At 36.2% G+C, this 72,089-nt stretch overlaps 2 protein-coding genes and 3 long non-coding RNA genes across 8 annotated transcripts in view; 4 read left to right on the top strand and 1 right to left on the bottom strand.

Moving 5' to 3' along the window:
* LOC105955011 (bifunctional purple acid phosphatase 26) overlaps positions 1 to 2,936 on the top strand; it is a 6,574-nt gene extending 3,638 nt beyond the window's left edge. For all 4 annotated transcript variants that reach the window (XM_088824909.1, XM_088824910.1, XM_088824911.1 and 1 more), the window contains 5 exons: positions 266 to 404; positions 1,643 to 1,863; positions 1,980 to 2,101; positions 2,189 to 2,350; positions 2,525 to 2,936. In XM_088824909.1, coding sequence (XP_088681035.1) covers positions 266 to 404; positions 1,643 to 1,863; positions 1,980 to 2,101; positions 2,189 to 2,350; positions 2,525 to 2,609 — 729 coding nt within the window. In that variant the 3' untranslated portion in view covers positions 2,610 to 2,936. The remainder of the gene's footprint in view (positions 1 to 265; positions 405 to 1,642; positions 1,864 to 1,979; positions 2,102 to 2,188; positions 2,351 to 2,524) is intronic.
* Positions 2,937 to 12,302: 9,366 nt separating this feature from the next.
* Positions 12,303 to 16,353, bottom strand: LOC148767558 (uncharacterized). The gene is made up of 6 exons (XR_016034050.1): positions 16,241 to 16,353; positions 15,617 to 16,145; positions 13,121 to 14,427; positions 12,917 to 12,975; positions 12,744 to 12,834; positions 12,303 to 12,657 (listed from the first exon to the last, which is right to left on the bottom strand). It is a non-coding gene; the product is annotated as an uncharacterized LOC148767558 (long non-coding RNA).
* Positions 16,354 to 40,101: 23,748 nt separating this feature from the next.
* On the top strand, positions 40,102 to 42,512 carry LOC148767557 (uncharacterized). Its single transcript, XM_088824668.1, has 3 exons — positions 40,102 to 40,396; positions 40,523 to 41,307; positions 41,616 to 42,512. Exons 1-3 carry the CDS (start codon positions 40,102 to 40,104, stop codon positions 42,510 to 42,512), a joined length of 1,977 nt encoding a protein of 658 aa, XP_088680794.1.
* Positions 42,513 to 44,578: 2,066 nt separating this feature from the next.
* Positions 44,579 to 45,950, top strand: LOC148767556 (uncharacterized). Its single transcript, XR_016033920.1, has 2 exons — positions 44,579 to 44,886; positions 45,586 to 45,950. It is a non-coding gene; the product is annotated as an uncharacterized LOC148767556 (long non-coding RNA).
* Positions 45,951 to 64,952: 19,002 nt separating this feature from the next.
* LOC148767555 (uncharacterized) lies at positions 64,953 to 66,300 on the top strand. Its single transcript, XR_016033889.1, has 2 exons — positions 64,953 to 65,240; positions 65,936 to 66,300. It is a non-coding gene; the product is annotated as an uncharacterized LOC148767555 (long non-coding RNA).
* The last annotated feature ends 5,789 nt before the right edge of the window (positions 66,301 to 72,089 follow it).

Genomic DNA, 72,089 nt, shown 5'->3' with positions numbered 1-72,089 from the left:
AGAATCGGTTTGGACATGCAAAAGCTGTTGCGTTTTTCTGATATATCTTCCTGGAAACATAAAGCAGCATATATAGTTTCTTTCAACTATTTTTAACGTTACCAAACAAGAAACTTTTGTTTATCTCCATTCATTTTTTGATTCTCTTGTAATATTTCTTACCCTGATATCACTTGACTCGTGTCTTTATAGTGCTACTGCATACATAATTTAACATATAGGATTTTTTATTTTCTGTTCATAACCACTTCTTTCAAATGTCCAGGGGGAAGTTACTCCTTTCAGAAATTATCTTCAAAGATATCCTACACCTTATCTTGCTAGTGAAAGCAGCAGTCCTCTCTGGTATGCTGTGAGACGGGCGTCTGCTCATATTATTGTCCTGTCCAGTTACTCTCCATTTGGTAAACTATTTGCACATTTGCACTTGGTTTCGTTTCTTTCATTTTTGGTGACTTGGTATGGATTTTTCGTAATATGCATGAAGTAGTTACCTTTCTTAAGGGAGCTATTCTGAACTTGTTCATTTCTCTACCTTGGCTGTAAATTCTTACTAATATGAACAATAACTGTTATTTGAATAATCAGTGTCTTTAACAATGATGAATATTTAGTAGTTTTGGGAATATTTTTATTGCGCTGGTCTCTTCAACAATTTGCATTTTATTTATTTAAAATTTGTTTAGTCCAAGAAGTATATCCTCATATCATTTTCGTCACCTATTGCTCATGATTTCACATTATCAAAGTTACAATTTTTTTAAAATCGTTTATTTTCGACTGCTTTAATGATTTGATTTTTCTCGACCAATCTTTTGTTAACGCATAGCCTTGTATTTAACAGCGTATATTATTTCACGATTTCTTCTATTTTCATAATAATAATAATGAAAAGCACTGAACACTTCATAATGACCTATGTGATTGTGATGAAAGTTTGAGGGTTACTCTTCAAAATCATATTTGTAACTTTGTTAGTTTTTGTTTTGAATTGTTTTAAACCAGACCTGCTTCTCTCTTTCTTTTACGAATGACTTTTTGTTCTAAATAGTTTTACAAATATGAAATGTGAGAAGTTTATTTATATATATATTTTCATAACTGGTAACGTACACGTGCGTTGTGCATTTTTGGATTAGCCCATTTTTCTGTAGGTTATATATTCACTTATGCAGCTTTCTTGATTGCCTCTACATCGGGGAAATTTGGCTAATTTTTGAATGTGCTATATCCGCGATAATCTCATTTCTTTCGATGGAGAGAAGGCCCGCCTTCTTATATTTCTACATCTAGGATTCGACTTGTAAGATAACCTTGTTGTGTTACTATGGTGCACCCTTACCTGGAACTTTTGCATTGTTCATTATTACATCTTTCGTTTATTTTTCTGTGTCTGATACTTCATTTGTTACAATAAACAGAAATAATTTTTTCTAAGATTGATACTTCAATGGATGGTTGTGTAAAACCGTAAGATCATGATTTAAGTTTTTCTTTATCCTAATGCTCATTACACTTAAGGATCTTGAATAGTTACTTAGTCATTTTCATCCGATTAAGACTTTTTAATTACATTTGCTTGTCTTGTTAAAAGTTTTATGACTTGTCTTACTTTGCTTAATATTTTGGTTCATCGTTGCAGTAAAATATACACCACAGTGGGAGTGGCTTCAACAAGAGTTAAAAAGGGTTGACAGAGAGAAAACTCCTTGGCTTATAGTCCTGGTGCATTCTCCGTTATACAATAGCAACGAGGCTCATTTCATGGAGGGGGAAAGCATGAGAGTCGTCTTCGAGAGCTGGTTTTGTAACTTTAAAGTTGATGTTGTCTTTGCTGGTCACGTTCATGCATATGAAAGATCGGTTCGTCTCTTATCCTATTGTTTATTATATATTATATAAACATAAAAATAAAAAAAATGTTTTAGTGCATTATGTTTTTTAGAGTTTCATGACAAATAAACTGTTTCTTATTTCAGTACCGTATATCGAACACAAGATACAACGTGTCTAATGGTCCTGCCTATCCTGTACCCGACAAATCGGCTCCTGTTTACATAACTATTGGCGATGGAGGAAACCAGGAAGGTCTTGCTTTGAGGTAAAAACTTACACATGTGACGATTTTTTAGGTGTAGATTATTCGGTTTTAATATTTAATATTGAATACCATGTGTTGCCTCATCAGATTTAGGGATCCCCAGCCAGATTACTCTGCATTTCGCGAAGCAAGCTACGGGCATGCGACATTGGATATAAAAAATAGGACACATGCTTTTTACCATTGGAATAGAAACGATGATGGAAAAAGAACACCTACCGATGAATTTGTCCTGCATAACCAGTACTGGTCAGTATCTACGTGTATTATTGAATTTTCAAGCTCTTCTGTTTTTTTTTTTTTCATTTTTGCCGTCTCTTGGAGTTTGATTCGTTGGATTTTAAGATTCTAAAAAAAAAATTGTTTATTAACTTTGTATCGATAGAATATGTATAAAAGCGTGTGACTGGTGGTGATATGCAGGGGAATGAATCGTCGAAGAAGAAAGCTGAAGAAGAACCATCTCAATTCTGTGCTATCCAATTTGCCACTGAGTCTGATATTTTGATGTGGAAAAAAACGGAGATGCCGATTGATTCTTGTGCTCTTATTCAGAAGGGCTTATTGTACTCGTCTCGGAGGGAGTGTGCTACTTTTGTTTAATGTGGAACCAATTGTTTGATAAAATGTATGGTCTTTAATTGGTGCAGAGACTCACATTTGATGTAATTATCTCCACTTGTATGTGTGCTGAAATTGGAAATCGGTGGCGTTTGAAATGGCATCATCGCTTTTCCTGTGACAGTCTTCATTAATCAAAGTTGTAAAACAAAAACAAATATATCCTTACATCGCGTGATTATAATGAAATGAAAAGATGCATTAGGGGAACAAATTATACATGGGTGAATATACAATTTTATATGGGAATATTTTAGGGACTGCTTATATGGAAAATGTTTGAAACTAACCACCAAGGAAATTAAATCCTGGTGTATACTTCTTCCATTTTAATATTAATTCGGGATACCCCTAATCACTTTGAAGTACTTAAAATGCCTTTTTAAATCCTAGTTATTCACATCCGTCTTTCTCTTTCTCTTTCTCTCTCAACTCTCAGATCCAAATTTCCTTCCCATAGGTCTCCAATCGGCGATATTACTTCTTGGAGTCATAACTCTGTCTTTCTCCGGTGGTCGGAATTCGATGGTTTAACTACCATTAGATTCCTCTTGTCGAGCTCTTTCTTTTGATGGCGATTTCATACAGTTTGGATCTCTGGATTTGTTTCTATAATTGTTTTAGAGTCGGTACATATTTCGACGACGGTCGGTCTTGCCGAAGGTGTAATTTGTGTTCCGGTAGTCGGAATTTGACGGGCTACCCACTGTGGATTCTTCTCGTCGAGATATATATTTTGATTGCAATTTCGTTCAATTTTTTATTGTCAGATTTATTTCTAGAATTTTTTTCATTGAGAGCGCGGAACCTTGGGTTGTTAGCGACGGCTAGAGTTTTGGTAGGAGGCACTTGGGGTGAGGAGTCATTGACGGTTTGGTAAAAAAAATCATAGTAATTCACAACTATGATCTCTCTCTCTCTCTCTCTCTCTCTCTCTCTCTCTCTCTCTCTCTCTCTCTCTCTCTCTCTCTCTCTCTCTCTCTCTCTCTCTCTCTCTCTCTCTCTCTCTCTCTCACTTAGTGTTTGTCGATTTTTTAGTGTTTTGATATTTCTTCAATTTTTGTTAATTTGCACATTCTTTTTGTTTTGATTCTGCAACTGCAGCATAATGAAAACCATTGAACCTCTCTATGAAGGTGTCAAAAAAATTGGTTGAAGTTGTAGACGAATTTGTTTGATGATTTTGACATCTGCTTCAAGTGTTCTACACACTGTGTACATTACTACACATTACTATACATTACTAGTAACATGGATTTTTCTAGCGTCAGATCGCTCAAAAACTTGTTGAGGTCAGATACCCCCTAAATTACCATTCATTTTAAATAGATTTAATGTGAACCGTTGAATGAAAAAGTGATTTTGGGTTTCCTAGAAAAATAACTAAAATAATAATTTGAGCAATTACGCTGTAGCAACAAATTCTTATCTAAGATTGATCAAACAAGAAAAACTCGCATAAATATAATTTTATTGAATTAAAAATAAACATCGCAGGTTACAAATACTAATTTAATCATCTGATTCTTCTCTCGTGAACAATATATAGTTGACTTTGAAAGTTCGGAGTTGAGTCGTTGACTTGATCTTCTCTGGATTTGATTTTAAATGTGAATAACGTTTTCCGAGGGTCTTGCGACTTGAATCTTGGATCGAACGCTGAACTTTGACGAACTTTGATTTGAAGATGTTGGAGTTCTTGATGGATTTCGCCCTTCAATCTTCAATCTTGATTTGCTTTAACGCCTTGATTTGATGAAGAATGCCTTCGATTTGATGAAGATGACTTGAATATTGTACATAGAATTGTCTCCTATATGGTTTTTCTTCTTCTTGAGTTGTGTTTTGAATTATGTAGGGAAAGTCCATATTTATAGTGGTAGAATAAGAGTTCTTGTTAGCCTTCTTTGATGACGTGCCACGATTTGGTTGGCTCTCTTTAAATTGATAATTATCTCTTATAACTTGGAAGAAAAGAAATAATTCTATTGGTCACAGATTAATTGATATTTATCTCCATGACTTATTTTGCAAGATAAATTATAATTTTGGAATTCAATATAACATAATATAAATTATATTAAATTTATGCGTCTACATACATACGCATCTATCCTTCTCTCTTAAAATTATTTATTACATTAAAATAAAATAGACTAATATGGAATAATATCATTTACCCCTCAATTAATTTAATAGAAAAATGGCTACAAATAATTGCTGACAGTTGGTTGCTTATAAATTCAACTATGGCGAATATATCGATTAAAGCCACAACCAAAAAAATGACCAATATAAAAAAAACATCCCTTTTTTCTTTCCCCCTTATATTTGCTGAAAACCATACCTACAAACACTTTATAATATTGGATATAAACGAGTTTAGATCGCCTGTGAGGTTGGGTCCCAGGTTAAGTGTTGGAGTATGAGAGGAGACAGACGGAGGTAGCATCCACGGCAGGTGCACGGGGTAGGGGTGGGTGGCGGCGAATCTAAGGTTTAATTTTATTTTTAACTTAATTTAATTTATTAATTTTCATTTAGTTTGTTAAATGCTAATTAATATATATTGAAGTTTTCGCTATTTCGTCCAATTCATCATTTTTAAATGTAATTTACATCATTTGAAAATGTTCATCCATTACATCATTGGCACACAATAAACCAATCAACAATTTTCTAGAGTTTCAATAACAGAATCACCGCGATGATAAACAATGATGCAATTATAATCCATGAAATATGCAAAAGTTTTTCATCTCCATCTCTTCCATCAACCCTTGTAGACCTGGCTGTTGACAAAATTTCAGCTGTCTCTTCCATCTCATCTTGAAAATCTTGGGCATGCATTCCAAGCGTACCTCAAGCGCTCTTTGTGGATGACACTAGCAAAAAAAGTTGCATTCTTGACAAGAATAGTACAACTTACCCTTTGTGTCTGGACTAAATTGAACCACTTTTATACCTAATCTCAATTTGCACTTGCATAGAGGAGGCTTTGCATACCTAAAGTCCAAGTGTCCCTTGAAAGTATTATTCCTCCTCGTTGTCGTGTTGTTAGATGAGTACGAGGACATTACTTTTTTTTTTTTTAACAGGAATTTGTATATTCACAACGAATTTGACAAAATTAGGACACTTATGAAAAAAGGGGAGAAACAAGGGCATAAGAGAAGAGATGGAGAGGGGGAGAAGAGCAAATCATTTTTTTATCAACAATAATCACCAACGACATTATAGACACTAACACGTGCATCGACAGGAATCAACAACGACATAATAGCAAATCATTCTTTTAAATATTAGACATTATTTAATTTTTGATGCGTAAAAGAGAACAATTGGCCAATATTAAAAAAAAGATTGGATCAAACCAAATCCAGCTACAAATATTGGGTCTGAAAAAGCCCATTGATATACCTAAATGGGCCGGCCCAATGGGCCCTCAAATTCATCTACTAATTAGGCCCACTACACGAAAGCCCAAACACCTTCAAAGTAAGGCTTGGGCCCAACAGAGTAAGCCCAACCCAATCAACGACATATAAATAGATGTTTTGCTCATTTGTAAAGGTACGTTTTTCATTATTCACGAACAAGCTAGAGTTTAATTCTCTCTACCATCTCCGCAATCCGGATATCTGACTTGAGCGTCGGAGGGGTTTCCGCCGGATCAACCCCCGGCGTAGTTCACGTGTGTTCATTTCGCAGGGACCTCAGGATCATCAAGTTGTCAAGCTACTGATCCGCTTTGCTCTCCCAGTTCATTTTCTACACCAGCCTAGGTGAGATATATTTGAGCATCATCATATTGGCGCCGTCTGTGGGAATGATGCAAACCAGATCACGTAGCCAACAAGATCCTCCTGAGGCGTCAGCTCGGAGAGAAAATGACACAGCTAATAACCTCCCAGTCCGTGGAGGATCTGGCATGCCACCTTCTCCACGTGCCGCGGAGCCACCTCCTTCACGTGTCGTGGAGCCACTTCCTCCACGTGCTGCAGATCCACCTCGCGAGGTTCAGGCGATCCCTCATCGGGACCCACCACTCGCCGATCCACCACTCCCTGCTCCTCGAACGGTTTAAATAACCGAGGATGCGCTCCAACGCATGATAGCAGAAGCCTCAACTCGCGCCGCTACGGAGGCCGTAACTCAATATATCGCCACGATGGGAGAAAACGCTCCCAATGTGATACCAGCGCCAGCTCCACCTATAGTGCCACCTGTGGCCCCACCGCCAATCCAGAATCAAATAAGTGTCTCCTCCTCTACCTCGGATCCACGGTCCCGAGTGCAGCTATCTACTAATCACCGAGGGGCACAGCCCATACAGCAGCGTCAGCGCTCACCCCCACGGGGGAATGTGTCACCACAGAGAGTCCCTCTCTTTAATGAGGGAGAAGGCGAGGTAAACATCAGAATGTCTCGCCAAAATCTTTTCCCCCAACCAAATAATCCAATGGGTGAAAGAATGCCTGTCCCAACAAGACGCAGTCCCTTCACCGTAGACATTCTCAACGAGGTATTACCTCAAGGAGTAAAGATCTCGGGGTTACCTCAATTTGAAGGGACCACCGACCCACATGAGCATATAGAGAAATTCAGTGCCATGGCGGATTTATATGGCCTGACGGATGCTGCGATGTGTAAAATGTTCCGCACCACTCTCTCCAAGAGGGCAATGAATTGGTTCAACTCTCTACCCATAGGGTCGATTGACACCTTCGCTCGGTTATCAACCCGGTTCACCAACCAATTCGCCATCAACAAACAATATGCCAAGACCCAGCTCATCTTTTCTCTGTAGTACAGAGAGATAACGAAACGCTACGTAACTGCATTAAGCGTTTTGTAGAAGCCGTCCATGAAGTCCCTAGTGTAGGGCAAGACATGTTCTCCGGGATTATGCAGCAGAACTTGAAACCGGGTAGATTCAAAGAGTCTATCGCCGGAAGACCCCCATGCAACTTAGAGGAGTTGCTGAATCGAGCCGAAAAATACGTCCTGATAGAGGAAGCCTCTACCCATGCTCCTCCTAAAAGGAAAAGGGAAGATGACCGTCAGGACAATAGGAGGCGCGATGATCGACGTCCATTACTTCCACCTCAAGGCCAACCCTCTTCCTCCTACAATAGGTTCACTCCGCTAAACGCTCGCCTCACTGAAATCCTTCACGTGATAGAACATAAAGGTTTAGCAGAGCCTCCACGTCCTATGCAGCCAAATGCAAAGCGAGAAAAGTCGGATCGTTATTGTCGATTCCATAAGGACAGAGGGCATACCACGGAGGAATGTGCACAACTCTAAGTGGCGATTGAGAGGCTGATCAAACAGGTCCATTTAGGCGAATACATTGATAAGCCTCGAAATAAGCGCCGTGATGATCCTCCACGCCGAGATAATAATCGAGATCAACAACAAAGGGGAGAGGATGGGGGTCATCGACGTGACCCAGATAACAACGATAACAAACCTACCCGGGGAATCATCTCCTTTATCTCCGGAGGACCGGCGGGTGGCGATTCACAAAATGCAAGACGCACCCTCGCTCGATCAGCACGCATGAATCAAGAACGTGCTTCTCCATCCGCACGCATCTATCAAATACGAAGACCTGATCATAGCATAGTCTTCAACTCCTCCGACCTTGAAGGTCCAGATGAAGATCATGTCGATGCATTGGTAGTAACAACAACGGTGGCCAACTTCTTGGTCAAGAAGATATTGGTGGACGGTGGGAGCTCAGCTGACATCATGTACCTCCACGCTTTTAAGCAGCTGGGCATAGATAATTCCCGGTTTAGTCCCATCTCCACACCCCTGAAAGGATTCACAGGAGAAGGCATTTTGTCCATGGGAGAAGTGGAGCTGCCCGTTTCTCTAGGGGAAGACCCTTGTCGAATCACAAAACTAATCATATTCCTCGTTGTCGACAAGCCATCCCCCTACAACATCATTCTAGGGAGGCCAGCAATCCATACATTCAAATCATTGCCTTCCTCCAACCATCAGAAGTGGAAGTTCCCTACTCCCTATGGAATGGGGGAAGTACTTGGAGATAGACGTCTCGCCCGAGAGTGCTATGTAAGGGCCCTACGAGAACCTTCCAAGAAGCCTAAACCACCCGGAAGGGGAGACGACACCCAAAAATCCGACAAACGGAAGTGGGTCAACGCGATCATTGAGGATAATAAAGAAATCCTCATCAGTGTACCAGATGACAGCATCAAGCTAGCAGCCGTCGAAGAGCTTAAGCTCATAGAGCTCACTCCCGGAGATACTTCCAAGCTCATACGAATAGGATCTGATTTAGATCCAACCACGGAGCAGCAGCTAATCAACTTCCTGCGTCACAATGGAGATGTGTTCGCATGGAAAGCCCAAGATTTGTCGGGCATTCCTCCTCAGATAGCTCTACATCGGCTCAACGTCGACAAGAGGTTGAAGCCAGTCAAACAAAGGAAACGAACATTTGGTCCCGAACGCAACAAGCATATCAAAGCGGAAGTGGCAAAAATCCTTGAAGCGGGCCACATACGACCAGTCCAGTATCCTGAATGGCTGTCGAACGTAGTACTCGTTCCCAAGCCGGGTGGCAAGTGGAGATTATGCGTAGACTTCACTGACCTCAACAAAGCTTGTCCTAAGGACCCATTTCCTCTACCCAGAATCGATCAGCTCATCGATTCGACCTCGGGGTGCGAGCTCCTCAGCTTCCTCGATGCATACCAAGGGTATAAACAGATCTTACTTGCGCCAGAGGATCAAGAGAGGGCTAGTTTCATCACTGACCAAGGCATCTACTGCTATCAGGTCATGCCCTTCGGGTTAAAAAACGCAGGAGCCACGTACCAATGTCTAGTGAACACAATGTTCGCAGATCAGATCGGTAAAAATATGGAGGTGTACATCGACGACATGCTCGTCAAAAGTGTCAAGTCATCAGACCACTTAACCGACTTAGATCAGTGTTTTACCACCTTACGAAGATATAAGATGAAACTCAACCCCCTCAAATGTTCGTTCGGAGTTCGGGGAGGTAAATTTTTGGGATACATGATCTCACAGTGGGGAATCGAAGCTAATCCTGCTAAAATCGAATCGATCACCTCAATGGCTCCATCAACGTCTATCAAGAAAGTCCAACAGCTTAATGGCTGTTTGGCATCTCTGAATAGGTTCATTTCTAGGTCAGCAGACAAGGCTATCCCATTCTTCAAGATTTTAAGGGGAGGAAAAAAGTTCGAGTGGGATGAGGCATGTCAAAAAGCCTTCACTGAGCTAAAGTCATATCTTGCATCACCACCCTTGCTCACAAAACCTCAACCCGGAGACACCCTTCTACTATACTTAGCTACCTCAGCTGATGCCGTCAGCGCAGTCCTCATCCGAGATGGAGGAAAAGGCCACGAACCCATATACTACATAAGTCGCGCCCTCCAAGGAGCCGAGCAACGCTACACCAACATGGAGAAACTCGCTCTCGCCCTCATCAACGCAGCCCGGAAGCTTCGACCTTACTTCCAGTCACATCAAGTGGTGGTTCTCACCAATTATCCGTTGAAACAAATACTAAGGAGTCCCGAAACATCCGGGCGATTAGCAAAATGGGCGATAGAGCTAAGTGAATATGGAGTGGAATTCAAACCCCGCCCAGCTATCAAAGCGCAAGTATTGGCTGACTTTCTAGTCGAAATGACCTCAATAGAAGAAAGCACCTATTTACCTACTTGGTCCGTCAGCGTCGATTGTTCTTCCACTGCCACAGGAGGTGGAGCGGGCATCGTACTAACGAACCCCGACGGAGACGAATTCGAGTATGCTCAACGATTCGAATTCACAGCCTCGAACAACGTCGCTGAATATGAAGCACTGATAGTCGGAATCCGCCTCGCCCTAGCTGCTGGAGCCCGTAAGCTCCTAATCCAAAGTGACTCTCAGCTCGTCGTCAACCTCTTCAGCCGACGCACGCGCGGCTCTCTCTCCTCCCGTAACCGAGCCGACGGCTCCATCGAGCTCCGCACCCTCACATCCATTAGAAGAGCCATATAACTGGTCCAAGCCGATGGCTCTAGCCGAGCCATCGTTGCCCACAACCCCCTTCCCCCTCCCACTGATCCGTGCCCCTCCGGATGTAGATCCGATTTTCGCACTCGATACCACAAGTTTCTCGCGTTCCATGCCCACGGAACCAACAGTTTTCTCGCCCCCATTCAACCGGATCTCGAAGCTTAATTCGTAGAGATTTCGATTTACCCGGATTCGACATGACAAATTTTTTTCTCCCAACCAGCAATCAAGAAACAAAAAAAATTCTACTCTACCGCTATAGAATAAAGAAGGATAGCACAGAAGAAGACCTAAAGTTAAAAATACATACCCATATTTATTATGCAGAAGATGAAGTTTAATTCTCCCCACCGCAAAAGGAGTTTATTTATCTGGCCCTGGTATATTATTTAAAACCCTTAAATATATACCTCGCTGCCAAATAAATATAATTATCCCTTATTTAAATTAAGGAATTAATTCACCACCAACGGAAACAATTCAATCCACGACGCAATTAACTCTCGACACGACCCGGATCCCTCTACACAAGTCCCCGTCTCGAATCGAGAGTTGGGGGGCTTAATGATATACCTAAATGGGCCAGCCCAATGGGCCCTCAAATTCATCTACTAATTAGGCCCACTACACGAAAGCCCAAACACCTTCAAAGTAAGGCTTGGGCCCAACAGAGTAAGCCCAACCCAATCAACGATATATAAATAGATGTTTTGCTCATTTGTAAAGGTACGTTTTTCATTATTCACGAACAAGCTAGAGTTTAATTCTCTCTACCATCTCCGCAATCCGCATATCTGACTTGAGCGTCAGAGGGGTTTCCGCCGGATCAACCCCCGGCGTAGTTCACGTGTGTTCATTTCGCAGGGACCTCATGATCATCAAGTTGTCAAGCTAATGATCCACTTTGCTCTCCTAGTTCATTTTCTACACCACCCTAGGTGAGCTATATTTTAGCATCATCACCCATGAATGCCAAAATCTACCAAAAGAATAAACAACAAGACAATTATCCACGACCATTGTACATTTGATTACAAAGTCATTGTAGTATTATATAAATCAAAATCTTCCTTAGTACCTTGACAATCATCGATGTTGACTAGGAACTCGGTAACATAATCCATGCTCTAATGTTTATTTCGGGCAAGGGTCAAAGCCAGAGATTTTCTTACTAATGCTGAATCCCCCTATAAATAAACGAAATTCATTTTACATTCTTAATTATATATTCTGAACAAAATAAATGTATGGTTAAACTTTAAGGTATATATTGTGTTTGCTCACATTATTGATTGGTGTATTGAATTTGTTTCCATTCATCATTATCAAGTACACGTACAATCCACAATCATACCTGCATGTATGATTTTATTAGAATCACAATGAATATCACAAATGTCAAGGAGAAAAGTGAGTTTTAACTTGCCCATTTGGTTGGAGGGGTACCCCGTCGGCGTTTTCGTAACTGAGGTTATTTCAATTAAATCTTCGATTGCATCTTTATAATCCCATTTGAGAAACACAAACTCTAGTCTTTTGAACTGCATTATTTAATACACAATTAATTATACCACATTTTCATTAACCATAATGACACCGAAGACATTGTTTTGTGGTTAGTAGTTATTGCCAATCCGATGACAATCTGCCTCCGAAAATCACAGGTGGGTTGAGAATCACAAATCAACACCGTATTGGTGGTAAGATCTAATATCACACAACTATTATTGTTGGTTCTCATTAATTGGGATGTAGATCTCCTTTACAGTTGACATTGAACCACCATAACCTTGAATTAATTTAAGTTTAAAGAAGTGCCCAAGGATGTTTTCAATTTCCAACGTGCAATCACATGTCATTTGCTGTACCAAATAAGAATGTTATTAATAATAACATGTAATTATGTAGTTGAAATCAAATGCAGATAATAATCATTCCATACACGCACCGAAAAATGTAGCAGGCATATACCAACGTGGTCGATCAACATCCTCTTCAATCATGTTTAGTGTTAGCATTGTTGCCACACCATCGATCACCTACACCAAAGATATTTACACTGTAAAATAACGTATGGTGTAAGCAATTAGATTGGTAAGTAAATAAAATATTACGACTTACGCCTCAAAAAGAAAATTTGGATGCGCCAAAGTGAGGAGGTCACTCCTTAACATGTCCCACTGTTTGAATATGAGGGCCGGATGATTCACGTGCATAAATAGTAGATCAATATTTTATCATCAATTCAACATTGATACTATGACACATTTATTGTATTAAGTTAGGATAATCGATTAAATATGCTGTCATAATAATTAAGCATACCTCAACAGATGATCTTTATCGAACAACCTCTGAAGAATCATTTGCCCTACTCCATAACCTTCTGATAACTGTGTTGATCGATCCTCAGTTTAAAAATCATTTGATTGATGATCATCACTTTAACTGGTGTAATCAACTATGCCAAAGCCATCAACACTTGAATTAGCAGTGCTGACGAAATTGAAACCCTTTGGCAAAGTTGGATCTTTGTATGTTCGGTTGCGATTCTCAATTCTAAAATCATTTTGTTGATGAGCTTCATCGTAGTTGGTTAAATCAACTATGACCGAGCCATCAACACTTAAATTAGCATTTTTTGCTAGTGTTGTTGAACTTCAAACCCTTTTCAGTTTGGCTGTCTGGTTTGGAAGAAGATGTCCCATTTCTGGGACCCGATGATGTGTTTCTCGATTTCGAAGAGGAACACCTATTAATCATTGTTGGTAGTGTGCGATAAACTGTATCTTGTTGTGGGTAAATGAAATATGGAATGGTCGCACGAATGGTCGCTTCTATCATTTGAGGGATATTATTGCGAAGACGTAGCCTCACTCGATACAAGTGATCCCATCTCCTTTATTACCGTCTTCAGTTTCCTAATTAGTTGCTTGTTTGGGAGATTTGGTCAGACCTAATTCTCAAGCGAAGAAACTCGCATAGTCAAATTCATAATTAGTTGCTTGTTTGGGAGATTTGGTTAGACCAAATTCTGTTTTATTGTCAATAGGAGAAACATGTTTCGGATCAATAGGCGATTTAACACCATAATGCAGCATCCGCGAAGTATTCGACTTCGATGTTGTGTTACGAAAAGTCAATTTTTGATATTTGACAAAAGGCAATATATTTTTTGTTAGCCTCTGTAGAAAATTTAGAGCAAATTAGCATATACAACAACAACAACAACAACAACAACAATGATGACGACGATGATAATAATAATTTTAATAAGGCAGCGACTATTTGCAAGACGAAAATTACTTAGTGCAAGACCAAATTAATTTTTTTTATTAAATTCAGTATAAAAAGACTATAATAACCTTAATAAAATACAAACAAAATAAAAATTATTTTATTAATTTCCTTTTGCAAGACCAGTTTAAAAAAGAAAAAATAATAAAAAAAGAAAGAAAAAAGAAATTGAATTGAGAATTGAAAAACGAGGAGGGAAGAAGGGAAGAAGAAAACAAGAAAATCAATTGCAGCACTCAACCGTCGCCCCATCGCTCCGTCGCCGTCGCCGTTGAAGTCCACCACCTCCCCGTCGCCGTTGAAGTCCGTTGTTGCCCCAACCCCGCCACAATAATCTCACGAAAAACAAGGAAATTACTTTTTGAATTAATTTTTTTTGAGAAATAAATGTGATAAACATGATTTTATTGTTAGAATAATGAATTCAAGTCATTTTAGAACATAATTAATGATTCTAGGGTTCGATTGTAGCACTATTGTTGAAGGAGTTGCGGTTTTACAAAAAACGACCTGTACTTGTCGATTTTTTGGAAATTTTTCGACATACTGGTGTCGATTTTTGAAAAATCGACACACCCGCGTCGAAAATTTCAATATAATTCGACACCAGAATGTCGAAAATTTCAATATAATTCGACACCAGAATGTCGAAAATTTCAATATAATTCGACAGTTAAGGAGTGTCGAATTATGTTGAAATTTTCGACACTACTGTGTCGATATTAAGCGGACATTTCGACCTGTACATGTCGAATTTTTTATACGTGAAATGAGGTGCGAAAAACGAGAAAAACGATCACAAAGTACAATATTTATTACCTCTTTGTGTTCTTCGACCTTAGAATCCTCCATATTTATGTCTTGTGTATCCATAATGTCCTTCTTTTCAAGTTTTAGTAAAGATTTGAGGGTTTTATGTGATAAGGATTTTGGAGAATATGGAAGATTTTTTGTGGAAAAAAATGTGTAAAATGAGGGTGAAGAAGAAGATGTTGGTAAAAAATTTTTGTATTTTTTTTTTTGGTCTTGCAATAGCAATTAGGTTAATTTAAATTAATAATATCTAAATTATTATTGGGGTTATATTTGTAATTTCCAGTCTTGATCTTAGTAAATTTATTTATATTTTGGTCTTGCATGAAGTAAGGTCTTGCACTTAGTAATTTTCGTCTTGCAAATATTCGTTGCCTTTTAATAATGATGATGATGATGATATGATGATGATGATAATAATAATAATCATAATAATAATAATAAACCTTTATATTTAATTGCTATAGAAGCGTGTATAATTATTATTTTAATTTTCAAACAAAATAGACTTCTTTTCGACACTTTTTATTTCTGAAAATGGTGGATCAACAACACCACAACAAGTAAACGGTGGATCAACACTAAACTAAAAATTAATTGTACTTGTATCATGCACTAATAATAATCTGACAAAATCGAAAATGAAACTCGACAAACATAATTCAAATACCAAATCACATAAAATCTAGAATGAGAAAAATATTAAATTACCAAAAAATGAGGCGGATTGAAACGGTGCCAATTGAAAGAGGCAAAGCTATAAGGAAAATTTCGTGCCTCAACTTCTTAAACGAGGGCTTATGGTGGTGGCGGCGAGAGAGGATATGACCATTTGTTTTCTAGGGTTACTACTACCACTGTAATTTCAAGCCTATTTATACAAATTTGTGTATTAAATTACAAATAAGTCCCTTGAATTATGCCTAAATTAAAAAAAACCCCTTCTTGTTTGTGAAATTACATGCCCCCTCAAACTAGCCCGTTAGCTACAAAACCTAACAAAGAATGTGCAATATCCAAATTGCCCCGAGATTTAGAAAAAAAGAAAAAAGCCATTACAACTAATTACAATTATTTGTATTATGTAATCCAAACACAAGATATATATTTAAGATAGAATTTATTATTGAGTGATACCGTGCACCGTATGGAGGAACGTGATCTCATTGTCCTCGTCAACTGGGTGTGTGTATTAATCAAAGAATGTAGCGTTTAGGCTTAATTGTTTTAATTTGAGATCCTGCAAAAATCTACAATATATAAGAAAAATGCTTTCCTGTTTGGGATGATAAAAGACACGACGGAACAATAAATAAATAGATATGAATGTTTTACCCATAGAAGCTTGCACCGATAAAATGCTTTCTTGTTTCGGATACAGTGCTCAACTCATCTTTGATCTTCTCCATAAGCAGGAGACACCAAGCATTGATACCACACTGCATGACAAATCAAGAATGCAATTGGTGATATATTGCTGATTAGGTTTTAAGAAATTATGAAAATTGCAATTTGGTTCTATTCAATTTGGAGAGAGGGCTTTTTTGAAATTATTAGGGACTGAATCGAAAATTCTAAAAACTTCATTTCAGGCATGTGAAAAATCCGGGATAAATTTGTAATTTTCGAAAATGATGAGTTAGGGGTATTTTGGTCTTTTTAGGTCAAAAATCAGACTCCCAGTCGCACAAACCGCGAGTGTATCACACATTGAGCTCGGAGGGTCCTTTTTGGCTTTGACTAATTTTCACAGGGGGTTATGTGGTAATTTTTTTAACACGGGTGTTTTTTCGGCAATTCGAGATTATACAGGGGTGGTTTTTGCAAAAAACCCATTAACTTTGACTAAAAAGAACCTCTATTAACTACGATTTTGTCGAAGGCGCAAAGGGTATCTTTAGACGGCCTACAACTTTAATATTGGTGATATAATAAACACTACAAATTTGCATTTTTTTTTAAATTTTAGTCATATCAATGAGTAAAGGTGTTCCTTCATCTTTATCGCCGATAATTAAGTTCAGATAAAGTCTCTATATCATGCATCATTATAGTGCTAGCTCTTGTTAGAGTAGGTGACCAACAAGCCAACATGTGTCTGTGGTCTTTCATATTTATTATGGTAATAAACGAACCTTTATGCGTATTCATGATAAAACACCTTGGCATTCTATATCTTTGTCCCTTTGTCACAAGCATAGATATAGTCCTTATAGTTATTACAAGTACTAGTAATTGATCGTTAGGATCGTGAGATATTTACTTAAGTATTATAACTGTTAAACGTGTTCTAGTCGAAGGGTAACACCACCAATGAGGAAATCGGCCTTTGCCATTAAGAGACTACCACTTAGTGTATGTGTACTGTATCTCATCAGTAAACAGTATTGTGATATCGGCATGCATAAGTGGGTGCTCGTAAGTTGACGAGTTCACTGAACTCCCTCACCCTAGAAATCTCTATGTGGTTCCCAATAATCGAGTAGAGATATCTATGGTATAGTTATACACCATTAGTCCTTATGACCTAGACATCACCGTGACTTCACTAGAGGACCAGCTATACCGTGACCTGTCCCTGAGTTCCACCGAGGACCATCCCAAGGGCCAGTGTTCGTGCAGTCCGAAATCTAGTGGGAGGTCTATGCATTGTAGTCGGGGATTCGATCGCTAGAATGGTCTTGGATGCCCTGTGTGTTCTGATAATTTGTAATCATTCTAAGTCTCTGGCCAGAGCAGAACAAGTGATGATTAGAGAATTCGATTCTCTAAGTCATGCACGTAACGATTACAACACTTAGAACGATCGCACCGTCATTGAACAAATAAAGAGGTCTCGATGACCCAATGCCTCTAGTTCAATCGGGACATATGTATCGAAGGGATCGTAATGTACGTTAACTATATCTGAAGGTTCTTGGAGGAACTTCATTTGTATCTAGAGAATCATGACGCGTAGTTGCTAGACGCCAATCTTGATTCGTTGGGTGATTAAGGTGAAATTAGTTTCATCTTAATCGTAACTCTAAGGGACGAGTTTTGACCACAAAGGGTTGTGGGCCCACGGCTTGCTTACACCTGAACCATCGAGGGTCACACTGCTCGTGCCCATGAGATCTTTGAATAAATGGTCAGAGTTAAAATGGTTTATCTTTGCATGATTGGAAGTCAATATGATTGTGTCCAACATTCGTAATTTGGAATTATGAATGAGAATAAGAAAAGGAAAAGAATAGGCGAACATCTTAGTGGACTTTCTAAATCGGGAAGTTTCCAAATTTAGAAAATGCACTGAATTAGGGTTTCCACTTTTGGAAAGTTGGAAATTGAGAATTGGCACTCGTAGTGACGAGGACATTATAATGATTCCGAAAATATAATTGTTGCAATTTTCTGATCATCGAATTGAGAGAGAGAGAAGAGCAAGTAAAAGAACTAACGAACGTAAGCTGTTGGGCCCGGTCCAACTTAAGCCTGTTAGGTTTTTATGCAAGACACTATAAATACTTGATTTATAGGTCTTACACACACACTTGAACACACAACACACACAAACCCTAACCCTAGCCGCTCCCCTTCTCTCTCTTGGCCACTCTCCACGCGGCCACCACCGGCGCCGTCGCCGGAATCTTGCCGGAATCGGCCATCTCTTGGCCGGTTCACATTGGTAGTTCTTTCCTTCTTTCTATTCTTCCGTTTTTATAACTATTACGTGTCTAGTGCCACGTGTTTAGAAGATCGAAGTATACGAGGTGAAATTCGAGAGGAGGAAGATCGAAGATCGAAGAATCGAGGAGCAGCACACGAGCCGACGCCGTACGCATTCCCATGCGCCGCCCGAAGACAGCGCGTGAGCCACACGCGCCGCCGCAGCTCGTCTTGCCGCTGCTGCCCCGGGTTGCACGGATTGGTTTTCGTGGCAATCTAGCATCGCTTAGTGCGCCTACCTCACGCTTCAAGAGGTAAACTTTCGAATCCATTGTCGATAGATTCGGTTACGTTTAAATTGAATATATATGTTCGTTCTTGTATGATTTTATGTGACTACATGAAATTGTTTAAATTACTGCGAGCATGATTATTTGATTTAAACGCGAGCATGCTAGTTGATTTAATTTCGATTAAGTAATTAAGCATGTATGTTGTTTTTACACTGCGTACACGTGTCCGATTCCCAATAGTGGTATCAGAGCTTGTTGCGCAATTAATTGCGTTCGTTATAATATGCTATGATTTTATGCATGTTCGATTTATTAAAGTAGCGATTGTTGTATTATGTAATTGGGAGTTTTCGTAAGTTTAAAATATTTTTGAAATATTGTTTAGAATTTTTCCAGCTTTAAAATTGTTTAAAATTGGAAAATCGGATCTGAAATTATTTTTAAAATGTCGGTTTTTTTTTTGTTCGGATCGAACCGGTCGGACCGGCCGGTTCGGTGGTTATGCACGATCCAATTGACCGAATCCACGTGGATTCGGGTCGTCAGACCGGTTCTCGGTCCGACTGACCCGGCCCACTGATTTGGGTCAACTTGACCGGGCAGAACCGGACCGTTTTGGTCCGAACCGGTCAGACCGGTCGGCCGAATCGGTTCACTGAAAAAAAATAAATTTATTTCATATTTCTAAAATTAAACTTAAAACAAATTGATTTTAATTTTCGGAAAATTATTTTCAATTAATCCCAATTAGATATTCGAGTCAACAATCATCTATTTTAGTAAATGGGTGTTAGATTAATTAATTAATTTAAATTATTAAATTGATTACAATTAATAGAACACGTATATAAGATTTACGTATATAATATTGATTATAGTTCAACTTAATTAATAGTACCTCAACATTATTTGAATCATTTATGCTAGTTGAGGTTCTATAATTATTTTGAAAAACCTCGATAATTAATTAATGTAATTAATTATGTAATTAGGTCATATGTTCCTATTAGGACAATATGCGTTTCCATATACCTTTAGAGAACATAAATGTAGGAATCACATAGACCAATCCGAACCTTCTCATGAGATAAAACTTATTAATAAAAATCCCCCATTCTTAATCTAATTAAGAATCATTTCAAGCTATAAAGAAAAACCAATCTGATGAATTTTTCTTTCCTTCTGCCAACGGTTGGATTATGTGTACTCCATTACTGTAGTGCAGTAAGCCGTGTTAGCGGGGAGTGCTAAGGTAAAGTTAGCTGTAATTCAATTGACAAAACGATGAAGGTAGACATAGAAAAGGGTTATGCTAGATTAACGTGGTCGGCTAAATTAACTAGGGACTGCATTAGTTTCGCATAATCAAGTTCTATGAGCATCTTTGATTGGTAGGTTAGACTTGACACACGACAATTTTGAATTCGTGAGATTAACTTAGGTCATTATCAAGTGTGAGGAAAATTAATTTAGGGTCATATTGTGGATATGATTGATTGTGATCTACCTTTGGAAAAATATAATCGGGTTAGATTAACTACGGGTTATATTTGTCTATTGGACCTAAAGCCCATTAAGAAAAATCAGTTTTCTCGTTTGTCTACTAGAGGGAAGTGGAACTCGATAAAATTAGTGGGAGAACAATTAAATAACATAAGTCCAAACATTTAGTTTCGAGTCCCCCTCCCATATTTCCCCTTGTAATGGACTTGAATTTACTCAAAAAAAAAAAGAGATTAACTTAGGTCATTATCAAGTGTGAGGAAAATTAATTTAGGGTCATATTGTGGATATGATTGATTGTGATCTACCTTTGGGCAAATATAATCGGGCTGGATTAACTACGGGTTATATTTGTCTATTGGACCTAAAGCCCGTTAAGAAAAATCAGTTTTCTCGTTTGTCCGCTAGAGGGAAGTGGAACTCGATAAAATTAGTGGGAGAACAATTAATAACATAAGGCCAAACATTTAACTGTAACAATCATTTAACGCGAATATCTAATAATCCTATTCTCCATACCTCTCAGATAATCATGTCTAAGAATCCCATAATGTCAATCCTCGACAATAAACTCAATGGCCCTAATTACCTAGATTGGTTGCGTAGTCTTAAGCTTGTGCTAACCGTTGAGGGGCGTCTCTATGTTCTAAACGAGAGACTTCCCGCCACTATACCTGCCATAGAGACTGATGCTGAAAAGGAAACTTATGAATCTTGGAAGAAAGATGACACTCATGCTTGGTGTTATATGATAGCCGCCATGGAGCCCGCGTTTGCATGGAAATATGAGTCTCACATGCATGCTTTCGATATAAAGGATCATCTCGATAGCATGTATAGTGAGAATATTAGGGCATCGAGGTACGCTGCTACAAAGGAGTTGATCACGGCGTGACTGCGGGAAGGGACTTCGGTCCACGAGCACTATCTCAAAATGATCACTCTCCTTGAAAAGCTAGTGAATCTCGATGTCACCCTCCCGGCCGAGCTCTCGTTGGATTTGATCCTGTTGTCTCTTCCTAGTTCATATGAATCATTCATAGTGAACTTCAACATGAACAAACTAGATCCTCCCTTGGATGAGTTAATGAACATGTTGGTCAGCTTCGAGTCCACCATTAAGTCGTTGCTGCTACTTATGGAAAGAAGTTCTTCCCAAAAGAAGAGAAAGGAGAGAGTTCCCTTCCCAAACAGCAAGTTTGAAGTGGGTGAAGGTAGTGGGGGCCCCTAAGGCGAAAATCAGCAAAACGTAAGGAGATAGGTCAAAACCCCGCACAACTTTGGCACGCTAGATTAGGTCATGTCTCTTTAAGAAGGATGAACGATTTTGTTAGTGAATGATTGTTCTCTTTGGAGGACGTGAAATCACTACAAACTTGTGAATCTTGCCTTAAAGGGAAAATGACCAAGTCACCCTACAAAGGGAAAATGGAACGAGCCGAGGGTCTTTTGGATTTGATCCATACGGACGTATGTGGTCCACTAAGTGTTAGTGCGAAGGGTGGATACAACTACTTCGCTACCTTTATTGACGATTATTCTAGGTATGGGTATGTGTACTTGATGAAGTATAAGTCCGAAACATTTGAAAAGTTCAAAGATTTTAGACACGAAGTAGAGAAACAACTCGGACGAAGTATTAAGAAGTTGCGATCCGATCGTTGTGGAGAATACTTGAGCATCGAGTTCATTGACTATCTAAAAGAGAATGGGATACAATCTCAATGGACTCCACCTGGAACTCCTCAACTTAATGGAGTTTCCGAACGTCGGGATCGAACTTTATTGGATATGGTTCGATCAATGATGGGGTTCACAAACTTACCGGCATACTTGTGGGGTCATACACTTCGCACTGCCACATATTTGTTGAAAAGAGTTAACACCAAAGTAGTTAAATCCATACCTTATGAACTTTGGCATTCGCGGAAACCCAACTAAAAACATATTAGGATATGGGGTTGTCCCGCTTATGTGAAGCGATTAGTGGGAGACAAGTTGTATAGTAAATCCGACTTGTGCTACTTTGTGGGATATCCCGAAGACTCAATGGGATACGAATTCTATTATATATGTCAAGGAAGCAAAGATGTTTGTTTCGAGAAATGCCACCTTTTTGGAAAGGGAGTTTCTATCCGATAGAAAAGGCAGCATGATAGAACTTGAAGTAGTTCAAGAACCGCAAAATGAAGTTCAAGCGCAAGAACAAGTAATCGAACCAATACAACAATCCACTAATATACCTCCTGAACCTACGGTACGTAGATCCGAAAGAATTCGGAAAATGCCGGATAGCTTATTCCTCCTCGAGAATGATGAAGATCATGTTGATATTAGACAAGATCCAGGAACATACAATGAGGCCGTATAGGATGCGGACATGGGACATTGGCTAACTGCCATGAAATCCGAGATGGACTCCATGTACTCCAACAAGGTGTGGACCTTGGTAGATCCACCTAAGGGAATTGTTCCCATAGGCTGCAAGTGGATCTATAAGAAGAAAATTGGAGTGGATGGAAAGGTATCGACCTATAAGGCTAGATAGGTAGCGAAAGGATACACTCAAAGGAAAGGTGTTGACTATGAGGAAACCTTTTCGCCAGTCGCGATGCTGAAGTCCATTAGGATTTTGCTGGCCATAGCTGCGTGGTACGACTACGAGATATGGCAAATGGATGTGAAGACCGCCTTCCTCAATGGAGATATTGAGGAAGAAATTTACATGGCGCAGCCGGAAGGCTTCATATCTTCTGGAAGTGAGCAAAAGGTTTGCAAGCTCCAGCGATCCATTTATGGATTGAAACAAGCATCCCGAAGTTGGAACATTAGGTTCGACTCAACTATAAAAGAGTTTGATTTTGAGAAGAATCCGGACGAACCTTGTGTATACAAGAAGGTTAGTGGGAGGGCAGTGATATTTTTAGTGCTTTACGTTGATGACATTCTACTCATAGGGAATGACGTAGGAATGTTGCAACAAACGAAAGCATGGTTGTCCACACGTTTCTCAATGAAGGATTTGGGAGAAGCATCTTATGTATTAGGAATACACATTTATAGAGATAGAGCAAGAAAGATGCTTGGCTTATCCCAAAGCCTGTACATAGACACTGTTATGAAACGGTTTAGCATGGAAGAATCGAAGAAAGGATTCTTGCCAATGTCCCATGGGTTTCGTCTCTCGAAATCTATGTGTCCGCAAACACCTAGTGAAATCGAGGAGATGAAATGGACGCCTTATGCTTCTGCCATATGAAGCATAATGTATGGCATGCTATGTACGAGACCCGATATTGCGTATGTTGTGAGTGTCACAAGCAGATATCAGTCTAACCCCGGCCCGGCTCACTGGAAGGCCGTGAAAGATATCCTCAAGTACTTACGAAGGACTAAGGATATATTTTTGGTCTATGGGGGTGCCGAGTTGAAGTTAGAGGGCTTTACCGACTCTAGTTTTCAATCGGATGTGGACAACTCAAAGTCGAACTCTGGATTTATATTCACGCTTAATGGTGGTGCCGTGTGTTAGAAGAGTTCTAAGCAAAGCACGGCGGCTGATTCCAGTACCGAAGCGGAATACATTGCAGCGTCTGAAGCTGCAAAGGAAGGGACTTGGATAAGGAAATTCATGCAAGAGTTGGGTGTCATTCCTAATGCTAGCGATCTAGTACCGTTGTACTGTGATAACACCGGAGCCGTGGCGCAAGCCAAGGAGCCGCGATCTCATCAGAAGTCGAAGCATATTCTGAGGAAGTATCATGTGATCCGACAGATCATTGATAGAGGTGAAGTTAAAGTAGAACGAGTCACCTCGGAAGAGAACGTTGCAGACCCCTTCACGAAGCCTTTACCGAGATCAATCCACGAGAAACATAGAGAGTCGATGGAATTACGATTCATGGGTAGTTGGCTTTAGGTCAAGTGGGAGATTGTTAGAGTAGGTGACCAACAAGCCAACATGTGGCTGTGGTCTTTCATATTTATTATGGTAATAAACGAACCTTTATTCGAATTAATGATAAAACACCTTGGCATTCTATATATTTGTCTCTTTGTCACAAGCATAGATATAGTCCTTATAGTTATTACAAGTACTAGTAATTGATCGTTAGGATCGTGAGATATTTACTTAAGTATTATAACTGTTAAACGTGTTCCTAGTCGAAGGGTTACGCCACCAATGGGGATATCGGCGTTTCCCATTAACAGACTAGCACTTACTGTATGTGTACTGCATCTCATCAGTAAACGGTATTGTGATATCGGCATGCATAAGTGGGTGCTCGTAAGTTGACGAGTTCACTGAACTCCCTCACCCTAGAAATCTCTGAGTGGTTCCCAATAATTGAGTAGAAATATCTATGGTATAGTTGTACACCATTAGTCCTTATGACCTAGACATTACCGTGACTTCACTAGAGGACCAGCTGTATCGTGACCTGTCCCTGAGTTCCACCGAGGACCATCCCAAGGGCAAGTGTTCGTGCAGTCCGAAATCTAGTGGGAGGTCTATGCATTGTAGTCGGGGATTCGATCGCTAGAATAGTCTTGGATGTCCTGTGTGTTCTGATAGTTTGTAATCATTCTAAGTCTCTGGCCAGAGCTGACTAAGTGATGATTAGAGAATTCGATTCTCTAAGTCATGCATGTAACAATTACAACACTTAGAACGATCGCACCGTCATTGAAAAAATAAAGTGGTCTCGATGAACCAATGCCTCTAGTTCAATCAGGACATATGTATCGAAGTGATCGTACTGTACGTTAACTATATCTGAAGGTTCTTGCAGGCACTTCATTTGTATCTAGGGAATCATGACGCGTAGTTTCTAGACGCCAATCTTGATTCGTTGGGTAATTAAGGTGAAACGAGTTTCATCTTAATCGTAACTCTAAGGGACGAGTTTTGACCACAAAGGGTTGTGGGCCCACGGCTAGCTTACACCTGAACCATCGAGGGTCACACTGCTGTGCATATGAGATCTTTGAATAAACGGTCAGAGATAAAATGGTTTATCTTTGCATGATTGAAATTCAATATGATTGGGTCCAGCATTCGTAATTTGGAATTATGAATGAGAATAAGAAAAGGAAAAGAATAGGCGAACATCTTAGTGGACTTTCTAAATCGGGAAGTTTCCAAATTTAGAAAGTGCACTGAATTAGGGTTTCCACTTTTGGAAAGTTGGAAATTGAGAATTGGCACTCGTCGTGAAGAGGACATTATAATTAGTCCGAAAATGTAATTGTTGCAATTTTCTGATCATCGAATTGAGAGACAGACGAGCAAGTAAAAGAACTAACGAACTTAAGCTGGTGGGCCCGGTCCAACTTAAGCCCGTTAGGTTTTTATGCAAGACACTATAAATACTTGATTTATAGGTCTTACACACACACTTGAACACACAACACACACAAACCCTAACCCTAGCCGCTCCCCTTCTCTCTCTCAGCCACTCTCCACACGGCCACCATCGTCGTCGTCGCCGGAATCTTGCCGGAATCGGCCATCTCTTGGCCGGTTCACATTGGTAGTTCTTTCTTTCTTTCTATTCTTCTGTTTTTCTAACTATTACGTGTCTAGTTCCACGTGTTTAGTAGATCGAAGTATACGAGGTGAAATCCGAGAGGAGGAAGATAGAAGATCGAAGAATCGAGGAGCAGCACACGAGCCGACGCCGGACGCATTCCCACGCACCGCCCAAAAACAGCGCGTGAGCCACACGCGCCGCCGCAGCTCGTCTTGCCGCTGCTGCCGTTCCGCCGCTGCTGCTCCGGGTTGCACGGATTAGTTTCCGGGGCAATCTAGCTTTGCTTAGTGCGCCTACCTCACGCTTCAAGAGGTAAACTTTCGAATGCATTGTCGATAGATTTGGTTACGTTTAAATTGAATATATATGTTCGTTCTTGTATGATTTTATGTGACTACATGAAATTGTTTAAATTACTGCGAGCATGATTATTTGATTTAAACGCGAGCATGCTAGTTGATTTAATTTCGTTTAAGTAATTAAGCATGTATGTTGTTTTTAATTTCGCTGGAAGCGCAAAGGTACGCAATTAATTGTTTTCAATTATCGGGCATGTGTTTATGTGCTTTAAAGTTGTTTAAATCGCATAATGTTTTTGTTTTCCGCTGCGTACACGTGTCCGATTCCCAACAACTCGTGCATATGACTGCAGGCAAAAAATTCACCTACGTTACTTCGATCCTAAATTATTCCGGATCCAGAATTTGTGATGAAATATCTATGATTCATACCTTGAGAGAAGCTCCCTTTTATGAACATTGGTGGAGAAACACTAGTATATGTATTAAGAAGAAAACACTAAAATACATTGCTTAGAAGCCCCTATTTAATAATGGATAATTGTTTATGAAATTTCAAAATTACGATAATACATAACTAATCCGTAGATTGCAATATGGTAATGCATTCACTATGTCTGCCCCAAGTTCATATATAGAATCTTATCGGATATTGAGTAGTAAAGTACTACTCAGATGATCGGATCGGTGTTAAGTGTATATTTTTACATTTTATCGTACCTTTTTATTTGAGCTTTTGGTGTGTTTTAACAATAATTGGTGCTTAAAAAGTTGATTTATTGTATTTTAGGTACAAATTGAAGAATTGAAAAGGTATGGGGTCAAAACTGCAATTTTGGAGAAAATATGGGCCAAAAGTGAAAAAAAAAATCTGAAAATATATATCATGGGACGGCCGTCCCATATTTACACTTAAAACTGGGACGACCGTATGAGAAGCAGAAGCCACCTCTGGTTTTGGGACGGCCGTCCGAGTTTTAGTACAAAATTCGGGACGACCGTCTGAGATTACGAAAATGCGCAGTAAAGGACTCCTAATTGCACAAGGAAACTACCTTCATCTCCAAATTTTCCACCCTATACAAGACCAAGCCAAGCACACAATTGGGGATCGATCTTTTACAGAATTTCAAGAGCAACAAAGCAATAACGAAGACGAAGAATTCGAAGACTCTAAGCATAGATTTATCGTTTTTGACTTATTTTATTTGCGTTTTTCCTCTAATCATGAGTAGCTAATTTTCTTATTTTTAGGATTTTATTTTGAACCCTATGTGGGATTTATGAACCATTTTCTATGATTTTATGCAAGTTTTAATTTCGGATTATTTCTTCTACTTGTTTTATTAAGTGCATGAACTTGATCACCTTATGTGCTTTTATGCTATTGTTAATCGCATGAATCGGAAGATCGGGTTAATAATTAGAACTGTGGTAGAAGAGCCTTTGTGGTATTAACATAGGAATATAGTTAATCTCTTAGGTAGCCATTATTGAGATTTGTGCTTAATGATGTGTTCTAGAATTAATTGCATAGGAATATAGTAATTGAATCTAGAGTGTTAGAATCGTAATACACGCGGAAGCGGGTTATGATTATAGCATCTCAGGTTAATAATCCGGGTTAATTGCTTGCATGATTGAAGGAATTGGGGGAGTAATAATCACATAGGGGGAAAAATAAAATCCTAGGCCTGTTTACTCTGATTAAACCTTCGTTTTTAATTGTGTTCCTGCTCTTGTCTTTTTAATTTGCTTTTTAATTTAGTTTAATTTAGTTAATTCTCTCAAAATTCGACTGTGTAAGGTGGGCTTGATAATAATTGGTAGGATTTAGTGTCTAGGATTAAATAATTAAATATTCTCTGTGGGTTCGATATCCGGACTTTTAGTCCACTATATTACTTGTACAACACGTGCACTTGCGTGTAGGTTATCAACCAACAAGTTTTTGGCGCCGTTGCCGGGGAATATTTTAATTATTTATCTTATTCTAGCTCTAAATTTGAACAATTTTCACGATTCACCCATTTAATTTTTGTTTAATTTTATTTCTCTTTGTACTGTGCATGCGCATGAGGCTCGATCTTGCTAGAGAACCGTTTGATCCCGAAATCGAACGTAGTTTTCGAGCCGCTAGGAGACTTCAACGCGAAAACATTATAATGGAGGATGAAGAACGCACGGCAGAGGGGAATTTACTTAATGCCAATGGAAACCAAAACCAAGACCCACCCCCTCAACTCCCATTACAGCCAGCAGCTAGGCCACGGGCACTTCAAGACTACATAATCCCGACCCATGACGGATTCCGCCCGAGCATCCAATATCCACCCATCGAGGCGCACAATTTTGAGATCAAGCAAGGCCTCTTGACGATGCTCCAACATAACGGGCTATTGAGTGGATTGGCGGGTGAAGATCCCCATCTTCACATTGTCAATTTTCTAGATACCTGTAATTCCCACCGTCAAAACGGCATTTCCCAAGAGGCACTTCACTTAATTCTCTTCAAGCACTCCTTACAAGGAAGAGCTCGCCAGTGGTTGATGTCCCAAGCCCCCCACTCTATCTCGTTGTGGCCTCAACTCCTCAACCTTTTCATGAAAGTTTACAGCGCACCCGAGAGTGACGAGAGAATCCGACGAGAAATTCATAATTTTGTCCAAGAGCAAGGAGAGCAATTATACGAGGCATGGGAGAGATTTAAAACTCCTTTGCGGCAATGTCCAGCACATGGAGTCGAACAATGGCGGCAAATCCACATCTTCTACCAAGGGATTAACGAGAATGCACGAACCGTCTTAGATGCATCAACCGGGGGAAATTTTATGAGTCAATCGATACCGGATGCATTTATCATGTTGGATCGAATTGCACAAAATCGGTTTGCCAAGTCAAGCGAGAGGACGGTTAATGGAGCCAAGAAAATTCTCGGAGTGTTGAAGTTAGATGCAATTACGGCCCTTCAAGCTCAAGTGACCCAAATTGCTCAACAAAATCAACTCCTTCTACAGCACATCAAAGCAAGTCCGCCACAACAAGTCCAAGTAATTGATTCTCCATGTTGTGAAATTTGCGGTGGAAATCACTACACGCTCCAATGCCAACAAGATGTGGAATCGCTCAACTACGTTAATAACGCACCTTGTCAATTCCAAAATCAAGGGTGGAGATCACAAGGGCAATATGGAGGAAATCAACAAGGCCAATGATATCAAAGACCTCAAGGTCAATTCCAAAATCAAGCCCCTCCTCAACAAAGCTATCAAGGCAACAATCCACCGGCCCAAAAATCAAACACGGAGGAGATATTGGCCCAATTCATGACTGCTACCCAAGCCTCGCTGCGGAATTTGGAGAATCAATTCGCTCAATTCGTTGTGAATCAAGAGAACCGTCAGGCGGGAGCATTGCCATCGAATACGGAAGATCCTCGAAAGCAAAAGTTCGAGACGTGCCAAGTTATCGATTTCAAGATCGAGAAAAAGGAAGAAATTCAAGTCCAGCCGCAAGTCACTGTAGCCGAATGGGTCGAGCCAATCCCATATCCACAAAGATTGCTAACGAAAAAGATCGAGGTCGAGACATGCCAAACAGTCACCTTGAAGAACGGCAAGTGGAGGAAGCCCCACAAAAAGAGAAGAGAAACACGGTAATTGAGAAGCCGAAAGCGAATGAGGAAAAAGAATCAACTCATGAAGAGCCACCATCAACGGTGCATTCACAAGTCCCTCCAATTCCTTATCCTCAAAAGTTTATAAAGAAGAAGCTCGATGCCGAATATCAAAGATTTTTGGACAAGTTGAAGGAAATTCGCATAAATATTCCTTTCATAATTGAAGCACTTCAAAAGATGCCAAAGTGGGTGAAATTCCTCAAGGACCTCGTGACTAAAGGTAAGAAATTGCAAGGGAACGAGATGATCCAACTCACGGAGCAAATTAGTGCAATTCTTACTCGGCCCCTTCCACAAAAACTCGGTGATCCAGGTAAGTTTACTATTCCTTGTACTATAGGAGGTAAAAATTTTAGATTGCTCATTGATTTAGGCGCCAACATTAATCTTATGCCTTACTCTACTTTTAAAAATCTTGGGTTAGGAGAAATTGAACCGACGGCTATAACTCTTCAATTAGCCGATAGATCTTTAGTTTACCCAAAAGATATTTTAGAGAATGTGTTAGTGAAGGTTAATAAATTCATCTTCCTTGTAGATTTCGTTATACTTGATATAGATGAGGATATCCGTTTTTAGCCACGTCGAAAACTCTTATTGATTGTGCTAGTGGTGATCTTACAATGACTGTGCATGATCAAACAATCAAATTCAATGTTTTTAGTGCTAATAAAAATCCATGTGATAATAATGATTGTTTTGCTATTGAGCTTATGGATTTTACAAATCATGAAAAATTTGATGTTTTGATCTTGGACAATGGGAAAACATCTTTGAGTGCAGGAGATGATGGCGGAAACGAGAATCCGAAGGAGCAAGTTTACTTCATGGACTCAATTTGGACTCCTCCGAGAGAAAGTCATACGAGTTGGGGCCTTAACGACGATAAAAGTGCAAGGAAGATATTGCCACCCAAAGAATCGAGCAAGCCACGAGAGAAGGATGAGTCAAGATATTGGGGTCGTAAGGATAAAATCAAAAGGGGATTGCACAAAGGAAAATTGGTGTTATTGTGCAAATCCCGTCTTTGGTTATTTCCAAGGAACCGCAAATCAAAGTGGTCACGGCCGTTTATTGTCCAAGAAATTCTTCCTCTCGAAGTTGTCAAAATAAAGGAGCGAGATTCAAATCTTACGTTCAACGTGAAGCGAAGCCGGCTAAAACCGTATTGGGAAGCGAGTGAAGATAGCCAAGTGACTTCGGTCACTTTTGCTTGAAATAAAGAAGCAACGTCCGGCTGAAGACTTTAAACTTAGCGCTTCTCGGGAGGCAACCCGAGCTTTATTGGTTTTTGTAGTTTTCTTTACTTTTTTGTTTCGTTTTTATTGTCATATGCATGCATTCTAATTAATTTATTTGAATTTTAATTTTCAGGGTCGAAAACATAGTCAGGGGGTCTAGACGGCCGTCCGAAATTGCAAGCGAAATCCCAGACGGCCGTCTGGGAAACAGAAGGCAAAGTCCACCAGCAGTGCATGCGGGATAGCCGTCCCAAAACATGCCTAATTTGTGGGACGGCCGTCCCACAACCAGTAACGAAAAAATAAATTCGGACGGCCGTCCGAAATGTAGCACAAAAACCGGGACAGCCGTCCGAACATTTATGGGGCGTTTTAAATTAAAAAATCAGATTTTCTCCCCCATTATTTCCTAAACCCTCCTCGTTTCTTCTCTCCACATCCCACACACAAGGAGGCTAGAGAATCAAACCAAATTCTCCAAAATCTACTCTTTCAAGGCACGCCCACAAGGTGTTCGACAATTTGCTCCAACCAAATTTTGAGTTCCATTGTCAACCAATTCTCACCGAATCTATTCCAACCTCTCTCCCAACTATGTCCAACAAACGAGGCCGCACGAGCGAAGCATAATTTTCCAAAGGGAAGAGAAAGGGAAAGAAAAGTGCCACCGCCCAATTAGGACTAGCGTGAGAGAGCTAGGGAGGAGCACCCCGATCACATCGACTCCGACTAAATCAGGTGTTTTCAAAAGTTAAACTTTGTGCTAATTTTGTTGAGGGCAACGGAAATTTTAAGTTTGGGGGTGAAAAACATGTTTTTTTGTGCTTATTTGTTTTAGTTTGCATGCATTAGGTTTTATTTATTTTTATTATTTTTATCGTTTTTTTCGGAATATACAAAAAAAAAATTATTTTGCTTGAGTCGAATGCATCGATGAGTTATGATGATGAGAGATGATCAATGTTTGATGATGAAATTGCTTGTTTTGTGTGATAAGGAGTAGATGTTTGTTTAGCTTTCGATTCAACGGAACTTAGAAGCGAATTATTGCTAGGAATCACACTTTGTGCATTGCTTTGGTTGAATGGTTTGTATTTTAAATTTGGAATTAATTTGTGCTAGATCATGCTAAGTTCGGTTTTAAGACGCACCTTAGAAAATTTATGATACGAAGTATTGAGTAGTGAGTGATTTGGGATATGATTTGGGCCTTCTTTGAACCGATTGAGCCTTTCAAGCCGACCTTTTTATCGAAATTATCCTTAGAACATGATTTGAGCCTCGGAGAAAAGGTGTTCTTTCTTTTAGCCAATGTGTACAAGGTAGAAACGTGGAGATTCTTGAAAAATTACCCCTTGGAGTTCGGTCTAATTTTTTTATAAGGTCCTTCTTCTTATTCGGAAAAAAAAAAGAGAAAAAGAGAAAAAGAAGAGACTAGAAGGGAGAAGTAAGGACTAATTGTTGAATAGTTTTGAAAGCTCGATCCATTGTCTTAAGAGCAAAAGTGGAGACTTTTGAACTCTTAAGAATCGAGTTTATAAAAGTCCTTAGAGGTGAATTCATTGTTTCAAACGCCTATCTTTCAAATTTTTGCGTAATCACCTCAGTTCAAGAAGAATAGCCACATATACCATATTTCCTACCTCGAACCAAATAGCCTAACAATTGAAAGCCACAAAACCCCAATGATCCCAATAGCTTAATGTTCGATATTAGTAGAGTAGAATAATTTGGTGAGTATTTGGAGTCAAATATATGCATGTAAGTATAAATTCTTTCTTTCTTAAATTTTCAAATATTGGATGCTTACAGCAATTGTATGAATTGTGGTTTTTGGTAATGGTGAGTGACTAAGTGTTGTTGAATTTTGAGCCTGCGAATGCCTAAGAATTGTCATTATAATTACAAGTTCTGAAAACGTGAAGTTGATCATTAATCTATGTATTGAGATGTAGTAGTTGAGTTATTTGCTTATTGGTAGATTTTTTGCTTGAGGACAAGCAAAAGTTCAAGTTTGGGGGTGTGTTAAGTGTATATTTTTAGATTTTATCGTACCTTTTTATTTGAGCTTTTGGTGTGTTTTAACGATAATTGGTGCTTAAAAAATTGATTTATTGTATTTTAGGTACAAATTGAAGAATTGGAAAAGTATGGGGTCAAAACTGCAATTTTGGAGAAAATATGGGCCAAAAGTGAAAAAATAAAAAATCTGAAGATATATAGCATGGGACGGTCGTCCCAGATTTACACTTAAAAATGGGACGGCCGTCTGAGAAGCAGAAGCCACCTCTGGTTTTGAGAAGGCCGTCCGAGTTTTAGTACAAAATTCGGGACGGCCGTCCGAGATTACAAAAAGGGGCAGTAAAGGACTCCTAATTGCACAAGTAAACTACCTTCTTCTCCAAATTTTCCACCCTATATAAGACCAAGCCAAGCACACAATTGGAGATCGATCTTTTACACAATTTCAAGAGCAACAAAGCAATAACGAAGACGAAGAATTCGGGTTAATTGCTTGCATGATTGAAGGAATTGGGGGAGTAATAATCACATAGGGGGATAAAATCGTAGGCTTGTTTACTCTGATTAAACCTTTGTTTTTTATTGTTTTTGTGCTCTTGTCTTTTTACTCAAAACACATTCATCATATATTCGATACACAAGCATATGTCGATACTAGACTAAATGTAAACAAATGAAGTGAAACTGAATATTGATCTTGTATTGTATCCATAAATACTCACTCATATCAGAATGAATGGATTCCCAGAAACATCGGATTTTAATCGGAATCCAGTAAGCTGAATGTTTATTTTATTCCAGCCAATGGTCCAATGCGCATCTCTGTTGATCGGTTGATCCGCCGATCTAAGGACAGCATAGTTTCATTCATCTCAACCAAAAATTGAAAAACAAATTAATAATAATTAAACAAGTTTGACTTAAAAATCCATATGTGATCGCGGAAGACAAAAAAAAATTGAAATTGATTTAGAAAATAACATCATTCAAAACAATGCAACATAAAGTTTAATAAGAAGTCCTAAATTGAAAAAATCGGCCCAGCAAATTCCTAGGACACGTGGAAATGCGAATGGGAGAAATCAGGAATATAACTAACACCAAGCTAATTATATCCTTGTGCATACCTCCTTCATTTTGAAATTAATTTGACAGACCCCTCGCCCACCCTGAAGTACCTAAAATGTCATTTTAAAATCAGTTTTAAACCCTAGCCATTCACAGTCGTCTCTCTCTTCCTCTCTCAACTTTCAGATTCAAATCATGCCTCCATAGATTTTCAACCGCAAAGTTGCTTCCCGGAGTCATAACTCTCTCTCTCTGTGTAATAATAATAATAATAATAATAATAATAATAATAATAATAATAATAATAATAATAATAATAATAATAATAATAATAATAATAATAATAATAATAATAATAATAATAATAATAATAATAATAATAATAATAAATCTCTAAAATTATGCACCTCAATAGGTGGATATTGGATGCTGGGGCGGAACCCGTCGAGAGTAGGGATTATGTAGTGTTGAAGTGCCCGTGGCCGAACTGCTGGCTGTAATGGAAGTTGAGAGGGTGGGTCTTGGACTTGGTTTCCGTAGGCCTCGAGTAAATTACCTCTGCGTGTTTGTGTTCTTCGTCCTCCATTATATTGTTTGCGCGGTGGCGTCTCCTAGCGGCTCGCAAAGTACGTTCGATTTCGGGATCAAACGGTTCTCTAGCAAGATCGAGCCTCCTGCGCATACACAATACCATAAAGAAAAATAAAATAAAACAAAAATTAAATGGGTGAATCGTGAATTTTTTTCAAATTTAGAGCTAGAATAAAATAAAGAATTAATTATTCCCCGGCAATGGCGCCAAAAACTTGTTGGTGGATAACCTACACGCAAGTGCACATATCGTACAAGTAATAAAGTGGACAATTAAGTCCGGATATCGATCCCGCAGAGAATATTTAATTATTTAATCCTAGACGCTAAATCCTAGCAATTGTTATCAAGCTCATCCTACACAGCCGAATTTGGAAAAGATTAACTAAATTAAACTAACTTAAAAAGCAAGCAAAAACAAGAAAGAAATTTAAAACGAAGATTTAATTAGAGAAAACGAGCCTAGGATTTTATTCTTCCCCCCTATGTGATTATTAACCTGAGATGCTAATTTACTCATAACCCGCTTTCGCGTGTATTACGATTCTAATACTCTAGATTCAATCATTGTATTCCTACGCAATTAATTCTAGAACACAACATTAAGCACAAATCTCAATAATGGTTACGTAAAAGATTAACTATATTCCTATGTTAATACCACAAAGACTCTTCTACCACAGTTCTTTATTAACCCGATCTTCCGATTCATGCGATTAACAATAACAGAAAAGCACATAAGGTGATCAAGTTCATGCACTTAATAAAACAAGTAGAAAAAATAATCCGGAATTAAAACTTTCATAAAATCATAGAAAATGGTTCATAAATCCCACATAGGGTTCCAAATAAAATCCTAGAAATAATAAAATTATCTACTCATGATTAAAGTAAAAACACAAATAAAATTAATCAGAAACGATAAGTCTATGCTTGGAGTCTTCGAATTCTTCGTCTTCGTTATTGCTTTGTTGCTCTTGAAATTGCGTAAAAAGATTGATCCCCAATTGTGTGCTTGTCTTAGTCTTATATAGAGTGGAAAATTTGGAGAAGAAGGTAGTTTCCTTGTGCAATTAGGATTCCTTTACTGCGCCTTTTCGTAATCTCGGACTGCCGTCCCGAATTTTGCACTAAAACTCGGACGGCCGTCTCAAAACCAGAGACTGCTCCTGCTTCTCAGACGATCGTCCCAGTTTTAAGTGTCTTTCTGGGAGGGCCGTTCCGGGCTATATTTCTTCAGATTTTTTATTTCTTCACTTTTGGCCCATATTTTCTCCAAAATTGCAGTTTTTACCCCATACTTTCCCAATTCTTCAATTTGTACCTAAAATACAATAAATCAACATTTTAAGCACCAATAATCATTAAAACAAACCAAGAGCTCCAATTAAAAGGTACGATAAAGTGTAAAAAAATACACTTAACAACAGTCCCTTTGGATCCCCAGTCTTGCTTGTAAAGAAGAAGGATGGATCATGGAGATTCTGTGTGGATTATAGGAAGCTTAATGCTATGACCATCAAGGATGGATATCCTATACCCTTGATTGATGATCTCTTGGATGAACTAGAAGGAGCTAAGGTGTTCTCAAAAGTGGATCTATGGGCTGGATATCACCAGATCAGGATGAAGGAAGCTGATATTGAGAAGACTGCTTTTTGTCACTTCTTCTGGACACTATGAGTTTAGAGTAATGCCATTTGGGCTAACCAATGCTCCTGCCACATTTCAATCACTCATGAATAATGTGTTCAGAGAACACTTAAGAGAGTTTGTATTGTTTTTCTTTGATGATATATTAGTTTACATCAAAACTATAGAGTTGCATTTGGAGCACATGGAAGTGGTTTGTAAGTTACTGAAGCAATACCACTTGTATGCTAAGTTATCTAAATGTAGCTTTGGGCAGAGACCAGTTGTGTATTTGGGTTATGTGATCAATGAAGAGGGAGTAGGAGTTGACCCCTCTAAGATACAGAGTGTGAAAGACTGGCCAATTCCTTAATCAGTCAAGGCACTAAGAGGATTCTTGGGCTTAACTGGGTACTACAGGAAATTTGTGAGAGGGAATGGGGAAATAGCCAAACTCACTCAATTACTCAAGAAGGGACAATTTAAGTGGAGTGAAAAGGCTCAACTGTCTTCTGAAAGACTGAAGGAAGTGATGACCTCCACTCCAGTGTTACAGTTGCCAAACTTCAAGGAGAAGTTTGTGGTGGAGAGATGCTTCCTACACTGGCATTGGAGCTGTCTTGATGCAAAATAGGCACCCACTGGCCTACTTAAGCAAAGCTCCAGGCCACAAGAGCTTAGGTTTATCCAATTATGAGAAAGAGTTCCTGGCAATACTCCTAGCTGTGCAGAAATGGAAATCATACCTAATCTGTGGCACATTTGTGATAAGAACCGATCAGACGAGTCTTAAGTATTTGCTGGAACAGAAACTCTCCACTTCATTACAACATAAATACTTAGCCAAGTTGTTAGGTTTCAACTACACTATTGATTATAAGAAGGGAAAGGAAAATGGGGTGGCAGATGCATTGTCTAGAAGAGGAGGAGAAGGGGAAATTGAATCAACTTACTGTAATCCGACCATTGTGGGTTCAAGAGATGGTCCAAAGCTATGATGCTGACACAGATACTCAAGAAATCATTGACAATAGCACACTCAGACCATGGGATGTGTCATAATACAGTTATGTGGAAGGATTGATAAGGTAAAAAAGGAAAGATATTTGTGGGGAAATCATCTAACATCAGGCAGAAGTTAGTTGAATAAATGCACAGTTCTAGTGTGGGGGGGGGGGGGGGGGGGGGGGATTCTGGAATCCAAAGCACATACCAAAAGATCCAAATTACATTCCTATGGCCAGGGTTCAAACAACAAGTGAGAGAATGGGTGAAGCAGTACCATATTTGTCAACTAAGTAAGCATGAAAATGCAAAGATACCAGGATATTCGCAACCTCTCCCAGTCCCTGGGCAAGCATGGAGTTGTATGACTATGGATTTCATAGTCAAGTTACCAAGATCTCAGGGAAATGAAGTGATTTGGGTGGTGGTGGACAAGTTTACTAAATACAGCCATTTTATAGCTCTAAGCCACCCCATTAGTGCCTCACAGCTATCTCAAGTCTTTATTGAGGAAGTATACAGACTGCATGAGCTTCCTAGTTATATAGTATCAGACAGAGATCCCATATTCACTAGCAACTTTTGGAAGGAGTTGATGTCATCTCTAGGAATACAACAACAACTTAGCACTGCACATCACCCTCAGACAGACGGGCAAACAGAAAGGGTGAATCAGCGCCTAGAGAGTTATTTGAGGTGCATGTGTGGGCAATTTCCAAAGAAATGGAGCACTTGGGTGCCATTGGCCGAATGGTGGTACAACACTACTTTTCACTCAACCATCAAGATGTCTCCATTTGAAGCAATGTATGGATATCCTCCCCCACAGCTTGGGTATGGACCTCATTTGATCAAGACTACAGAAGGGGTTGACAGTTGGTTGAAAAAGCACCAGATGATATCACAGAAGCTGAAGGAGCTGTTGAGGGAAGCTCAAGAGAGGATGAAATACTATGCAAATAACAACAAAAGTGAGAGGTATTTTGAGGAAGGAGATGCAGTCTACCTTAAACTAGAACCCTTTAAGCAACTGAGTCTAAGGAAAAGCCACATGTGGAAGCTTACACCTAAGTATTGTGGTCCATTTCCCATTATCAGAAGGGTTAGAGAAGTAGCATATGAACTACAACTACCACCAGAAGCTAAATTACATCCTGTTTTCCATGTCTCTCGATCAGTTGAAGAAGAAGGTTGTAGCTCACACACAAGTTCCCACCAACTTGCCTCCTTTAGATGAAGATAGCCAGATGTTATTAGTTCCAGTAGCTATTTTGGGGAGGAGAATGATAAAGAGGAATAGCACGGCGGTGGTACAGTGGTTGATTCAGTGGGCACACCTTCCAGAGGCGGAGGCCACTTGGGAGGAAGCTACGGAAATGGAAAAGTTCCCTCACTTTAAGCCATGAGTCATGGCTTGGGAAGAGGGAGGAGTGGTGTAACGGAATTAACCATTTTTTTAATTTTCTTTTATTATGCTTTAAAAGACGTCGTTTTAACTTATTAAAACACGTCCACGCTTTCATTTTATTACGTTTTTTTTCGAAAGTTGGAGGGGAGGGCCAAACGGCGCCGTTTCGAGAGAGGGAAGCATGGACAACATCACATGCACACAATGTGCTCTGGGCTGGGGAGAGAGAGCCGTTGTTTTATTTCTATAAATGGGCATAAAAACACTCATGGTTGGTTGGCAAGCATTATAGTACTCTAGTCTAGCTTAGTTAATGTAGAGATAACATAGAGTTCTTTCTTCTTTTTCCCCAAGTTTGTCTTTCTTTCTTCAAAATTGTAAACCCTACTTTGCACTTTGAGTGAATACAATCTTTCAACTGAATTTTCAATATTAAATTCTAAAGTTTATTATATTATTGGGAGTGATTCGTGACACGGTCGTCCTAGGTTACCGATGGACCAGGTTGGCCAAGAAAAGAGAGTGTCGTCGAGGCTCCTTCCAACCACATTCGTTCTTGATGTCAGTCATCATATGGAACATAAGGGGTATAGGGAACCCACAATCCCTGTTTCATGTAATAAAACTCATTCTCCAACATAAGCCATATATTGTGGTTTTACTGGAACCTAAACAACAGGAAACAAAATTGCTACAATTGCCCGAAAACTTGGTTTTAAGAATTTTTGCATGGTTGTCCTACTAATGAATACATTTGGATTTTTTGGAAAGACGAAGTGCAGATGCATGTCAAGGAGATACATGATCAATGTATTACCGTGGAAGTTACTTTCGATTCTATCTTTTCTGGCCAAATGACGACGTTCATCTACGCTAAGTGTAATAGGCAGAAGAGGATGTATTATGGTAATATTTGACCCAACTTGGGAAGCTTACATCTATTCCATGGCTGCTAGGAGGTGATTTCAACACGATTATATCACTGAAAGAAAAGTAACGAGGATCTCAGGTTATGTTGCCGGGATGCATGAATTTAATGAATTCATAGTGGACGCTAGACTTACTGATCTGGGTTTTGAAGACAATAAATAAGCAAAGTGGACGCCGTCGAATTTGCCAATGGATTGATCGCATACTTATTAATTCTGCGGCTATTGATCATTCACAAAATACAAAACTTGAGCACCTGGCGATAATATAATCCGACCATACGCCTCTCCTCCTCAAATTTCCGCCTCCGCATATTCGGAAATCCCGTTTTTATTTTCAACGTATGTGGATTGACCATCCAGAATTTTTACCGTTTGTTACTACTGTGTGGCAGACCAGTTCTCTAGACGAAAAGGCGAGTTTTAAAACTAAACTTGGAATCCTTCGTAAAGCTTTGAAACAATGGAACTGGGAACTTTTTGGGAGACTTGGGGATAATATAACAATTATACGATGTCGGATGGTGGAAACGGAAAGCAATCTTGTCCAGAATTGGAGTCAAGAGACCAAGGATTCATGCTTCCAAACCAAGCAGGAGCTGACCCAATATCTTGACTCGGAGCATGAGATGCTTGCAAGTAAAGCTAGGGTTCGTGAATTATAAGAACGCGATCGGAATACCAAATATTTTCAAGCGATGATAAAATAACGGAGGAGGCGTAATCGAATTTCTCTTAAACTTGACGATGGATCTTATACGCCAGAGGGTCGACTCATTGGCGACAAAGTTGTAACATATTTCTCAGAATTGTTTAAAGTCACTCCCTATTATCTCGATATGGAGCTCTTTGACCACGTGGAGACCAAGGTTTCTGCTTCTACGAACGAACAAATTTGTGATAGTCCCACATATACTGAAGTGTTTCAAGCCATCAAAGATCTATCTCCTGACAGTGCTCCTGGTCAAGATGGTTGCACGGGTCATTTTTATGTGAGCTGCTGGCAAATTATTAAAGATGATCTTATGGAGGTGGTTCAAGGGTTAGGGTTTTTCAAGGGTAATTATTTATCGAAGGGCATGACTACTACTCTACTCGTTCTTCTGCCTAAAATTCCTAACCTAGACGACCTAAGTCAATTTCGTCCAATTAGTTTGGGAAATTTCGCCAGCAAGCTGATCTCTCGAATTCTTGCTTCTAGATTGGGTAAATTTCTACCTATGGTTCTTTCTGAAGTACAATCGGGTTTCTTGAAGGATCGCAGCATTCATGAGTCCATCGCTTTAGCACAAGAATTAGTTTCCGATATTGACCGTAAAGTGGAGGGATGTAATTTACTGCTAAAGTTTGATATGTCGAAAGCTTATGTTAGGATGGAGTGGAGATTTGTCCTTAAAGCCCTCCAGTCTCCTGGTTTCTCCCACCGAGTCTGTGAACTCATGTATCGGCAGGGTGATCCTCTCTCGCCTCTTCTATTCAATATAGCTCAAGAGATTATTTCTCTGAATCTCAAACATTCGGAAGCGCATGATGGCCTCCAACAATATAAGGTTCGACGTGGATCGCTCCATATCTCGCACATTTTCTATGCCAACGATATGTTAATCTTCACTAATTGATGTAAGAGATCAGTGAAAAATTTAATGCGCATGCTGCACAAATATGAAAAGTCGTCTGGCCAAGTTATTAGTTTGGACAAAAGCGGCTTCTAGACTCCTACGAAAATTCCAGACAACAAGATCCATCTCCTCAAAGAGTGGACGGGCTGCACTCATAAACCCCTTTCTCTTAAATATCTCGGGGTGCCAATTTATAAGGGTCGTTGCTTGACGAAGCATTTTGACTATATGTGCAACAGCGGCTACAAGGATGGCAGACAAAACTTTTGAGTTTTGGTGGCCGAATAACACTTATCAAGGCAGTTCTATTTAGTCTCCCAACCCACACTTTGTCTTCAGCAGTGGTCCCAAATCAAATGTTGAATCAAATTGAAGCCTTATTTCGGAGTTTCCTATGGGGTAAAAGGGAAGGTACTGTGATACATTGGATAAATTGGGATAAAATTTGCAAGCCTAAATGTGAAGGAGGACTAGGGTTTCGTTCTCTGAAAGATACGATATCTATTTTGGAAGGAAAATCATTGTGGCCAAGGTTCATTCATGCTAAATATGGCGCCTCACATGTCCTGCCTCTTCATTCTACGTTGCTTTATCGGGAAGTTTGGCCTCATTTTAAAACCTTGGAGTTACATAGTCGATGGATCATTGAAAAAGGTCATATCGATTTTTGGAGAGACAAATGGCATGATGACGATATTCTTAACGAGACCCGTACCCACACTTTTTATGAAGCCAAGCAGCAAGAGCAAACATACATGGACTTCCTCATGCCGGCTCAATGTAAAAATTTTGAGCTGTTTTTTATCGATGAGGAACTTGAAGATCGGTTGGTTTTCACCCCATCTCCAACTGGAGTGTTTACAATTGGTGCATACTGGGATAATATCCGTACAAAGGGTGCTCATTATTCATTCTCATCCAAATTATGGCACCCAAAAATCCCGCAGAAAGTTGTTGTTTTCTTTTGGAAGCTCGCTTATGGGGCTATTCCTGTTGATATGGCATTAGGAAAAAGTGGCTGCACCTCTCCATCGAAATGTCACTGCTGTGCTTCGCCACAATTCAAAAGTCTTTCCCACGTTTTTGTTCTGTCGGATGTCGCAATTGGTGTGTGGAAACACTACGCTGAAATCTAGCAAAAAACTTATCCAAGTGGGTCCATGCAACGGGTGAAGGGTCGATTAGCTCGCAAGAAGGCCTAATTTTGCTGGGAATATTATTATTCGGTTGTTGGGAAATATGGAAAAGTAGTTGCCAGCCATTTTCGAAGGAAAACCAATGAATTACGTCTCTATAATTCATCATATTCATTTATCCCTTACTACATTAAACGACGCACTAGTGCCCAAAAGTAAGACGACAACTGTGGCCAAAGTATTTCTTCAGCATTTACACCTCCGCCTCAAGGAGCCTATGTTTACGCGAGGGCAGTGGATTCGATGGCTTCCTCCTAGCAATCCTAGCTGTAAACTTAGCGTTGATGGCTCTCATAAAAGGGGAGTATTCCTCAGGAGGTGGCCTTATTCGCACGCATGAAGGAAAATTTATATGAGGTTTCTAATATTTCTTTGGTCAAGGTGCTCTACTAATTGCGGAAGCCCATGCTATTTTTGAGGGCATTTCTATAAGTAGGGAGATTGGTTTGGATCAGGTGGATTTCGAGTCGGACTCCAAAATCGTTGTGGATATGATTAGTGGCAAGGCTTCGATTGCTTGGAAACTCCAGTACGTCATTAACAAAATCCGGCAACTCCTACCGAATTCTTGGTCTGTTCAACATGTTTCAGAGAGGGGAACAAAGTGGCGGATGATCTAGCTAAACTGGCTCATGATCACAAAGAGAGGAAGCAATATCGAGAGATCGGTGATTTTCCTTGGCATATCCGATCCTTATTGACATTGGATAGAACCGAAATCCCTCAATTTTGTAGAAGATCTAGAACCACATGAGTCACATTTATTATAATCTTTTTGTTTGGTGGAGTAGGGGCGTCGCATGTTGGATCATTTTGGAGTCTGCTGCATGGAGCCAAGTTGAGAAGTTTGTCTATTTTGCGGATTTACGTTTGAACCCCATCTGGGGCCTTTTTGCAATTTTCGTAGTTGTTGCCACCATAGGAGTATTTATTCTATCTTATTTCCTTTTTACCCAATTTTGGGGTTACATTGTAATAGACTTGATAGGGTCGCTTCAGATTTTTATTACCATTGTAGGGGTACTCTTTTTCCTTGTGTTAGGCCCACAAGGTATTAGCCAGGCCCCAAAACGCTTTATCATAATGAAATAATAAAATATTTTTGGCAAAAAAAAAAAACTAATAATAGTGAAGGGTGAGTTTGAGAATAAATAAAAGTTGGACTTATCACTAATAAAGAACAAGGGACTAGACCCATCCTTACAAAAAAAATGCTAGATGGGCTTCTCACTAATAGCTCCCATTTTATATAAGCATATTTCTCCAAAACTGGGATCGTTCGAAAATATTATTCAATAAAGGTTATTATTTTATGGCGAATTGCATTAACGCCGAGTGGAAAATTTAAATGCATATATGTTCATACAAAATATAATTTCGCAAATAAACTCATCCTAATGTTTTGACCCAAAATACCCCTCGGGATATAAATTAAATCAATTTCACCAATGAAACTCTAACTTAATCAATATTATAAATTGATCCCCAATCTTAACAAAGATATCACATTAACCCCCGTTTTCATAATTTTTTAAATTTATTTTTTTCTGGATTTTGTTTTGCGGTCGGTTGTCGGCGTAGACTTTTTATTTTATGGCCTGTCGCCGATGCTGATTTTTTTTAACACAATAATATTACTATCTCAGGCAGTAATATTGTAGGCGCAAACAATAATATTAATATTAACACAATAATATTATTGTATTCATAGTAATATAATATATTTTTTAACTTTCTTTTTTTCAATTTTTTCAACAACCAACACAGTAGTAATATTACTGTTGAGAGTGATTTCCGAGACAGTAATATTGTAGGTCGAGATAATAATATTAATATAAACACAATAATATATGGGAAAATGAGGGATAACCCCCTCATTAGGTAAAATAATATAGTACGGACCCAACTTATAATGGGGTAATTTTCTATAGACCCTCCATTATTAGATTATATTGGTTAAAATCCAAGTCATAAGTCCACTATTGCTATAACCCCCTATTACTTTTTATGGCTGATTTGCCCTTTAGCAAAAATAGGAATATTGTATTCTTAAATTTATATATGCCTATTAATCCTCCACAAAAATCGGTTTTAGCATAAATCGTGCTGCAAAACGTCAATTGCAAATCCTCCCCAAATTGCATTTTTCCATCGTTAATCTCTCGAAAAACAAAACTTCTCCCTGCTCCCTTTTCTTCAATGCAATCTCTGTAACCCTATCGTTGTTCTCGAGAACGATGGAATCTCTATAACTTCTGCAAATCGCCAACAAAAAAACTCATCCTAGAGGATAGTGCAAAATCGAAACGTACAGGTAATTTGATTTGTGGTGTTTTAAATGTCTTCAATGACGATTCATTGACGAAATGCAATGAGTTATTTTTATAACATAAGTGAAAGATGCAAATTAGAGGTTTTAATCATGTAATTTTTTTTTATTTTTTTTTTTGTTTTGACATTATTTTTTGTTTAGATTTTACTGTTCGAGTTATAATATTTTGTCGGTTGTTTTTCGTTTTTGTTACATCTTTTCAGATCTCGATTGCGATTTTTTGTTTTCTCGTATTTTGTGCTTTTCGGCCCTTGGAGTATTTTGTTGAATTTGTCCTTTTCCTCCTAAATTCGTTGATTGTTTGTTTGGAGTTTCCTGGTTTGTGTTACATTATTTTGTGTTTTCATTTTGCTGTTTTGTGATACATTTGTGTTTTTTTTTTGTTCATGTTATTTTCTGGTGTCAATTGCAACAAATTTGTTCTTTCTAGCGTAGTGTATTTTGCACTTTGATGTTTATTTTGCATTTTGCATTTTGCGCTTTGATGTTTATTTTGCATTTTGCATTTTGCATATATGATGTAATCTTTGATATTGTATATTTCATTTGAACTTTGGTATATTCTTAGTCATCTTGTGCTTTTTAAATTGAATTTTATTGTTTCTAAATTACAATTTGCACTTGATGTTACCAAATGCACCTTGCATATTGTTATGTGCAATTGATGTACATGGATTATAGGTACCGATATGGTTGTGCAATAATTTTTTTTTTCAATTGAACCGTTGATTTGAAGAAGGTGAAGAGGAAAGTAGATGAATCATTTGCCTCTTCAAAAAGAGGAAAGCAACGATGAATCAAGCCAAATGTATTTGCACGGTAGCACGAAGCCATAATATGTTTCGATATCGCCTCAACAAAAACTAGATTTGGTTGATTGTGGGATTTTTGTCTTGTATATGGCAAGGCAGTTGTGCATGCAACAACCATTAGTGAGAAAAAATGCAGCAAATGGGATTATCGCACTCGAAAAACTTTTAATTATTAGTTCTTGAACGACGAGGATACCGTTGAGTTTAATAAGAATTTTTTATGACATTTACTTATGTTTAGCAGAACTTTATTTTTTTATTTGTGGAATTATATTTTTGTTGGACTTTGATATGAACTATTTTCTAATATATTCTAAATTCATGCAGTTATTTTGTGTATTGGTATATGCTTGTCAATTCATAATTTCTTATAAATTCAGTAAATTGTTAAAAAAAAAACAGGCAAAGTGTCACAGAGCTTTAGTCGATTTTTGTATTCTGTACACTGTTGCAACAAAATTCTCACAGGGCCTTAGTCTTCATTCCGTTGTTATAGTTTGAATTTTGCTATTATAATCTATATGCAAACTGCAAAAAGAAAAGGCAAAGTTCAAATAATTAAATACCAACCGCAAAAACAAATATATAATAATCATGAATATACTTTTGAAATTATGTTTAGTTCTTTCAAGATTAATTTCTTTATTTTTTTTTAAGTTTAAGAATTCAACTCATTAAATTCAATTTTTATTCCCAAGTTATAATCGGAACGCTTATTCAAATTTTGAGGCATCGAAAGCGTAGAACTACAGCCCTAGAAAATTAGCCACTCGCAGCTCCGTTTCCCCGATCCGCCGGTAATTGATGGTCCGAGTGAACATTAGAGTACTTAAAAAAATTTGAAGCTAAAAGAAAAATATTTTTATTTCTATTTTCTTGAATTAATGTTTTAATTACTTGACATTATGTTTGTTTTTAGGGGCTTAATTGCTCATTTGTTGTATCATTAAAGTTGTTGTTTTTTTATAAATATTTTACCTTGTTATAATGTTCCATTTATTTAGCGAAATCCCATTGGCAAGAACTCTTCAGTCTTCGGACATTTGGATAAGGAGGAATAAAAGTGCTTGCGAAATTCTTTTATCTTCATTAAGGTAATTTGTCTGCCATTGGTGTAAGTTCTCAACTAATTATTCGAAAAATAAAATTAAAGATGCTTCCCCAATTAGTCGGGATGGCAAATGGTATAAAAATTCTTGTACTGTTGATCCCGTATTTTTTTTCGTCGAGAATTACCGTTTTAATTTGTGAAAAATACATAACTTGTTATTGCGACGGATAATGCATTTTTTGTTACTATAAACTTCAAATATTAATTTAATTTATATGTATAAATAAATATGTATACAATATGTATGGAGACCATTTATTTAGGTTATTTCACGTGATTGATTATATTTATAATTTATCCCATGTTGTTAATAATTTTTTTTTTGAATATTATATTCGACGATAGAGCTAGATTTTCGGAAGAAGAAAAAAATCAACTAAAAACACTATACGTTGCGAAGGAGCTAGATTTTCAAAATTCAATGTAAATAAATTTGAAATTCAAATTAGACAACTGTAATCGATGAAAAATTATTATTACTGTAGTTCCGTTTGCTCTATAACGTATACTTTCATAGATGCGTTAGTATTCAATTCGAAGTTTCAACAATCTACGAGAATTTTATTCAAAATCGATAATATCCAACCTGTATTACTATCATTTTCTATAAATAAATTTGAAATTCAAATTAGACAACTGTAATCGATGATTTATCATTACTGCAGTCCCGTTTGCTCTATAACGTATACTTTCATAGACTTGTTAGTATTCAATTCGAAGTTTTAACAATCTATGAGAATTTAATTCGCAATCGATAATGTGATCCAACCAGTATTACTATCATTTCCGACATATGACTATAATATCGATAATATTTTGACTAAAAAATGTATTATTTTCTTTCAAAAATTAGGAATTTTAATTTAACTTCCAAGTGATAAACTTTTTTTTTTCCTATTATTATTTTTTTTATTATTATTAATTTATTATGAAATGAATATACCGAAAGGGGAAAAGAGAAAGAAGAGAAAATGTAAATTACTAGCTCTTTATTTGTAGCACAAACACATAAATAATATATTCCTATAAATAAATATTTATACACAGTTATGCAGATGTTCGTTAATTTAAAAAAAAATGCTTTTTGTATTTGTTGAAATTTCAAAGGATTTTAATTTAATTATTCCACGTGTAAAATGATTTTCTAAACCATAAAAAAGGCAAATAATATCTAAGAGGGCATTATTGGAATTTCGTGTAAAAATCTTCCCTTTAAAACACACACACTCATACAGAAAGATTGACCAGAATTGAAAAAAAATATCATAAAGACTACTCTAAAAACTGCAAAAAAATCTTCCCATTTTGCTTATTCTGCAATTTGCATAGAGAGATTAATTCTTTCAATCAGTTAACCAACACACGCTTGAACACACATTAGTATGTGTTCTTGTTATATAATTAGTTATTAATTTGACATGCTTCTTTAAATGTTTTATGAGTGCTAAATCTTGTATTTGTTTCCTTTTTCTATTTGTTATCATTAACAAAATGTTTGTTTTTGATGTTTTTAAGGCCGACAAATGGAAGATCTATCCGTCAAGAACACAATTCCGCATCATGCGACGTCGATCGCCGCCGCAGAACCTACAAAGGTGGTGGAGGTTGTTGTAGAGGAAGAGACGTTGGAGAAGGCTGGCGGCGATAGAATGGGTAAATCTACCGCTTAGGGATCCAAAATATAATGGGGACATATATCGTAATTTCTATAATTTTGGAAGGGTGTTTATGTAATTTTAAATAAATTAAACCTATGAATTAGTAGGATTATGTAGAAAAAATTATTTGTGCACAGGTGATAATTGCTCTTTTAAATTAGCGTTTTTGTCATTTCGATATCTGCATTTATAACAAGAATTTCTTAGATTTTAATATTTTGCTAATAATATTTTTCAAAGATTTGGACTAAAAACTAATACTAATTTATATTTGGTTTTGAATTGTTTTCGATTCTTTCGCTGTTATGGAGGAATCGAAAACGATTTGCAAAAAAAAAAAAAAAAAAAAAAAAAAACAACAACAACAACAGTGAAAATGATCTATTTACTAATTAATACTAATTGTTTCTTTTTTTTTTTTTTTTGCATGCTTCTATAAATGTTTTATGAGTGTTAAATCTTGAAAACTTGTTCCCTTTTCGATTTGTCATCATTAACAAAATGTTCATTTTTGATGTTTTTAAGACCTAAAAATGGAAGATCTATGCGTCGAAAACACCATTCCGCATCATGCGACGTTTGACGTCGTCGCAGAACATGAAGAGATAGTGGAGGTCGCCCTCCGTGTCGCAAAGGAAGAGACGGCGGAGAATGTTGGCGGCGATAACACAGGTAATTAAATCTAACGCATAATTAGGGTTTCGAATGTAATGGAGACATACATTATAATTTTACGATTTTGCAAGGGCATTTTACTAATTTTAAGAATAAATTAATACCTATTAATAAGTAGAATTAACGTCGAAAAAATTAACGTTTATCGGTCGTTTCGATACCTGCATTTATTACGAGAATTTCTTAGAATTTAATATTTTACGAACTATTATTTTTAATATTTTGAAACAATACTAATCATTTATTTATAATAATGTACATGAGTGGTAGTTAATTTTGAAAAAAAATATTTATAATACTTTGAAACAATACTAATCTTTCAACTAATCATTTGGGCCACAAAATAGTTGAAGACACCCCTATTGGCAATGATCACGGAGTGGCAGCGAGCTTCTCGGAAGGCGGCGGAGGAAGCGAAGATGCAGTTTGTAGCGAGAGAAAGAGAGGGCGGCCGAGGAAGCAGTCGGTGGGGGGCCGGCAACAATTTGCGGAGATGCTGCCGGAATATTATATCTCTGCACCGAAGCCGAGAAGAGGCCGCCCTAAGGGATCCACGAAAAACTTGGCTGCCTCTTTAGGTAAATTTTGTTTATTTTTTTCTTGATTATTTAGATGCTTTTATAAAAATATTGCAACATGCATGCATTTGTGAATCGGCCGTTGCATTAATTTTATTTATCCATTTATTTATTATAGACATATATTTATAATTTATATATATTGGCATATGGTAAAATCAATTTAGTTCTTCTAGTGTGCGGCATCCGTGTAATTCTTGTGCATCTAACAATACTCCCATTGTTCAATATGTGTATATACATTTTTTTTAATGAAATCAATTTTTCTTATTAATTATCGAATTCTTTTATTGCAAATAAATAAAAAATTGACAAACTTTTTATTCCATATATATATTATTTATTGTTAACCGGGTCAATATTTCTCGTAATATTTAAGGTGGAATTGTTGGGGAGACGGCGGGAAGAAACTTCACTTTCCACACCATTACAATTGAACAAGGAGAGGTGTGTGTGTGTATATATATATATATATATATATATATATATATATATATATATATATATATATTAAATATCAATCGATTCGTTTGTTCTTTGACGTACAAGATTAATCGTTATAACTAAAAGTTATATATTAATTGTTTATTTCTCGTTGTTTGATCGACCAGGACATATATAGTGCAAAGAATTAGGTCATTTTCTGAGATGACACCCGATTCAATTTGCATTATCTCAGCTTCGGGTACAGTATCTATTGCTGAAGTTTACGTGCCTAATCCTCGCCGTGACATTTCCCGATACGAGGTATATATATATGATCTCTATATTTTGTTCGTAATTGTAATTATTTTCGTAATTAATTTGATCTCGCGTATTGGTGGTGCAGGGGTAGTTGACTATAATACACTTAAATGGATCGCATACATATGATGGAGTAAGAGGTGCTAAAAAGTGCCTATTAAGTGTACTTTTGGCTGATTCCGAAGGTCGATGCTACGGTGGTGCAGTAGCCGGTTCACTTATTGCTGCCGGCCCGACTCGGGTAACCCAAATTCTCAATATTTTATTTTTAATTTTCTTGTGCAAAGATTGTGCTTAGCTTGTATATGTTTGTATATATTGTATGTATCTAAACACACACAATAAACGCACATGCATGTGTATAAGTGTGTGCACAATTCACACAAAAATGGGTTTTCCCCCCTCATTTTAGCCAAAAAAAAAAAGAATACAAATAATAATCATTAATATACTTTGAAATTATATTAAGTTCGTTTAAGTTTAATTTCTTTATTTTTATTGAGTTGAAGAATTCATCAACACATTAAATTCCATTTTAATTTTCAGGTTATTATCGGAACATTTATTCAGATTTTGAGGCATCGAAAGCGTAGAACTGCAGCCCTAGAACCAGCCACTCGCGCAGCTCCGTTTCCCCGATCCGCCGGTAATTGATGGTTCGAGTGAAGATTAGAGTACTTAACAAAATTTGAAGCTAAAAGAAAAACATTTTATTCTATTTTCTTGAGTTAATGTTTTAATTACTTGACATTATGTTTGTTTTTAGGGGCTTAATTGCTCATTTGTTGTATCATTTATGTTGTTGTTGTTGTTGTATTTTTTATGATTAGATATATGGTATTTTATAGCTAGATCTATTATGAGAAGTGATTTAATAATTGGTTATATATATATAATAATAATAGTTTGATCATATATTTTAATATGCATGCACACTGAACACGCATCCCATGCACACTAAACACGCATCCCATGCACATCATTGCGTGTAACATTTACACATAGGTTTTTATTTAGTTTAAAAAAAATCTTTTATTTTTTGGTGATTTATTATATAAAATTTGGATTAGGCAATCCTAGTACTTGTCAATTTTATGTCGGGATCGTTATCTGCGTCACAAACAAGTGTTAGGGGGTCGGGTTTTAGTCTCGGCAGAACCCAACGTTAGCCATCAAATTCCCAAGAATAAAGCACGAGTGTTGGGGCGTCGGGTTTTAGTCTCGGCGAAAACCCAACGTTAGCCATCAAATTCGGGAGAATAAAGCTCCAAAGAAAACTTAGGGGAAGTGAATATCATAAAATGATAATTATCTCTAAACTATTGAGATTAGGCTATTTATATCGATAAATAAGACAATATTGTTTGGGCATTTAATTAAACTTAATTAATTTAAAAGGGCCCAATCGAGGTAAAATAAATTAAAAATTGGGCTTAAATTAGAATTTATGACCTAAGAATATTATAAAGTTTGGGCCGAGGCCTATTAGCCCTATTCAATTTTCACCCGTGCGTTGTACGACGGTCAGTTTCAAAATAAGAAAAATAAACTTATGTAAATGACTATCTCTTTATAACAATACCAATTCAAGTAAAACAAAATGGAAGGAAATAAAAAAAAATAAACTTTATCTCTTAATTTAGAGTTGTGACATATGAAATTAAGTTAAATATTACAAATAAGAAAACATGAAGCGCGCAAAACACGATATCAAGATAAAGTGAAATCATTTAAAACATATGGTATAACTCTATTTCTTGGTTTAAAATCTACTACACCATGTGAATCTTCTGCAAAATAACTAAGGTAACAACAAATACGGTAGCATAAAAGTAACACAATAGATATTCAAATAACCTGCAAGTTTATCACTAATGGCGTTCAATTAGTGATGCACATTACTCAAACAACAATAAAACTTATAAATAAAGACATATGATGTATACGCCACTACCAGTCTGAGACCAATGTTGATACCAATACCGATACCAATACTGATACCAATACTATTACCAATAGTGATACTAATTCGATTAATACTAATACTAATACTAATATAAATAATAATACTAATACTAATATTGATATTAATATTAATACTAATATTGGTACTAATATTAATACTAATACTAATACTAATATTAATACTAATACTAATACCGATACTAATACCGATACTAATCTATATTATATATAAAACTAAGATACACAATAAAATTTATTCACTTGAGGAGATTGAGTCCACATTTTTCTATTAATTCCAAAATAACCCCACTTACCATAATCACTATATTATTATGTAATTGATTTCACATAATTAATTTTCAAATTTTATCTCTCCTACATGTCAAAATAGTGTCTTTTTATTGGTTATTGAGTTTCCTTTTTTAATCTATTTTTTTCATAATAAATACGTAAATATATAAATGGACACAATTCTTATTTTGGGTTAATTAAATTTTATACACAATATTATATTAATTGCAAAAAAACCCAAATTATCATAATCATCTATATTATTAATTAATTAATTTCACATTATTGATTTTCAAATTTTATCCCTCATACATGTCAAAATAGTGTCTTTTTATTGGTTCATGAGTTTTTTTAATAAACAATATTTTGATTTAAAAAACGTAGGACTTAATTGCAATTTTTATAATTTCACAATTGAGTAAATTTTATGCACAATATTATATTAATTGCAAAAAAACCCACTTACAAGAATCACCCATATTATTAATGAAATAATTCCACATTGTTGGTTTTCAAATTTTATCTCTCCTACATGTCAAAATAGTGTATTTTTATTGGTTAATGAACTTCTTTTTTTATAAACAATAAATATATAGATTAAAAAAACTTAGGACGTAAATGCAATTTTAATAATTTCACAATTGATTTGATTGGTTATTGATTTGAAAAAAACCTATGAGCTTTATTATATTTTCATTATTTTCACATATTATTATTTTCAAATTAATTTAGATAAAATAGGTAATTATATCAATTTACATTAATTACTTTATTTGTTACCTTTATTACATTTCCTAACTCTCCTATAAATTACCATTCAACACATTAACTTTCTTCAACTTTTCCACATACATTTTTTCTGTTTCGAAGATATGGAGAGAATTCTTGAAAAAGAATTGCATTGGTATCACCTACATGCAATGGTATATTCACTATAGTCCCTTTTGTTGTTTAACAATGAATTATTGTTTTATTTGTATTTGATTTCTTCATTCAATTCTATATGCAGCCTTTGAGTAATGCTTTTGTTGAAGCTTCTCGGTTGACAGGATTGTCTACTATCAATCTTCGCTACGAGGACGGAAATCATTTTCAAGTTGGTGTGTCTTCGCGACAAAAACGTGGAAAAATGTATTTGCTGTTGACGAAGGGTTGAACAGAGTTTTGTAAGCTTTATTATTAATAATATGAGTTGCATCGATTTTTAAATAATTTCGATTTCCTTTATTATGTTTATCTATCATTTGTAATTTATACAAATATATATATATTCACTTAAGTCGAATGTATGACTGAAAGAGCATTTTATTCCAGTAACATAATTGTATGCATCCACACGGAAACGACTACCCATAAGATAAACTAAATAAAGATATAGAAACAATAAAGCAATTATAATATATTACAAAAAGAGCCACAAAATTGGACCAAAAAAGGAAATTTAACAATATCTAAATAACAAATGTTATAGATATGTATTGTTTTTGTAATATATACAGCTAATGTTATATGCATCAAAGACCATATTAGGTTAATATTTATCGTTAAAAAATATTGTATATACTATCTTTTATTTTAATACAAACCCATAATATATCCAACAGTTAAATGTAAAAGTGTAAAATTATGTATAAAACTATATTTAATAGGATATATGTAAGGACTTATTAGAGGAATATATTTTAGGTATGGGACTTAGGACAAATTTTATAGTGGATATATTTTTATTGATATATGTTAATAAATGAATTAATAGATTACCATAATAACAAAACAATGAATGATCGTGTACATTCAAAAAAAGTCAATTTGAGTAACATATATTTTTGTTACACATTTTTTTTAGTTTATTACACAAATAATAATCGATATATATATATATATATATATATATATATATATATATATATATATATATATATATATATATATATATATATATATATATATATATATATATATATATATATATATATATATATATATATATATATATATTCTAATACTCCATGTCCATGTTTATATATATATTTTGATATATATGTTTCTCCTTTACAATAATATCCACATTTACTATAATTTACGTATTAGTTGGAAAACAATTATATATGTAAAAGAGACATTATTCACATTTACTCTAATTTAGGCATTAATATATGAGTCCGATTTTTTTGGTAACATTTACTATAATTTAGGGATTATTACTATAATTTAGTAACCATTAACTATTATAACCAATATATGCTCAATTTTAAATGGGATATTAAATCTATTTTAATATAAAATTGCTATTATTTATTGAAAATTAGGTAATTATGTTTCATTTAATGGAATATGAGTATTTATTGCAAGAAAATATTTAGTACATTAAGTACTTTTCTAACATGCTTACAAAATATCAAAATCAACCATTAAATTAGCAACTAATTACTATAATTTTTAAACAATTAATTCTCATCATCTTATATATATATATATATATATATATATATATATATATATATATATATATATATATATATATATATATATATATATATATATATATATATATATATACACGATTTATTACAGTGGTTGTTTAAAGTACAGAAAAATAATATTCTCTCATCTAATCATAATTTAGCCATCGTTCTCTTTTTCTGAATATTGAGTATAATAGTATTCTTACAATCCGAGCAACGCAATACGGTACGTGAGATATTTTGTATTTAACTTTGTTTTTTTTTCATTTATTTTATAGTATTCGAGTATATTATTACTGAACGAGTACATGTAGTTGTTTATTATTTCTCACGTATTGCTATTAAATCAGATATATAGATCACGTTTTGTAATCATCTCTTCATCTTCTATTAGGCTCTCTAAATCACATATCTACCTTTAATTTTCTTCATATATTAATGCTATTACACGGTAGTCCAATTTATGTATATTGTGGAACGTTTATATAATTTTATTCATATTTGTTTCAATGTATGTTTATGTTACGTATACAATTTTATTATATTTATTTACATATAAAAATTTGAAGGCGAGTATATCTTATTCATATAAGATCTATGTATTTATATGCATACCTCTTATAAATGATTTAACAATTTATATGAAAACATTGTTTTTATATGAATGTCACACAATTTGCTATGCATATGATGACAATCATATGCATCTTTTTTCCCCTTCTAAGACATAATATACATTTTTTTGGTGATGCAAATATTGATTATTTTTAATTATATTTATTATAAAGAGTTATACACACTTCTAATTGTGCAATTTAGTTTTCGTAGTTTTATGTGGATAGTATTTACATATGGACAATAAACGAAAGACGCCTTCTTCACCTGAAAAATCTATATTATACGATGTACATATTGGTAAGTTACATATTCCTGTTGTAAATGTAAATATTTTTGTTTGTATTATCGGTTTATTATTTTTATCTATAGTTGCAGATCTATCAGTAGAAACAATTATTAAAAGGGATGCAAGGCCATGGCCACAGGATTACATTCACAACACTAGGTCTCCTGCTAATACGAACCAACGTAAATTATCAAAAAATGTTATATATATATATATATATATATATATATATATATATATATATATATATATATATATATATATATAAATTCCAGATATAAAACTACAACAAATAATTATGAAAACATTACAACAATAAAAAAAATTGCAGGTTTTCCAAAGTCCTACCCGTTGACTGTAGAAGGAAGGAACTCAGATGAAAAAGAACCACTGCCCGGGAGACATGTCTGACAATAGTACGTCATATACAAAATCTCAATAATTTTTTTTTTAAATTAACAGGTTTATATACATACATATTTTTGTAGTTAATGAATGTTTAGTGTTAATATTTGTTATTATATACATTATACTGTATTATTCATCAATATAAATGTGTAGGTTATATTGACAAAGGAAAATGCAAAGAAATAATGATTGAACAAGTTGCAAGCAAACGAGGTAAATGAATCGTTACTGGACAAAAGAAATTGCTTGGTGACACCTTCAAGGGAATTAATCTTGATCGAAGGCGTGATAACTGCGTTCTAACCAACATATCCAATGCTTAGCTATTCAACTATATAAGGGTATTCTGTATCTATTAATATATATTATATGGTACGCATGTATGAAATCTTATTGAATGATCTTATTGAATATTTACATCTTTTTCATATTATAAGAAGAAAAATATTCTTTGAACTACAAGTATAAATATATAATTATAATTAAATTTATATAATGAATTTAATATATATATATATATATATATATATATATATATATATATATATATATATATATATATATATATATATATATATATATATATATATAGCCACATATAAGTAATATCCACGCTTTTTATGTGTATTCCACAGTATATAGAAGTCATCACTCATCTTTGGAACATGATGCAAAAGAAAAGGCTAAAGGTATTATTCCTATACACACAAAATTTCGAGGTGATGCTTCAAATCGAGTGAACATGGATCAAACACAATAGATTATACGTTACAATCAATCGTTCAATTGATTCGTAATTAAATTTAACTTTAAATACTAATATCACAAACTACTCAATCATATAGCTTTACTACTCATCACCATCACATGCAATCCTCAATGGTCAGAACTACAAAGGGTGTTGAAAGATACAAATCTCAGGCCGTAGGATCGGCCAGACATTCTTTGTCGTGTGTTCAAGATGAAGCTCGATAGTATGATGGCATAAATCAAGAAGGGTTGTATATTCGGACGTATTAGAGCATGTAAGTATTAAATTAGATCTGAGTTAATAATTATACATTTACTACATTCATATAAATTAAAGAATTTTCTCATGTGTGAGTCTAACTACTTATTTCTTTCTTAACTAAATTAATGCATATTTTTTTAATACCATATGTTTATATTTTCTATGCAGATCTATGCACAATTGAATTTCAGAAACGAGGTCTACCGCATGCATATATTTTATTGTGGTTGCATAATGACGATAAGCCCAAGAACCCAGAATAAATTGACAGAATCATATGTGCTGAAAATCCTGACGAAGAAAACGACCGAAAGATGTACCAGTTGGTGGAGAAGTATATGATACATGGACCGTGCGGTGAGGCGAATTTGAAATCTCCCTGTACGAATGATCGAGTTTGCACGAAGCAATTTCCAAAGCTGTTTGTACAACGCACTGAATCAGATGCATATGGTTTTACTGTGTACAGGAGAATGGAAGATGGCTGAACAGTTAAGAAGAAGAAGACTACTCTTGACAATGGGTTTGTAGTCCCGTACAATCGTATATTGTTGAGTAAATACCGATCTCACATTAATATCGAGTTATGCAACCAGAACAAGTCAATCAAATACATGTTTAAATACGTAAACAAGGGGCATGACCGTGTTACGGCGGCATTTTATGAAACATGCAATAAAGATGTACTACGACTGCAGATATCTTTCGGCATGTGAGGCAATGTGGAGGTTGTCTAATTTTGATATTCGTTACAGATCGAGCCCCGTCCGTAATTAGGCTAAGCTTTCATCTCCCCGATCATCAGCCGATTGTCTTCAATGAAAACCAGTCATTACAAAGTGTGCTGAATAGGCCACCTGCTAAAGAAACTATGTTTCTAGCGTGGTTTGAGGCCAACAAGAACTATCCACATGCTAATTTGAGGCCAACAAGAACATATTTTTTCTTTTATTAGTCATCATACGAATTTGTATAGCACAGTATCCAATTAGATTTTAAATATTACTCATTCTTTTAATATTGTCTCTTTACGCTTTGAACTAAATGTACATAATTTATCCATTTTCTTTTTTGAAGATTTACATATATCGGATGAAAGCTTGAAGAACTATACTCTCACCGAAATAGAAAAAATATTGCAAAGCAATGGTAAAAGCCTGCGAAATTACGCGCCCATGCCAATTCCAATCGAATTCTCAGTGGAGGACACAGTAAACATATTGGTGTTAGATGAACTGGATTACGACCGTTTGAAATGGTTAGAGAACTTCAACGGTGTCTTTCTTGAATTACAGACGAGCAAAAAAAGGTTTATGATGTAGTCATGGATGTTGTATCCAATGACCGTGGTGGAATATTATTTCTATATGGCCATGGTGGAACGGGAAAGACGTTTCTATGGTAAACTCTTTCAGCTGCAGTTCGTTCCAAGGGAAAGATTGTAATTAACATTGCATCGAGTGGTATAGCATCGTTATTGCTCCCCGGTGGAATAAATGCTCATTCTCGATTCGGACTACCCATAAATGTACACGAGAGTTCCACCTGCAGCATATCGCAACAAAGTCCACATGCGGGGTTGCTCATAAGGGCAAAGCTTATTATATGGGACGAGGCTCCTATGATGCATAGATACTGTTTTGAAGCGATTGACAAGACAATAAAGTCAATATTATAGGTTGACAAACTCTTCGGTGGTAAGGTGGTTGTTCTTGGAGGAGATTTTAGGCAGATCTTACCAGTTGTGCTCAAAGCATCAAGGCAGGACATAGTATATGCTACGATAAACTCCTCTTGGAATTTCTGTCATGTCATGAAGTTGACTAAGAACATGAGATTGCAGTCATGCTCTTCTCCATCTAATGTAGATGAGGTAAAATAATTTGGAGACTGAATACTAAAGGTTGGTAATGAGGATGACGGGAAACAAAACGATGGTGAAGCTTCGATAGAGATTCCCGATGACATGTTGATTGGTGATTCAAAAGATCCATTCAGAGATCTACTGGAATTCATTTACCAGGATTTGTCGAATAACATGTATGATCCAGACTATTTTCAAGGGAGAGCAATTCTTGCACCAACTAATGAATGCGTCGAGTCTGTGAACGATCACTTAATGTCTCTCCTTCCAGGAGAGGAGAAGATGCACCTGAGCTCAGATAGTATGTGTAGGGACGAGCAAACAATGGAGGATTATGCATAAATTTATTCGACTCAATTCCTCAACACAATAAGATGCTCCGAACTTCGTTCTCATGCGTTGAAGTTCAAGGTTCGTGCACCCGTTATCCTAATAAGAAATATCGATCAAGCTAGAGGATTGTGTAACGGGACCAGACTTCAAATTATTAGAACTGACATTCACGTTCTGAGTTGCAAAATTCTTTTCGGAAAAAATATCGGTGACATGGTGTTTATTCATCGGATGACTTTAATACCATCTAAATCCGGACTGCCAATTAAATTTCAGAGAAGACAGTTTCCGTTGATTGTTTCTTTTGCATTGACAATCAATAAAAGCCAAGGTCAAACTCTTTCGCATGTTGGTTCGTATCTTCCTAGGCATGTCTTCAGCCATGATCAACTATATGTTGCATTGTCCAGAGTTACGAGCAGAGGTGGCATTAAGATATTCATCAAGTCGGATTCGGGTGAACTCACCAATGTTATTAGAAATGTCGTGTACAAGGAAGTATTTCATCGAATTTGAAGGTAGACAATATTTTCATATTTAGCAATTATTCATATAACATGTCTTTTTTTTAACAACTTATTCTTTGGCAGGTGTTTCTTCTCTATATAATTTCCCCCGTGTGATGTTATTTTCAGTCATGTCCCTAGGATACTCAGTGCAGATCTTATTATCTATAAGATTTATTTTTGATGATATACTAATATTTAATATTATTCTTATGATGTAACTATGAAGAACATGATACTTAAAACATATTTTTAATATTGTTGGTCGCGTTTTGTTTTTAAATTCAATGAGCGTAATAATTTATATATGCGTAAATTTATTTTTCAGACATGTATTTTCAGTTGAAAATATGCCGCCCCGTGCATCGCACGGGTGAATACTAGTACAAATATTAATAATAATACTGATACTAATAATAATATTGAATTAATACTAATACTCATACTCGTACCAATACTCATACTAATACTAACAATGAAAACTAATACTAATACTAGGAATAAGACTAATATTGATACTAATACTAATAATAATATTGATACTTACATTGATAATTATAGTGATATTGATACTAATACTAATATTAATACTAATACTAATACTAATACTAATACTAATACTAATACTAATACTAATACTAATATTAATACTAATACTAATACTAATACTAATACTAATACTAATACTAATACTAATACTAATACTAATACTAATACTAATACTAATACTAATACTAATACTAATACTAATACTAATACTAATACTAATACTGATATTAATACTAATATTGGTACTAATACTAATACTGATACTAATACTAATACTAAGACCGATACTAATACTAATATTAATACTAATACTGATACTAATAATAATACTCATACTCATACAAATACTAATACTAATACTAATACTAATACTAGTACTAATATTCATATTGATACTAACACTAATACTAAGAATAATACTAATATTAATATTGAAACTGATACTGAAACTGAAATTGAAACTGAAACTGATACTGATACTGATACTGATACTGATGATAATTATGATTTGACCGCATTTTGAATCTTGAAACTATTTACGATAACAAGATTAATATTTTAAAAAATATTTCTCAACATTAAAGCGGGTTTATGTTAGTCAAAGCAATTCAAATCTTCTAATGGTCATTACCTAGGACTCAAGGCTGGCGAAAACCCCCAAACGGATGAGTAATTGCTTGCAAATCTCAAGGGTCATTACCTAGGACTCGGTCGTCCTAGAAAAGAGGTTACCGAAGGACCAGGTCGGCCAAGAAAAGAGAGTGTCGTCGAAGCTCCTTCCAACCACATTCGTTCTTGATGTCAGTCATCATATGGAACATAAGGGGTATAGGGAACCCACAATCCCTGTTTTATGTAAAAAAAAAACTCATTCTCCAACTCAAGGTACGTCCTATTATCTGAGTAATACTATTAACTGTATTCTCTGGACTATTTCCACTATCCGCACGTCTGACTTGAGCGTCGGAGATCAACCCCCGGCTTAGTTCACGTATTCTATGATCGCAGGTATCTCAAGGTCATCAAGCTCGTGAGCAAGTGATCCACTCTGTTCTTCCAGCTCATCCTACATCAACTATCTAAGGTGATCTATCTCTGGCATCATCATTGTGGTTTTATTGGAACCTAATCAAAAGGAAACAAAAATTGCTACAGTTGCCCAAAAACTTGATGAGTTTAAGAATTTTATGCATTGTTGTCCTATTAATGCATACATTTGGATTTTTTGGAAAGACGAAGTGCATATGCAGGTGGTCAAGGAGATACATGATCATTGATCAATGTATTACCGTGGAAGTTAATTTAGATTCTATATTTTCTGGCCACATAATGTTCATCTACGCTAAATGTAATAGGCAGGAGAGGATGGGATTATGGGAATATTTGACCCAAATTGGGCAGCTTACATCTGTTCCATGGTTGGTAGGAGGTGATTTCAACACGATTAGATCACTGGAAGAAAAGCAGGGAGGATTTTACGTTATGTTGCCGGGGATGCATGAATTTAATGAATTCATAGTGGACGCTAGACTTACTGATGTGGGTTTTTAAGGCAATAAATTCACCTGGAGTAATAATCAAAGTGGACGCCGTCGAATTTGGCAACGGATTGATCGCATACTTATTAATTCGGCGGCTATTGATCTTTCACAAAAATACAAAACTTGAACACCTGGCGAGAATAGAATCGGACCATACGCCTCTCCTCCTCAAATTTCAGCCTCGCATATTCTGAAATCCAGTTTTTATTTTCAACATATGTGGATTGACCATCCAGAATTTTTACCGTTTGTTACTACTGTGTGGCAGACCAGTTCTCTAGGCGAAAAGACGAGTTTTGAAACTAAACTTGGAATCCTTCGTAAAGCTTTGAAACAGTGGAACTGGGAACGTTTTAGGAGACTTGGGGATAATATAAAAAGTTTACAACGACGGATGATGGAAACGGAAAGCAATCTTGTCCAGAATTTATATGCCGACGATATGTTAATCATCACTAATGGACGTAAGAGATCGGTGAAAAATTTAATGTGCATGCTGCATAAATATGAAAACTCGTCTGGCCAAGTTATTAGTTTGGACAAAAGCGGCTTCTACAATCCTACGAAAATTCCAGACAATAAGATCCATCTCATCAAAGAGTGGACGGCCTAATTTTGCTGGGAATATTATTATTCGGTTGTTGGGAAATATGGAAAAGTAGTTGCCTAGCCATTTTCGAAGGAAAACCAATGAATTACGTCTCTATAATTCATCATATTCATTTATCCCTTACTACATTAAACGACGCACTAGTGCCCAAAAGTAAGACGACAACTGTGGCCAAAGTATTTCTTCAGCATTTACACCTCCGCCTCAAGGAGCCTATGTTTACGCGAGGGCAGTGGATTCGATGGCTTCCTCCTAGCAATCCTAGCTGTAAACTTAACGTTGATGGCTCTCATAAAAGGGGAGTATTCCTCAGGAGGTGGCCTTATTCGCACGCATGAAGGAAAATTTATATGAGGTTTCTAATATTTCTTTGGTCAAGGTGCTCTACTAATTGCGGAAGCCCATGCTATTTTTGAGGGCATTTCTATAAGTAGGGAGATTGGTTTGGATCAGGTGGATTTCGAGTCGGACTCCAAAATCGTTGTGGATATGATTAGTGGCAAGGCTTCGATTGCTTGGAAAATCCAGTACGTCATTAACAAAATCCGGCAACTCCTACCGAATTCTTGGTCTGTTCAACATGTTTCAGAGAGGGGAACAAAGTGGCGGATGATCTAGCTAAACTGGCTCATGATCACAAAGAGAGGAAGCAATATCGAGAGATCGGTGATTTTCCTTGGCATATCCGATCCTTATTGACATTGGATAGAACCGGAATCCCTCAATTTTGTAGAAGATCTAGAACCAAATGAGTCACATTTATTATAATCTTTTTGTTTGGTGGAGTAGGGGCGTCGCATGTTGGATCATTTTGGAGTCTGCTGCATGGAGCCAAGTTGAGAAGTTTGTCTATTTTGCGGATTTACGTTTGAACCCCATCTGGGGCCTTTTTGCAATTTTCGTAGTTGTTGCCACCATAGGAGTATATATTCTATCTTATTTCCTTTTTACCCAATTTTGGGGTTACATTGTAATAGACTTGATAGGGTCGCTTCAGATTTTTATTACCATTGTAGGGGTACTCTTTTTCCTTGTGTTAGGCCCACAAGGTATTAGCGAGGCCCCAAAACGCTTTATCATAATGAAATAATAAAATATTTTTGGCAAAAAAAAAAACTAATAATAGTGAAGGGTAAGTTTGAGAATAAATAAAAGTTGGACTTATCACTAATAAAGAACAAGGGACTAGACCCATCCTTACAAAAAAAATGCTAGAGGGGCTTCTCACTAATAGCTCCCATTTTATATAAGCATATTTCTCCAAAACTGGGATCGTTCGAAAATATTATTCAATAAAGGTTATTATTTTATGGCGAATTGCATTAACGCCGAGAGGAAAATTTAAATGCATATATGTTCATAGAAAATATAATTTCGCAAATAAACTCATCCTAATGTTTTGACCCAAAATACCCCTCGGGATATAAATTAAATCAATTTCACCAATGAAACTCTAACTTAATCAATATTATAAATTGATCCCCAATCTTAACAAAGATATCACATTAACCCCCTTTTTCATAATTTTTTAAATTTATTTTTTCTGGATTTTGTTTTGCGGTCGGTTGTCGGCGTAGACTTTTTATTTTATGGCCTGTCGCCGATGCTGATTTTTTTTAACACAATAATATTACTATCTCAGGCAGTAATATTGTAGGCGCAAACAATAATATTAATATTAACACAATAATATTATTGTATTCATAGTAATATAATATATTTTTTAACTTTCTTTTTTTCAATTTTTTCAACAACCAACACAGTAGTAATATTACTGTTGAGAGTGATTTCCGAGACAGTAATATTGTAGGTCGAGATAATAATATTAATATAAATACAATAATATATGGGAAAATGAGGGATAACCCCCTCATTAGGTAAAGTAATATAGTACGGACCCAACTTATAATGGGGTAATTTTCTATAGACCCTCCATTATTAGATTATTTTGGTTAAAATCCAAGTCATAAGTCCACTATTGCTATAACCCCCTATTACTTTTTATGGTTGATTTGCCCTTTAGCAAAAATAGGAATATTGTATTCTTAAATTTATATATGCCTATTAATCCTCCACAAAAATCGGTTTTAGCATAAATCGTGCTGCAAAACGTCAATTGCAAATCCTCCCCAAATTGCATTTTTCCATCGTTAATCTCTCGAAAAACAAAACTTCTCCCTGCTCCCTTTTCTTCAATGCAATCTCTGTAACCCTATCGTTGTTCTCGAGAACGATGGAATCTCTATAACTTCTGCAAATCGCCAACAAAAAAACTCATCCTAGAGGATAGTGCAAAATCGAAACGTACAGGTAATTTGATTTGTGGTGTTTCAAATGTCTTCAATGACGATTCATTGACGAAATGCAATGAGTTATTTTTATAACATAAGTGAAAGATGCAAATTAGAGGTTTTAATCATGTAATTTTTTTTTTTTTTTTTTTTTTGACATTATATTTTGTTTAGATTTTACTGTTCGAGTTATAATATTTTGTCGGTTGTTTTTCGTTTTTGTTACATCTTTTCAGATCTCGATTGCGATTTTTTGTTTTCTCGTATTTTGTGCTTTTCGGCCCTTGGAGTATTTTGTTGAATTTGTCCTTTTCCTCCTAAATTCGTTGATTGTTTGTTTGGAGTTTCCTGGTTTGTGTTACATTATTTTGTGTTTTCATTTTGCTGTTTTGTGATACATTTGTGTTTTTTTTTTGTTCATGTTATTTTCTGGTGTCAATTGCAACAAATTTGTTGTTTCTAGCGTAGTGTATTTTGCACTTTGATGTTTATTTTGCATTTTGCATTTTGCGCTTTGATGTTTATTTTGCATTTTTCATTTTGCATATATGATGTAATCTTTGATATTGTATATTTCATTTGAACTTTGTTATATTCTTAGTCATCTTGTGCTTTTTAAATTGAATTTTATTGTTTCTAAATTACAATTTGCACTTGATGTTACCAAATGCACCTTGCATATTGTTATGTGCAATTGATGTACATGGATTATAGGTACCGATATGGTTGTGCAATAATTTTTTTTTTCAATTGAACCGTTGATTTGACGAAGGTGAAGAGGAAAGTAGATGAATCATTTGCCTCTTCAAAAAGAGGAAAGCAACGATGAATCAAGCCAAATGTATTTGCACGGTAGCACGAAGCCATAATATGTTTCGATATCGCCTCAACAAAAACTAGATTTGGTTGATTGTGGGATTTTTGTCTTGTATATGGCAAGGCAGTTGTGCATGCAACAACCATTAGTGAGAAAAAATGCAGCAAATGGGATTATCGCACTCGAAAAACTTTTAATTATTAGTTCTTGAACGACGAGGATACCGTTGAGTTTAATAAGAATTTTTTATGACATTTACTTATGTTTAGCAGAACTTTATTTTTTTATTTGTGGAATTATATTTTTGTTGGACTTTGATATGAACTATTTTCTAATATATTCTAAATTCATGCAGTTATTTTGTGTATTGGTATATGCTTGTCAATTCATAATTTCTTATAAATTCAGTAAATTGTTAAAAAAAAAACAGGCAAAGTGTCACAGAGCTTTAGTCGATTTTTGTATTCTGTACACTGTTGCAACAAAATTCTCACAGGGCCTTAGTCTTCATTCCGTTGTTATATTTTGAATTTTGCTATTATAATCTATATGCAAACTGCAAAAAGAAAAGGCAAAGTTCAAATAATTAAATACCAACCGCAAAAACAAATATATAATAATCATGAATATACTTTTGAAATTATGTTTAGTTCTTTCAAGATTAATTTCTTTATTTTTTTTTAAGTTTAAGAATTCAACTCATTAAATTCAATTTTTATTCCCAGGTTATAATCGGAACGCTTATTCAAATTTTGAGGCATCGAAAGCGTAGAACTACAGCCCTAGAAAATTAGCCACTCGCAGCTCCGTTTCCCCGATCCGCCGGTAATTGATGGTCCGAGTGAACATTAGAGTACTTAAAAAAATTTGAAGCTAAAAGAAAAATATTTTTATTTCTATTTTCTTGAATTATTGTTTTAATTACTTGACATTATGTTTGTTTTTAGGGGCTTAATTGCTCATTTGTTGTATCATTAAAGTTGTTGTTTTTTTATAAATATTTTACCTTGTTATAATGTTCCATTTATTTAGCGAAATCCCATTGGCAAGAACTCTTCAGTCTTCGGACATTTGGATAAGGAGGAATAAAAGTGCTTGCGAAATTCTTTTATCTTCATTAAGGTAATTTGTCTGCCATTGGTGTAAGTTCTCAACTAATTATTCGAAAAATAAAATTAAAGATGCTTCCCCAATTAGTCGGGATGGCAAATGGTATAAAAATTCTTGTACTGTTGATCCCGTATTTTTTTTCGTCGAGAATTACCGTTTTAATTTGTGAAAAATACATAACTTGTTATTGCGACGGATAATGCATTTTTTGTTACTATAAACTTCAAATATTAATTTAATTTATATGTATAAATAAATATGTATACAATATGTATGGAGACCATTTATTTAGGTTATTTCACGTGATTGATTATATTTATAATTTATCCCATGTTGTTAATAATTTTTTTTTTGAATATTATATTCGACGATAGAGCTAGATTTTCGGAAGAAGAAAAAAATCAACTAAAAACACTATACGTTGCGAAGGAGCTAGATTTTCAAAATTCAATGTAAATAAATTTGAAATTCAAATTAGACAACTGTAATCGATGAAAAATTATTATTACTGTAGTTCCGTTTGCTCTATAACGTATACTTTCATAGATGCGTTAGTATTCAATTCGAAGTTTCAACAATCTACGAGAATTTTATTCAAAATCGATAATATCCAACCTGTATTACTATCATTTTCTATAAATAAATTTGAAATTCAAATTAGACAACTGTAATCGATGATTTATCATTACTGCAGTCACGTTTGCTCTATAACGTATACTTTCATAGACTTGTTAGTATTCAATTCGAAGTTTTAACAATCTATGAGAATTTAATTCGCAATCGATAATGTGATCCAACCAGTATTACTATCATTTCCGACATATGACTATAATATCGATAACATTTTGACTAAAAAATGTATTATTTTCTTTCAAAAATTAGGAATTTTAATTTAACTTCCAAGTGATAAACTTTTTTTTCCTATTATTATTTTTTTTATTATTATTAATTTATTATGAAATGAATATACCGAAAGGGGAAAAAAGAAAGTAGAGAAAATGATACGAACCCCGTAGAACTTGTTACGAGACCCAATACCCTACGCGGAAGCAAGATCGAAAACACCCAAAAAACAAAGATTCAAGTTTGGCGGAAGCAAGGAACAATGACCCCATAGCTATAAAGAGCTAGAAACCATTATTATCAAGGTGGAATATTGACCCCGTGATTATAAAGAACCAGAAACCAATATTATGTCGCTAAGAAAGTTACAAGAATCCACTTGTAAAATCCCGAAGAATGCTGTAGAACAGCGAAGGAGAATTAACTCTCAAAATACTCAAATATTCATTAAAATTCGTCTTAGAAAATAAGCCAAATTGGCAACCTATTTATAAGGTCTAAAAAGACTCCTTTTTCACAAGGAAAAGGACTCCTACCTAAACTATAATAAGGAAATAAATAAATAAGCAAATCCTAACCATAAAAGACTCTAAAATAATAAAAACATAATAAAACCTAAATTAAAAACGTGAATAAGTAAACTAAATAACTTGATCTTCAAGTCGGCTTCTCGATCTCCCTTCTAATCTCGCGACATTGGGCTGTGCACGTGCATGCAATTAAAGCTCAATTTCGACATTGTTCCACTTCGAATATCTCTTTGCTCAAAACATGAAAGTTGTAGATCTTTCAGTTAGCTTTCCGAATCATTTTGAATCATCTCAATCGGACTTCGGATGCGAGAGTTATTACCCGAATGGTAAACCTTGCCAGAATAGGCGAGAATCTCGGATGCATGGAATTCGACTTGTCCAACGACTTCTTCTCTTTCTTTTCTTCCAATTCCAAGCCACGGACTCTTCAATAGTCTTATTCAGCCCTTTACTCTCCATGGACAGCTCGAATAATGTCTTTAAACTCGTACGCTTTCGCGTCTTCCAATTCTTTGTCATGGAGCATCTCTGGATCGTATCATTCTCCCCCTCTTTAAAAGGATTCGTCCTCGAATCCAGACAAATATCACAAGGAGTATAAATAAAATTGACTTCATGATCAACCTCTCTCTTTGGCAGCATACTAACACATCGTTGCACCACATCGCAGAACACACCATCTTGCAGCCATTGAAATGTGTACGAACATGGATATTTTGTAGCTCGAGTTCCCAATATGTCCAACCTCTGTATAGAGAATGGATGAAGCATCTCTCTAGGCACCGCTATCTCATCAACATTCACACTGAGAGTTTGCACTTTGTTTAGCTTGACATTAACTTCATTGCATGGCTGACTCATATCATTCTCCACCTCTTCAAAAGGATTCGTCCTCGAATCCGAATCTTCAATTTCTTCTTCGAGTGGTGGGGCGGTTTTGCACTTTTCATCCTCCTTGGGCTGCAACTCAACAATCTCGTCTTGCATCAATTCAATTTTTGCACCAATGCTTTCCACGATGTCTAGATCATTTTCCTCCATGGGAAACTCAATGCCATCATTCCTCTGAGGCGGTGACACGTAAATAATCTTTTTCTCCTTTGTAGCATCCTCAATATTGGACCACAAGTTCACGAATTGCTTGCTCGGACACTCTCCTCTCTTAGTCTTGAATTGCTGCTCGGTTTTTGATTTCTCTCTTTTAGGCTTTTGCACCGATTCTCTCACCATGCTCGCTGGAGAACTCCTTTGCGATTCCCACCTCGGCGAACTCCTTTCTTCTGACTTAGTAACTTTCCTCAAGCTTTGGATCTTCAATTCCCTATAATAAAGAGCAGGAGCGAACCTCTTCCTCATCACTGCCTTCATGGACTCCCAATCATCAATTGGTGGTTCACCACATCGGCGCCTAGTTAAGACAAATTGATCCCACCAAGTAATTGCATAGTCAATGAACGCTTCGACGGCGAGCTTCACTTTCTTCTTTTCGGAATAGTAATCAGAATCAAATACGTGCTCAACCTTTCTTTCCCATTGAATATACGCCTCGGGATCACTCTTACCTTGAAAAGATGGTATTGTCAACTTGAGTGAGCTGAAGTTTTGATCTACGCCATCTCTTTCTCGAACAAAATATCCTCGGCTCGATCTATCCATTCTAGACCCTCGTCCCATACTCTCCATCCTTGATTTTGTAGCGCTCACACCAAAATTTTCATCACGAGCTACCTCTTTATCAGGATAAGGTATAACTGGTTGGTGAACATCACGTCGTACGTATGGCCCTCGAAAATGTTGATCTTTGCGTAGTTCCTGTAGTTGGGTAATAATTCCTTCCATCCGATCTTGGAGTTCTTGGAAGCGTTTGTCCATTGACGTCCTACGCTGCTCAATTCTTTCTCCGTAATAACCGGCCTTCTCGGACATGATCAAAGCAATATTTGTTTTTTTTTTTTTTTTTTTTTTTTTTTTTTTTCTTTTTTTGAGACACTACCAAACTCTAACTAAGACTCTAAGAAGCTTCAACAAAAATAAATTTCGAATTTTTTTTTTTTTTTTTTTTTTTTTTTTTTGTTTTCTTTGACAAAGACTCAAGACAAAACCTAACTTAGACTCCAAAAACTACAAATAAAAGATAAATTTCGAATTTTTAATTTTTTTTTTTGACACGGACAAACCAAACCCTATCTTGGGGCTGAAAAGAACTTGAAATAAAAGCAAAAATTCGAATTGTTTTTTTTTTTTTTTTTTTTTTTTTTTTTTTTTTTTTTTTTTGTGACGAAGACTCAAGACAAAACCTAACTTAGACTCTAAGAAGCTTCAAACAAAAATAATTTCGATTTTTTTTTTTTTTTTTTTTTGGACTCTAAATAAACAAAACGAAAGAGTAGAAGACTCAGCAACAATAGACACGAAACGAGAAAAACAAAACGAGGACACGAAAAAAAAGGACTGACTCAACAATCAAGATAAAGGATAGGCGAAACCTGTTTTGGATGTAGGCTCTGGTTACCAACTGATACGAACCCCGTAGAACTTGTTACGAGACCCAATACCCTACGCGGAAGCAAGATCGAAAACACCCAAAAAACAAAGATTCAAGTTTGGCGGAAGCAAGGAACAATGACCCCATAGCTATAAAGAGCTAGAAACCATTATTATCAAGGTGGAATATTGACCCCGTGATTATAAAGAACCAGAAACCAATATTATGTCGCTAAGAAAGTTACAAGAATCCACTTGTAAAATCCCGAAGAATGCTGTAGAACAGCGAAGGAGAATTAACTCTCAAAATACTCAAATATTCATTAAAATTCGTCTTAGAAAATAAGCCAAATTGGCAACCTATTTATAAGGTCTAAAAAGACTCCTTTTTCACAAGGAAAAGGACTCCTACCTAAACTATAATAAGGAAATAAATAAATAAGCAAATCCTAACCATAAAAGACTCTAAAATAATAAAAACATAATAAAACCTAAATTAAAAACGTGAATAAGTAAACTAAATAACTTGATCTTCAAGTCGGCTTCTCGATCTCCCTTCTAATCTCGCGACATTGGGCTGTGCACGTGCATGCAATTAAAGCTCAATTTCGACATTGTTCCACTTCGAATATCTCTTTGCTCAAAACATGAAAGTTGTAGATCTTTCAGTTAGCTTTCCGAATCATTTTGAATCATCTCAATCGGACTTCGGATGCGAGAGTTATTACCCGAATGGTAAACCTTGCCAGAATAGGCGAGAATCTCGGATGCATGGAATTCGACTTGTCCAACGACTTCTTCTCTTTCTTTTCTTCCAATTCCAAGCCACGGACTCTTCAATAGTCTTATTCAGCCCTTTACTCTCCATGGACAGCTCGAATAATGTCTTTAAACTCGTACGCTTTCGCGTCTTCCAATTCTTTGTCATGGAGCATCTCTGGATCGTATCATTCTCCCCCTCTTTAAAAGGATTCGTCCTCGAATCCAGACAAATATCACAAGGAGTATAAATAAAATTGACTTCATGATCAACCTCCCTCTTTGGCAGCATACTAACACATCGTTGCACCACATCGCAGAA

Source organism: Erythranthe guttata, chromosome 10 (assembly GCF_056151865.1).
Source record: "Erythranthe guttata isolate IM_541 chromosome 10, IM_541, whole genome shotgun sequence".
Classification (NCBI taxonomy): domain Eukaryota; kingdom Viridiplantae; phylum Streptophyta; class Magnoliopsida; order Lamiales; family Phrymaceae; genus Erythranthe; species Erythranthe guttata.
The sequence above is the reverse complement of the archived record's forward strand: the minus strand, read 5'-3'. Positions and strand labels throughout refer to the sequence as shown.

Coding starts and splice junctions, on each gene's coding strand:
- LOC148767557 (XM_088824668.1), top strand. CDS start 40,102: ATGTGGATTGACCATCCAGAATTTTTACCGTTTGTTACTACTGTGTGG. Junction 40,397..40,522: donor GGAGCATGAGATGCTTGCAA/GTAAAGCTAGGG, acceptor CTTATACGCCAG/AGGGTCGACTCATTGGCGAC. Junction 41,308..41,615: donor ATGGCCTCCAACAATATAAG/GTTCGACGTGGA, acceptor TATGTGCAACAG/CGGCTACAAGGATGGCAGAC.